This window comes from Ranitomeya imitator, chromosome 9, assembly GCF_032444005.1.
Source record: "Ranitomeya imitator isolate aRanImi1 chromosome 9, aRanImi1.pri, whole genome shotgun sequence".
Taxonomy (NCBI): domain Eukaryota; kingdom Metazoa; phylum Chordata; class Amphibia; order Anura; family Dendrobatidae; genus Ranitomeya; species Ranitomeya imitator.
The window spans coordinates 67,891,589-67,963,677 of record NC_091290.1 but is presented as its reverse complement, the minus strand read 5'-3'; the positions used below and the strand labels follow the sequence as shown (position 1 = coordinate 67,963,677).

The window sequence follows — 72,089 nt, the reverse complement described above, 5'->3', positions numbered from 1 at the left end:
ATGTCTCTGGCCATTCAGATTGACCGGCGCTTACGGGAGCGCAGAACTGTGCGCGCTGTGGCATTGTTCTCAGAGCAGACTCCTGAGCCAATGCAGTGTGATAGGATTCTGTCTAAAACGGAACGACAAGGATTCAGACGTCAGAATAGGTTGTGTTATTATTGTGGCGACGCTTCTCATGTCATTTCAGTCTGCCCTAAGCGGACAAAGAGGATTGCTAGTTCATTTACCATCAGTACTGTACAACCTAAATTTCTGTTATCTGTGTCCTTGATCTGCTCATTGTCATCATTTTCTGTTATGGCGTTTGTGGATTCAGGCGCCGCCTTGAACTTAATGGACTTTGAGTTTGCCAGGCATTGTGGTTTTCCCTTGCAGCCTTTGCAGAACCTTATTCCTTTAAGGGGCATTGATGCTACACCCTTGGCTAAAAATAAGCCCCAGTTTTGGACACAGGTGACTATGCGCATGGCGCCAGCCCATCAGGAAGATTATCGATTTCTGGTGTTGCATAATTTGCATGATGCTATCGTGCTGGGTTTTCCGTGGTTGCAGGTACATAATCCTGTGTTGGATTGGAAGTCCATGTCTGTGACTAGTTGGGGTTGTCAGGGGGTTCATAATGATGTTCCTTTGATGTCAATCTCCTCTTCTTCCTCTTCTGAAATTCCAGAGTTTTTGTCTGATTTTCAGGATGTATTCGATGAGCCCAAGTCCAGCTTCCTTCCACAGCACAGGGACTGTGATTGTGCGATTGACTTGATTCCAGGCTGTAAGTTTCCTAAGGGCCGACTTTTCAACCTGTCTGTGCCTGAACATACCGCCATGCGGAGCTATATTAAGGAGTCTTTGGAGAAAGGGCATATTCGGCCATCTTCTTCACCGTTGGGAGCGGGGTTCTTTTTTGTTGCTAAAAAAGATGGTTCCTTGAGACCCTGTATTGATTATCGCCTCTTGAATAAAATCACGGTCAAGTTGCAATACCCTTTACCTTTGCTTACCGATTTGTTTGCTAGGATTAAGGGAGCTAGTTGGTTTACTAAGATTGATCTTTGGGGGGCATATAATCTTGTTCGTATTAAGCAGGGTGATGAATGGAAAACTGCGTTTAACAAGCCCGAAGGCCATTTTGAATACCTTGTGATGCCATTCGGGCTCACTAATGCTCCATCTGTTTTTCAGTCCTTCATGCATGATATTTTCCGGACTTATATTGATAAGTTCTTGATTGTATATTTGGACGATATTTTTATTTTTTTCGATGATTGGGAGTCTCATGTGGAACAGGTCAGGATGGTATTTCAAATCCTTCGTGACAATGCCCTGTTTGTGAAAGGGTCTAAGTGTCTCTTTGGGGTGCAAAAGGTTTCTTTTTTGGGCTTCATTTTTTCTCCCTCGTCTATAGAGATGGATCCGGTTAAGGTTCAGGCCATTCATGATTGGATTCAGCCCGCATCCGTGAAGAGCCTTCAGAAATTTTTGGGTTTTGCAAATTTTTATCGCCGTTTCATTGCTAATTTTTCCAGCGTGGTTAAACCCTTGACCGATTTGACGAAGAAAGGCGCAGATGTGGCGAATTGGTCCTCTGCGGCTGTCTCTGCCTATCAGGAGCTTAAACGTCAATTTACTTCTGCTCCGGTGTTGCGCCAACCGGATGTTTCTCTTCCTTTTCATGTTTAGGTTGACGCTTCTGAGATTGGGGCAGGGGCTGTTTTGTCTCAGAGGGATCCTGTTGGTTCCTTAATGAAACCGTGTGCCTTCTTTTCACGTAAGTTTTCGCCTGCTGAACGCAATTATGATGTCGGCAATTGGGAGTTGTTGGCTATGAAGTGGGTGTTTGAGGAGTGGCGACATTGGCTTGAGGGAGCTAAGCACCGTATTGTGGTCTTGACAGATCATAAGAATTTGATTTACTTCGAGTCTGCCAAACGGCTGAATCCTAGACAGGCTCGATGGTCCTTGTTTTTTTCCCGTTTTGATTTCGTGGTCTCGTACCTTCCGGGTTCTAAGAACATTAAGGCTGATGCCCTCTCTAGGAGTTTTTCGCCTGATTCTCCTGAGGTCTTGGAACCGGTCGGTATTCTGAAAGAAGGGGTGGTCCTTTCTGCCATTTCCCCTGATTTACGACGGGTTCTTCAGGAATTTCAGGCTGACAAACCTGACCGCTGTCCTGTGGGGAAACTGTTTGTTCCTGACAGATGGACTAGTAGAGTGATTTCTGAGGTTCACTGTTCCGTGTTGGCTGGTCATCCTGGCATTTTTGGTACCAGAGACTTGGTTGGTAGGTCCTTTTGGTGGCCTTCTTTGTCGCGTGATGTGCGTTCTTTTGTGCAGTCCTGTGGGACTTGTGCGCGGGCCAAGCCTTGTTGTTCCCGTGCTAGTAGGTTGCTTTTGCCATTGCCGGTCCCTGAGAGGCCCTGGACGCATATTTCTATGGATTTTATTTCCGATCTTCCGGTTTCCCAGAGGATGTCGGTTATCTGGGTTGTTTGTGACCGGTTCTCTAAGATGGTTCATTTGGTGCCTTTGCCTAAATTGCCTTCCTCTTCGGATTTGGTTCCATTGTTTTTTCAGCATGTGGTCCGTTTGCATGGTATTCCGGAGAATATTGTGTCCGACAGAGGTTCCCAGTTTGTTTCTAGATTTTGGCGGGCCTTTTGTGCTAGGCTGGGCATTGATTTGTCTTTTTCTTCTGCGTTTCATCCTCAGACAAATGGTCAGACCGAGCGAACTAATCAGACTTTGGAGACTTATTTGAGATGCTTTGTGTCTGCTGATCAGGATGATTGGGTGGCTTTCATGCCATTGGCCGAGTTTGCCCTTAATAATCGGGCTAGTTCGGCTACTTTGGTTTCGCCTTTCTTTTGTAATTTTGGTTTTCATCCTCGTTTTTCTTCTGGGCAGTTTGAGCCTTCTGACTGTCCTGGTGTGGATTCTGTGGTTGACAGGTTGCAGCAGATTTGGGCTCATGTGGTGGACAATTTGGTGTTGTCTCAGGAGGAGGCTCAACGTTTTGCTAACCGTCGTCGGTGTGTTGGTTCCCGGCTTCGGGTTGGGGATCTGGTCTGGTTGTCTTCCCGTCATGTTCCTATGAAGGTTTCTTCTCCTAAGTTTAAGCCTCGGTTTATTGGTCCTTATAGGATTTCTGAGATTATTAATCCGGTGTCTTTTCGACTGGCGCTTCCGGCCTCTTTTGCTATCCATAATGTCTTCCATAGATCTTTATTGCGAAAATATGTGGAGCCCGTTGTTCCCTCTGTTGATCCTCCGGCCCCTGTGTTGGTGGATGGGGAGTTGGAATATGTTGTTGAGAAGATTTTGGATTCCCGTTTTTCGAGGCGGAAGCTTCAGTACCTTGTCAAATGGAAGGGTTATGGCCAGGAGGATAATTCTTGGGTTTTTGCCTCTGATGTCCATGCCGCTGATTTGGTTCGTGCCTTTCATCTGGCTCATCCTGATCGGCCTGGGGGCTCTGGTGAGGGTTCGGTGACCCCTCCTCAAGGGGGGGGGGTACTGTTGTGAATTCTGCTTTTGGGCTCCCTCCGGTGGTTGTAGGTGGTAATGCAGTTGTCTCTGGGCTGCAGTCCTGGACAGGTGTATCTGCTGATTGCAGTTCTTACTGGGGTATTTAGGTTTGCAGGACTCATTAGTCCTTGCCAGTTGTCAATGTTTCTTGGGAAGTGTTGGATCACTGTCTGGCTTCTTCTGCTTAGCTGCCAATTCAGCAAAGATAAGTGTCTGCTTCTTTTTCTATGGCACACAAGCTGTGTGCTTGTTTTTTGATTGTATTCCTGCTCTGAGTTTAGTAGTCTCTGGAGTTGCAGATATACGTTCCACGTCTTTAGTTAGATGGAGGAATTTTTGTATAATCTGCTGTGGATATTTTTGGAAGCGTTTTAAAACTGACCGCACAGAACTCTGTCCTATCCTTTCCTATTTTAGCTAGATTGGCCTCTTGTGCTAAATCCTGTTTTCTGACTGTGTGTGTCTTTCCTCTCCTACTCACAGCCAATATTTGTGGGGGGCTGCCTATCCTTTGCGGTTCTGCTCTGAGGCAAGGTAGTATTCCTATTTCCATCTTTAGGGGTATTTAGTCCTCCGGCTGTCACGAGGTGTCTAGGGCTTGTTAGGTACACCCCACGGCTACTTCTAGTTGTGGTGTTAAGATCAGGATTAGCGGTCAGTATAGTTACCACCTACTCCAGTGAAAGTTTTCATGCTGCTCCAAGGTCACCGGATCATAACAGAAATGTGTACTTTGAGGGTACTAGCAGCTAACCCCAGATCTAAGCCCTTTTGTAGGAACTCCAGTATTGCCACTATCGGGACCTCCCCTTCCCGTATTGGCCCCGAGCTGGACAGGAATTTCTTCCATATTCTCCCATAGATCTTGGTTGTTACTGGTTTTCTGCTACTAAGCAAGGTGGATATTAAACCAGCTGGGAACCCTTCTTTCTCTAACAACGATCGTTCAAATGCCAGGCTGTCAAATGTAGCCCGGAATTCTGCGGGTGGTTGAAGGGACCCTGTGTTAGAAGGTCCTGGTCTTCCCGGAGTACCCACGAGTCCATCACTGACATCACTCTCAGCCAGTAAACCCATGGTCTTTTCAGCCAGAAGGGAGCTATTACAATTACCCTAGCCTTGCCCTCCCTGATCTTCTTGAGAACTGCTGGGATTAGACATATCAGTGGGAAGGCATACAAGAGTCCTGACGTCCATTCTATGCTGAAGGCGTCTACTGCCAATGGCCTGTCTGCTGGGTTTAGGGAGCATAACTTCTGAACTCTCTTGTTGGCTTCTGAGGAAAAGAGGTCTACACTGGGTCTTCCCCACATGTGTATTATCCGATGAAAAATGGACTTTTTTAGGGACCACTCCCCTTGTCTTAAGTGGTTCCTGCTTAAAAAGTCTGCCTTTATATTGTCCACACCTCGAATATGCAGGGCCGATGAGAGGAAATGCCTTTCGGCTAAAGTCATGAGTCTTTTGGTTATGTGCATCAATGACCGACAATGGGTGCCCCCCTGGTGGCTTACTTATGCGACCACTGTACTGTTGTCCAATAGGACTCTCACATGATGCCCTGTTAAGTGTGGAAGTACCTTCCTCAGTGCTTTCTCTTTTGCCAGGAGTTCCCACTCGTTTGAGGATAGATTTTTTTCCTCTTGAGCCCAGGGGACTTGGACCCATAGTGTGTCTGAGTGAGCTCCCCACCCCCATGAACTGGCGTCCATTGTGATTACTTTGGAGGCTGTGTATGTCCAGGGAACTCCTCATTTGTTTGATTTTTTTTCCTCTTTTTCCTCTGGGAGGCGACACTCCTGCGCCGAGTCTACCATTATCCCTAGGAAATTCTGGTCCATCGCTGGCTCCAGTTTGGATTTCTTGAGGTTTGGTTGCCATCCTAATGTTTGTAGAGTGTCCATCACTATTCTGACCTGCTCCTGACAGTGAGAAAAGTTTTTCCCCACTATCAGGAAGTCGTCTAAGTAAGGTATTATCAGAGTATCTTTTTCTCTTGAGATGTGCTGTGACCTCTGCAATCAGTTTTGTAAATGCCCGTGGGGCTGTTGCTATCCCAAAGGGCAGAGCCCTGTACTGAAAGTGACGTAGCTGGGACCCCATCTGAACTGCCACTCTGAGGAACTTGTGATCTTGTTGTCTGATTGGGACATGATAATAAGCGTCCTTTAGGTCTAGGACTGACATGTAACACTGAGGATATAGAAGTTTCACCGCTGATTTTATTGTTTCTATTTTGAATGATGGAATTATTAGATATTTGTTGAGGCCTTTTAAATTTATTATTGTCCTCCAAGAATTGTCTGTTTTTTTTATGAGAAAAAGGGGGGAATAAAAACCTTCCATCCTTTCCTCTATCGGAACTTCTTCCAAGACATGTTTGTCTAGGAGTGACCTTACTTCTCCTTCCAGACTGTCTTGTTTCTCTTGGGAGGATTGTACTGGAGTCTGCATGAATCTTCTTGGAGGCCAGGGGTGGAATTTTAATTTTAGGCCCGATCCTATAATTTGTCTGATCCATGCGTGGATGAAATCCTCTCCCAGGCTGGAAGGAAGTGAGAGAGCCTCCCTCCCGCCTGAGAAGGACCGTCACTGGGAGGGTTTCTTGGTGTCCCTGGGGGACTTGCCAAAACAGAAGCCTTTTCCTCCCCTGGATCGCTTGTCAAAGTTGCTCCTGTCTTGGTCTCTATACTGCTGTCTTTGGAATTTTCGGCCTCTCTGAAAGGAGCGCCGAAAGGGCTGAAATGGCTGTTTCGGAAAATTTTTCTTATTGTCACCGGCTTTTTCCAACACCTCATCTAATGCCGGTCCAAACAGGAAGTTCCCTTCACATGGCAAAGAGCAAAGTTTCATCTTTGCTTGTGTATCTCCTGGCCAGCAGTTAAGCCATATCGCATGGCGTTCTGTGTTGGCTAAAGCTGCTGACTTTGCTGCCAGTCTAGCTGAGTCTGCTGATGCTTCAGCTGGAAATACTGCCGGTATTGCCTCTAGGATAGTCTCTCTGGGAACTTTTTGTTCTACCTGATCCTCCAGGTTATCTATCCATATTTTAAGGGATCTGGATACACAAGTGGCGGCAATAGCTGGCCTTAGTGCCCTTGCCGAGACTTCCCATGCTGTTTTTAGGCAACTGTCCGTTTTTCTGTCTAGAGGTTCTTTTAGAAAACCTAAATCCTCGAATGGCAGGGAGGATTTTCTGGCAACTTTTGAAATCGCCACATCAATGTTTGGAGCTCTATCCCAAGATGAGGACGCTTTCTCCTCAAAAGGATATATTCTCTTTAGGGAGTTGATTATCTGGGACTTTTTCTCCGGTTTTTGCCATTCCCTCTTAATCAGTTCTTGTAGCTGTTCATTAATAGGGAATGACCTCCGTTTTTTCTTTTGCAGACCACTGAACATAGGTTCTTGGGCTGTCTTTTTTGCTTTCTTGTCTACCAGCCCCATGGTAGAGCGAATAGCTTTTACAAGCTCATCCGTAGCCTCCGCTGGAAATGTATCATCCTCCTCTGAGTTACTATCTGAGCAATGAGCTGTATTTGAGTCTTCTTCTGACTCCGAAGAATCCCTTTGGGATGCTTCTGAGGCGCTGGATCTGTCCCTAGATCTGGTATCTGTGTCAGCTGTCTGCAACGCTTTCACAGACCTTCAGACCTCTGACTGGATTAGAGATCTTAGGCTCTCCTTAAAGGAGGGTGTTTCCTCTGCCACTGTCTTGTCAATACACTCCTGACAGTTTTTTACTCCAGGATGTTTTTAAAGGCTTTTTACACAAGAGACATTCCTTATTCTTAGCTTTTGCCTAATATTTTTTGGTGACCTCCTATACTCCACCCCCCAATGTATGTAAGAAAAGAGGGGAGAGATGGAGACAAGAGAAGAGAAAAGAACAGACATTAACGTGCTGGACTTTCTCGAAGTTCACTCACCACTCAGACACTTTGAAAGTACGGGTACCGGATCCGGAGGTTGACTGGTTTTCTCCGTGTCTCCCAATGAGATCAGGGAACCCTCCTTGGCATGGTGATCCGCCCGCACGATGTCTCCTGCACCTCATGCTGTGGCATTAAATGTTCTGGAGAAAAACTCTCCATCTTACACACTACCACGCAACAAGAGCAGTCACAATCAACCTGGACTGGTTAGCGACACAGGGCAGCATTTCTGATTTCATTAAATAGCCTCCTTTCCCCCTTTTTTTTTTTTTATTAATAGATCACCTTGTTGATCCTGCCTCTACTGGCCACTTAGTTCTCCGGTACCTGTGTGCTGTAATCAAATGTGAGTGTGCACCCAGTAATTACTTATGGTGTTGCGCTGATGTTAGTGATTGATCACCTGGTTGATCCTGCACCTGCCAGCCGCTTAGCGCCCCAACACGTGCGCATTGTGTGCTGACCTGTGCACGCACCTGGCAACCACTTTTGGGATGCGCACTGATCTCTTGACGCTCCCTCTGGTCCCTGCTTGATGCCCGGGTCCAGAACCGCGTTGCGTGCTTCCTACTTCTGGCCGCGGCTGTGCCCGCCACTCACCGTGAACAGAAGATCCATGGCACGGATAGGTCGTACAACCACTCACCCCTGACATCCCGCCATGCTGCCCCCATACATCTCTCCATCTCCTTTGCAGGTACCATTCGGGGGGGGGGGGATGCTTTGAGCTCAACAGGGAGTATATCCATATCTCCAAGGAGTCCTTAATTGCCCGGGCACCGATGTGCTTCGCAGGCTGCATGGCCACCATAAGTCAACAGAGAGGAGCACCCATTGTGACCTCCGAGGACCAAAGTAGCAGGTGGATTTTTTTTTTTTTGCAGCAACAGGGATGGTCACTAACCGTGGCCTCCGAGGCTCCATCTTCACCCGGGCATTGCCTCACGGGCTGTAGCCATGGTTCGCTCAGGGGGGGCATGGAAATACATGGCCCCCAAGGCGACAACCGGTACCTGGTGATGGAAGCAGCAGACCAGTATCTGCCCAAATCCTTCTGACCCAGGAATCCTCTTCTGTCTTCAGAAGTCTTCCATCTTGAGGGTTCCCCATCAAGGACAGGAAACCAACTGATGTGGAGGAGCCGCCCCTTTTATCTTGAAGGTTTCCTATCCTTGAAGGGCGGATCCCCTCTCTCGTGGTGCCGTCATGTATGATGGAAAAAAGTACTTCTGAGGCGCAGTGTAAAAGCTCAGATGGGAAGGAGCGCCATATTGGAGTTCACTGTTGTGGGAATGATAGTGCTATTTCACATTGTCAGAGCACTTGAGGTGCCAGAACAGCAAAATCCCCCCAAAACTGATCACATTATACAAACTACACACCCCAATGAATTCATCTAGGTGTGCAGTGTGTATGTTGACATCACATGTGCATCACAGAATTTTATACTATTGGGTGGTGAAGAAAGAATAATTACATTTTCACCATTAAAATGTTGTTTTACAGGACAAAATGGACCTCACAGTTTTGCTGCATTGGTTTGGAAGTGCCATTGAGGTGCCAGAAAAGAAGCCCCCTATAAGTGACCACATTTTGCAAACTACACCTTTCATTGAATTTATCTAAGGGTGCAGAGATCATATTGACACCACAGGTGGGTCACACAATTTTATTATATTTTTTACCACAAAAAATAATTTTATCACCAGATTTTACATTTTTACAAGGAAAATTTGTAAAAAAATGCTCAAAATTTGTCCCATGGCGCTGGCACGGACATTAGAAAGGTGAAGTGAGTTCATTGGCTGTGAACTCCCAGGACCTGGCAGAACCACGAGTAAGGGGGAACTTTCTCACACTCGCGGTGCCATCAAACAGGTAATAGGAGTTCACAGGGAGCCACTGTGCACACACTACTCAGAGTCTCTGCTGGATGACAGGATGTATGATCGCATCATGCAACCATGCAGCCTGCCATATAGATGTAGCAGAGCTAAACCCGTCGTTGAACAAATGGATTATCATCTTCTCTGCGGAAAGGTGAGGAATGTGGTTGTTGGTGGAATGGCCGAGGTCGTAAGTATGGTTTAATTAAGATTTATTAAAGGAGGCTGTTTCATTCTTTCAATTAAAATACTTTTTTCCGGGTGTGAGAGCTGATGTTTTTAGCCTGGGGGAGCCAGTATCCATGGCCCTTCCTAGGCTATTAATATCAGCCCGCAGCTGTCTGCACAGACTTTACTGGTTATTAATTATCATGCTGGTTATTAATGGTCATTACGTAATTTTTATTATGGTCCCCCATTATAATAGCCAGTAAAGGCTAAGTATACAGTTGTGAACTGATATGAATAGCCTGGGAAGCTCCATGGGTATTACCCCCTTCCCAGGCAATAAACATCGGCCTCCAGCCATCGGCTTTCCCTCTGCTGGTTAAGAAAATTACACGGGAGCCCACGCCATTTTTTCAGAAAAATTGTCTTTTATTAATTAAGTACATGTACAGACACTAGTTTTTCTTGTTCTCCACACTGCTTTTTTTTCTCTATACTGGTTTTTCTTGCTCTCTTTATTGTGTACAATTATGTTGCCATTCATTTCAACATTCCTAAATAAAGAATTTACAAAAAAATAAATACATGTACAGTAATTTGCACACATACTGTACTAATTGTATTTATCACAGACATCTGTATTTCTACCTATTCTACTTGTATTTACTGTATGTAATCCATCTCTTCTATCCTGTTGGCTCCTGCTGTGATTTTACACTACCCAGATGCTGAATTGCCTGCTTTTCCTTTATCTATCTATGTAATACACATACATATATAAAGTGAAGGACATACCGTAATTATTTGATCCCTTGCTGATTTTGTAAATTTGCCCACTGACAAAGACAGTAGGTTAATTTTAACATTGAGAGATAGAATATCAAAAGTAAAATCCAGAATATCACATTGTATAAATTATATAAATATATTTTCATTTTTCAGTGAGAAATTAGTATTTGATCCCCTACCAACTATTAAGAGTTCTGGCTCCTACAGACCAGTTAGACGCTCCTAATCAACTTGTTACCTGTATTAAAGACAGCTGTCTTACATACTCACCTTTATAAAAGACTCCTTTCCACAGACTCAATTAATCAGTCAGACTCTATCCTCTACAACATGGGCAAGACCAAAGAGCTTTATAAGGATGTCAGGGACAAGATCAGAGACCTGCACAAAGCCGGAATGGGCGACAAAACCATAAGGCTAGGGTCACATTGCGTTAGTGCAATCCATTTAGCGCTAGCGGATTGCGCTAACGCAATGTTTTTTATGGGGCCGCGTTCGGGGTCGCGGTAACGTCCCCGCTCTCGCAGATCCCCGAATCCCAGGAATCTCCGGCGCGTCGCTAGCGCGTGCCGAACATGGCACGCGCTAGTGTAGCGCGTTCCCATTAGCATGAATGGGCGCGTTAACGGCCGCGTTGCACGGCGTTAATTTCGCCGTGCAACGCTGTCCGTTTAACGCGGTCCCATAACGCAATGGGAACCCAGCCTAAGTAAGATGCTGGGTGAGAAGGAGACAACTGTTGGTGAAATAGTAAGAAAATGGATCTGGGGCCCCATGCAAAATCTCACCTCATGGGGTATCCTTGATCATGAGGAAGGTGAGAGATCAGCCTAAAACTACACGGGGGGAACTTGTTAATGATCTCAAGACAGATGGGACCACAGTCACCAAGAAAACCATTGCTAGCACATTACACCGTAGTGCCCGCAAGGTCCCCCTGCTCAAGAAGACACATATGCTGGCCCATCTGAAGTTTACCACTGAACACCTGGATGATTCTGTGAGTGATTGGGAGAAGATGTTGTGGTCAGATGAGACAAAAATTGAGGTCTTTGGCATTAACTCAACTCGCCATGTTTGGAGGAAGAGAAATGCTGCCTATGACCCAAAGAACACCGTCCTCACTGTCAAGCATGGGGGTGGAAACATTATGTTTTGGGGGTGTTTCTCTGCTAAGGGCACAGGACTACTTCACCGCATCAATGGGAGAATGTATGGAACCATGTACCGTAAAATCCTGAGTGACAACCTCCGTCCCTCCGCCAGGACATTAAAAATGGGTCGTGGCTGAGTCTTCCAGCAAGACAATGCTCCAAAACATACAGCCAAGGCAACAAAGGAGTGGCTCAAAAAGAACCACATTAAGGTCATGGAGTGGCCTAGCCAGTCTCCAGACCTTAATCACATAGAAAACTTGGAGAGAGTTGAAGCTCCGAGTTGCCAAGCGACAGCCTCTTAATGAATTAGAGATGATCTGCAAAGAGGAGAGGACCAAAATTCCTCCTGACATGTGCACAAACCTCATCATCAACTACAAAAAAAGTCTGATTGCTGTGCTTGCCAGCAGGGGTTTTGCCACCAAGTATTACCGTATATACTTGCGTATAAGCCGAGTTTTTCAGCACATTTTTTGTGCTGAAACCGCCCCCCTCTGCTTATACAAGGGTCATTGTCCCAGAAGACGGTGAGGGAGGGAGAGCGGCGGAGCAGCGGGTCACAGAGGCAGGAGCCGGCGACTGTAGCTAAAACCTCTGCCCGCTGCTACAGAGAAATTAATTTTGACTGCACTGGCACTGAATATTAATTTCTCTTATAGCGTGCACAGTTTCAGCAGCAGTTAAAGGCTTCCAGCAGTTGCCAGGCTATCATGGGTACCCGCTCATTAAGGTAATGAATATTCACCTCTCTCCACTTCCATAAGCGTGGATTATAATCGGAGCATGCTGCAATTTCACTCGCACGCAGAATACGGCTGAGAAAATAAACGGTGATGTGCACTGCCCCATAGATAACACTGGGCCGAGAGCGAGGTGACGTTTTCTCGCACAGCACTCGCCGTGTTCTGTGGTAGTGTGACTCCGGCCTAAGCATTGAAATCTGATGCGTTACACCAGCTAAGGCTACTTTCACACTGGCGTTTTTTTTAATACGTCGCAATGCGTCGTTTAGGGGAAAAAACGCATCCTGCAAAGTTGTTTGCAGGATGCGTTTTTGCCCCATAGAGTAACATTACCGACGCATTGCGACGTATTGACACACGTCGCAACCGTAGTGCGACGGTTGCGCCGTGTTGTGGCGGACCGCCGGGAGCAAAAAACGTTAAATGTAACGTTTTTTGCTGCCGACAGGCCGCTTTTTCTGACCGCGCATGCGCGGCCGGAACTCCGCCCCCACCTCCCCGCACCTCACAATGGGGCAGCGGATGCGCCGGAGAAATGCATCCGCTGCACCCGTTGTGTGGCGCATCAAACGCTAGCGTCGGTAACCTTGGCCCGATGCAATGCGACGGGCCGAATCCGACGCTAGTGTGAAAGTAGCCTAAAAGGGGTCTACTATGAATACAAACGTGGACCCCAAACGATCAGATGACGCTCCCCCTCCCCACCGCTGCTCCATTCTGTTTTGGCTGTAGTTGTGATGTCATGCTGACAGGACACATCACCGCTGCAGACAATCACTGAGCTCAGTCACTGCTGATATAGACAGCACAAGGTGCAGACCTCAGCGATTGGCTGCAGCGGTGAGGACTGCGGCTCTGGGGGGCTAGCTGACAGTGTACGGCACCATTACAGGAACTGTTCGGGGTCTGCTGCTGTATAAGCAGAACCCCCCTTCCCAGTGCTGGTGCCGCCCCAATGACACGCACGTCTCTGTATCACTGATCCCCCATGTAACGCCTTACACTATATTATAGCCCCCCATATAACGCCGCCATCATTCACCACTGTCTGACCGAGCACCAGCGCTGACACACGGACTACAACACCCAGAACCCCGCGGCCACGTGACTAATCTGATCATTACGTCACTTCCGGCAGTTCAACCAGCTGGAGAGAAGATGGCGGTGTCCGGGGAACCTGTCAGGCTGGAGCGAGGTGAGCGCCATAGTGAGGGGCTGTGGGCTCTGCTGTAATGTGCCGGCTGATCCCCCGATCACTGTGTCTGAGCGCTGATCCTGGATTGGGGGCCGGCAGACTGGAGCAGTAGATCCCAGATAAAGGATCCATTGCCAGGAGAAAACTCTGCAAGAAGGAGCATCTAATGTCATTATGTGATCCGCCTGTCACTGGGGATCCTGCAGCCTCGTCCCCTGTCACCGGGGATCCGTCATCCTGCAGCCTCGTCCCCTGTCACCGGGGGATCCGTCATCCAGCAGCCTCGTCCCCTGTCACCGGGGATCCGTCATCCTGCAGCCTCGTCCCCTGTCACCGGGGATCCGTCATCCTGCAGCCTCGTCCCCTGTCACCGGGGATCCGTCATCCAGCAGCCTCGTCCCCTGTCACCGGGGATCCGTCATCCTGCAGCCTCGTCCCCTGTCACCGGGGATCCGTCATCCTGCAGCCTCGTCCCCTGTCACCGGGGATCCGTCATCCTGCAGCCTCGTCCCCTGTCACCGGGGATCCGTCATCCGACAGCCTCGTCCCCTGTCACCGGGGATCCGTCATCCTGCAGCCTCGTCCCCTGTCACCGGGGATCCGTCATCCAGCAGCCTCGTCCCCTGTCACCGGGGATCCGTCATCCTGCAGCCTCGTCCCCTGTCACCGGGGATCCGTCATCCTGCAGCCTCGTCCCCTGTCACCGGGGATCCGTCATCCTGCAGCCTCGTCCCCTGTCACCGGGGATCCGTCATCCGACAGCCTCGTCCCCTGTCACCGGGGATCCGTCATCCTGCAGCCTCGTCCCCTGTCACCGGGGATCCGTCATCCTGCAGCCTCGTCCCCTGTCACCGGGGATCCGTCATCCTGCAGCCTCGTCCCCTGTCACCGGGGATCCGTCATCCGACAGCCTCGTCCCCTGTCACCGGGGATCCGTCATCCTGCAGCCTCGTCCCCTGTCACCGGGGATCCGTCATCCTGCAGCCTCGTCCCCTGTCACCGGGGGATCCGTCATCCGACAGCCTCGTCCCCTGTCACCGGGGGGTCCGTCATCCTGCAGCCTCGTCCCCTGTCACCGGGGATCCGTCATCCTGCAGCCTCGTCCCCTGTCACCGGGGATCCGTCATCCTGCAGCCTCGTCCCCTGTCACCGGGGATCCGTCATCCTGCAGCCTCGTCCCCTGTCACCGGGGATCCGTCATCCAGCAGCCTCGTCCCCTGTCACCGGGGATCCGTCATCCTGCAGCCTCGTCCCCTGTCACCGGGGATCCGTCATCCTGCAGCCTCGTCCCCTGTCACCGGGGATCCGTCATCCTGCAGCCTCGTCCCCTGTCACCGGGGATCCGTCATCCTGCAGCCTCGTCCCCTGTCACCGGGGATCCGTCATCCTGCAGCCTCGTCCCCTGTCACCGGGGATCCGTCATCCAGCAGCCTCGTCCCCTGTCACCGGGGATCCGTCATCCTGCAGCCTCGTCCCCTGTCACCGGGGATCCGTCATCCTGCAGCCTCGTCCCCTGTCACCGGGGATCCGTCATCCTGCAGCCTCGTCCCCTGTCACCGGGGATCCGTCATCCTGCAGCCTCGTCCCCTGTCACCGGGGATCCGTCATCCTGCAGCCTCGTCCCCTGTCACCGGGGATCCGTCATCCGACAGCCTCGTCCCCTGTCACCGGGGATCCGTCATCCTGCAGCCTCGTCCCCTGTCACCAGGGGATCCGTCATCCGACAGCCTCGTCCCCTGTCACCGGGGGGTCCGTCATCCTGCAGCCTCGTCCCCTGTCACCGGGGATCCGTCATCCTGCAGCCTCGTCCCCTGTCACCGGGGATCCGTCATCCTGCAGCCTCGTCCCCTGTCACCGGGGATCCGTCATCCTGCAGCCTCGTCCCCTGTCACCGGGGATCCGTCATCCAGCAGCCTCGTCCCCTGTCACCGGGGATCCGTCATCCTGCAGCCTCGTCCCCTGTCACCGGGGATCCGTCATCCAGCAGCCTCGTCCCCTGTCACCGGGGATCCTGCAGCCTCGTCCCCTGTCACCGGGGATCCGTCATCCTGCAGCCTCGTCCCCTGTCACCGGGGATCCGTCATCCAGCAGCCTCGTCCCCTGTCACCGGGGATCCGTCATCCAGCAGCCTCGTCCCCTGTCACCGGGGATCCGTCATCCAGCAGCCTCGTCCCCTGTCACCGGGGGATCTGTCATCCAGCAGCCTCGTCCCCTGTCACAGGGGGGAACCATCATCCGGCAGCCTCGTCCCCTGTCACTGGGGAGCAGTCATCCGACAGCCTCGTCCCCTGTCACCGGGGGGGATCCGTCATCCTCATCCTCTGTCACAGAGGGGGGGGGGATACGTCGTACGGCATCCTCATCCTCTGTCACAGGGGGGGGGATACGTTGTACAGCATCCTCATCCTCTGTCACGGGGGGGAAATACGTTGTACGGCATCCTCATCCTCTGTCACGGGGGGGGGGGGGATACGTTGTACGGCATCCTCATCCTCTGTCACGGGGGGGGGGATATGTTGTACGACATCCTCATCCTCTGTCACGGGGGGGGATATGTTGTACGACATCCTCATTCTCTGTCACGGGGGGGGGGGGAATACGTTGTATGGCATCCTCATCCTCTGTCACAGTGGGGGGGGATACGTCGTACGGCATCCTCATCCTCTGTCACGGGGGGGGGGGGGGATATGTTGTACGGCATCCTCATCCTCTGTCACGGGGGGGGATATGTTGTACGGCATCCTCATCCTCTGTCACGGGGGGGATATGTTGTACGGCATCCTCATCCTCTGTCACGGGGGGGGGGGATATGTTGTACGGCATCCTCATCCTCTGTCACGGGGGGGGGGGATATGTTGTACGGCATCCTCATCCTCTGTCACGGGGGGGGGGGGGTATGTTGTACGGCATCCTCATCCTCTGTCACGGGGGGGGGGATATGTTGTACGGCATCCTCATCCTCTGTCACGGGGGGGGGGGGATATGTTGTACGGCATCCTCATCCTCTGTCACGGGGGGGGGGGGGGGAATACATTGTTCGGCGCCCTCATCCTCTGTCACGGGGGGATATGACAACCTCTTCCCTTTTCACAGTGGGGTGGGGGGGTGGTTGGACGACTGGGGGCTTCCTGCCCTGTCGGTGCCCGGGAGCGTTTTCGTTATTTCTTGGACATGTGGTTTAAAGTGCTACAAAGAAAATACTTCCCGTTTAGTAATTAACATAATGTCTGCCTCTTCCTTTCTTGATACCTGGGGCACAATTGTTCTGTTCTGTTCATTATTCTTTTCCTTGATATTGGTAAAAAAAAAAAAATAGAGAAAGGAAAAATCCTTTCTGGCTGAATTAGTGTCTTGAGAGAGGCCCATCATGGCCTGAACGTTGCCTCATCGTAGTACTTCTGCCATGTTTTTAATAATGGAATTAAAGCTCTATGTTATCCCTGCGAGGATCTCTGCTGCCTTTGGATCTTTCTGAAACCTAATGTTTATGTTCTGTTTGTACTTTTCTTTTCCTTGATATTGGGAAGACAAAATCCTTTATAGCTGCAGAGGATCAGTGAAATACATTTTAAAATGTTCACCTTTCCGTAACAATTATTTATCATTATCAGACACATGGGTGTTGTGTGTGTTTTTTTTTTTTTGTTTGTTTTTTTTTAAATTTTATTATGGTCCTTGTCCTAGTAACCTCATTTTAGATTGGCAATAGCTTCTTCTTTTTTTTTCATTCTTATCATTTATTTATTATACATACTATTTCCTTCCCATAATGTTATAAAAGATGTTTCGGGGCATTTCAACATCTGTACTTTTCCCCTGTAACTGGGGCTGCTATATTCGCCCCAGTTACCAGGTGACTTTAGCAGAGCTGACTGGTTTCCTGGGGCCCAGCATCTGCTGCTCCCTCGCTATACCACTGATCACATGATCACTAGGTCCTGAGGAAGGAGCGCTGTAGCCACAAAGCTTCGAGGAGGCAGAGACGGTAATGAACCCTCTCTGCCATCTCTATGGGGAGCTGGGCTGTGTCTGACATCTGGCTCCTCACTACAGCAGCTGCGCTATGCCGTCACGTTGTAGAACATCCTATAGCCCCAATATACAGGTGTCTTGCGCTGTGACCTGTGGGGAACGCCCGGCCCGCGGTGCTGATGTAGCACTATACAGCTGTCCAAGACCTCTCTGCGTGGCCCAGTCACGTGAATGGGGCTTTCTGCGTAATGCTGGACTTCGAAGCTTGGGCACAACAGTGACGCACTGTAAGGCTATGTTCACACGTTGCGTTTTTGCAGCTTTTTTTTTTTTGCTGCTTTTTTTAATGCAATTTTTTTAGCTGCGTTTTACAATACCAGCCAAGTCTGAGCTTTCAGAAACCTCCCGCACACACATTGGCTTTATTTTCCTGACTGATTTGGAAACTGCAGCGTGTCACTTCTTTCAGCGTTTTTTCTGCATATTTGTAGCATTTTTTTCACCCATAGGAAACAATGAGTAAGTGCAAAAACCCAGCAAAAAACACAGGTATCAGTTTTTGCTGCGTTTTTGGTGCAAAAATCTAGGGAAGTTAAATCAGTTTTTTTGGGGGGGGTACTAAACTTTATCAACATTCGCAAGAGACAAAAAAAACACAGCAAAAAACATAGAAAAACCTGGCTTTTTGTAAGCAGCTTCTAAACTGCAAAGAGAGCAGGTTTTACCTGCAGGAAAAAAAGCTGCAAAAACGCAATGTGTGAACATAACTTAATGCTGTGGCCCATAAGGCTATCCTCTGTAGCCCCTTCAGTCTCCGGATTGGTCTGGTTCCAGAGGTCGGACTCCACTGATGGCGTAGTCTGGCGATTATTGAGCGCCTTCGAGGCCCATGGTCAGGTATGTAGTCGGTGTCCTGTCTTACGTCCCTCAAGGCTAATTAGAAACATTTTTTCTTCCACAGATATCTCAAGGGCCATTGAGCTGCTGGAGAAGCTGCAGAGAAGCGGAGAAGTTCCCCCGCACAAGCTGCACGCGCTGCAGAGAGTGCTGCAGAGCGATTTCTGCACCGCAGTGAGAGAGGTGAGCCGCAGGAAGTCTCCAAGGGCACACGAGGCTCTGCCCCTCTGCTTTTTTGCCACTTTTGATTTTGGGTTGTGTTTGACGATGCAGCTGACAACCATTGGTCTGAACTGCAATACAAACTATGGACAGATGTGGCGCTGTTCATGAGATAAAAACAGCCATTATTTTCCTAATCCTGAACAGCTCCTTTAAAGGTGACTCTGGGTAGGAGTTGAATAATTGAGTCCATGCGACTCGTCAGTACTCATAGCTGTATATAGGGGGTTGAAAATGAAAAAATCCCATGCAGATTTTAGGGCACAATTTTGCAATAAATGAGCATCCTGCCTTATCTGATCCAGATTTGACCCCCTGCATTGTGACCTCTGCAGTGACCCCTCCACATGATGCTGTGTGTGAATGCAGGCTGCTGTGCCTGCAGGGGTTCAGGGCTCTATAAGGGGGCTTTCACTTTGCATTTTGTTACACATTCCTTGGTCCCGTCAGGGCTTACGTCCGAAGCCCCCACAAAACTGGATTCAGGTGTATGAGCCATAGACTATAATGGTGCCAACAGAGTGAATGTGCGCTCTGTCGTGGAGGTGGACACCCTTAAATTGTAGTTTTATATCTGCTGTGGCTACATGAGGATGTTCGGCAATTGCTTGTGTAACCCGTCCTACAAGCAGCCGTCTGGTGCGTAATGCCATCATTCTTCTCATTGGGGGACACAGAACCATGAGAGAGTCTGCTGCCACCTGGAGGCCGACACCATTAATACATCTAATTGAAGATTGGCTCCTCCCCTGTAGACTGTACCTCGCCTGCCAGCCTGAGGCTCCTCTGTTTATTGTGGTGTCAGTCGGAGGCGAGGTCTGTCAGACCTGTCTTAGGTTAGACATTAGCCATTTTTCTTTTTTGTGTTTCAGATGGATGTCCTAGGGTAACAGGGTGTAACTGTGCTCTGATTCACCCATATAGGCTGTAATTGCTCAGTCGTGTCCTCTCACGTCCGTGTACAGTTAGTAGTCAGGTACTTGGGTGGAGGTCTGCAAGGCAAACTATCTCTTGCCTGCCATCGCACATAGTGCGTGGAGAGGAAGATAAAGGGGTCTGGATGTTCAGGACAGGCAAGTATAACCCTGTCATGACCCTTTTCCTCCCTCTATTCCTTCTCGGGGTGGTAGCTTCTAGAGTGGGCACCGCTCCAGAGAAAGAGTGCAGCTTTTTGGGAGAAGTCCTGTATGGTGTTGGTCTGTGTCACGTTAGGTGTTTAATCTTGTAGCCTGCAAACTAGGTGCAGTATGCACTGTACACCCTGTATACCAAACCTGGGTGTAAGCTTGCACTATTCACACACTAGATCACTTTTTATGATGAGCTCGTTTGCTGCTCTCATACCCCAAGCCAATCAAGGTCACCTGATGGTCAATTTGCGAGTCCGGTGGTGGTCTCTCTGACAGCCAATCAGCAAGTTCGCTGTGCACACACCCCCAGCCAGTTAGTGTGGCTTGTGAACCCCGCTCACTGGCCAATCAGTGGGCCAGCATATGGCCACTCTCTGACCAATTAGAGGAGCCCACACCACCTTTCTGCCACAGGTGCCCGCTCCTCCTTCCAGCCCTCAGTCATAATCCTGTTAGTCATCACTGCGATCTCGGACCGGGTAGGCTCAGTATCCCAGTGGCTCCCCTTCTTTTTTTATAACTGTCCAGTTGCCTAGCATGCTTGCTTGTGTTGCAACTTGCAAGGTCAGGTATCCTGTAGCTACCTGAGGGATACCTGACCAGGGGATCCACGTGACCTTGGTATGAGGATATGCCTCTTCCCTTGCATTGGTCCTCAGCTCCTCTGTACCTGTACCCTAGACCTTAGATGCGGTACTAGAACTATCAGCCAGGACCTTTACCACCTTTAGTACAATGGCCACTACTTCACCTCATAGCGCTGCCTGCAGTTATGTGAAATCATTCTTCGGGACCAAGCAAGTGGTTGGTCAGTCAGGCGACCAACAGTAGTGGTGTTCTGGAAGTTCAGTCGCGCCCATCACGGCCTTACCTGGGACAGATTGTGTTTGCCAGACAGCCGTGGTTACACCAAGATAGGCCCAGGTTCTCAGTCGTTCAGTCTGTGGCGATTTAGGCCACGCGCAGACGCTCAGTATTTGGTGATTTTTTTTTTTTTCCTAAGTATTTGTAAGCCAAAACCAGGAGTGGGTGATAAATCCAGAGATTGTGAGGTATTTCTATTATACTTCCCCCTGACTGTCCCACTCCTGGTTTTGGCTTCCAGATACTGCCTGCACCTTTTGTTGTCACTCGCACACTCCACTCCTAGATGAGCTGTAGCTTTGTCACAGCGGAGGCAGAGATTGCCAGACTCATCCGGCGGAGGCAGAGATTGCCAGACTCATCCGTTGGAGGTAGCATGTAATCAGTCCTTAGGAGGACCCTGACCACTTCCCAGGACAGATGCTTCTTCAGACAGGAGTCAGGCTGAGACTGTCAGTTTTGCAGATTGCAAAGACTTTATTCAGACCATTTATTATTTCTAAGCAGGCCAGCACCACAAGCAGGGTCTTTTTGTACAGGTCATTACAAAGGTAATCCAGTAGGCACCAGGACTACTATCCAGGGCGAGTCACTGTCTAGCGAATACTGTTTGGTAGGTCAGCTTGCACACACCTACCAGAGGATATCTTGAGCCCTCACCCTAGGGGAGTCAGTCTATCTAATTCAGACCCTTTTTGTAATTCAGGTGAACAATAGTTCTCTGATCTTGTTCTAGGTGGGTCAGACCTATCGACGAGCAGTCAAAGACCTTTTGGTTTGGCGAAGTTGCAGGACTTCAACTTCCAACCAGTGTTTTTGTCTCTGGAAGAGACCTCTCAACTTAGTGCATGCCTTAAGCATTCCAGGTAGCCCTGCTCAGGCTATTCTGCTGAAGAACGAGGGCTCCCTCTTGATTCCAGCCTTTAGTAGGAACATTTCCTCTAATTTTAGAGACAGGGGTTACTGACTTACCCAGGAGATCTCTTATGCTTGGCAATATGGGATGCAGGTGGCTTACACTCATTTAGGCATTTTCATCCGATAGGAGACCGTTGATCAGATAGATGCACCAGGATCGATGCTTCCTGAGTAGGGCAGTACTTTTTTAGTTGCATTCGGTGACTATTGAGGCCTTCCTTTTGAGGTGGCTTGTTCAGTACTTGATTTTATCCTTTATGCTTTCTCTGCCTTCACCTGATCCTAATCCTGTTCACCTACAGTCCTTGATGCCTGGGTTGGAGAGTACTGGCATTGTTCCATCCTCTTACCTCCTATAGGAACACTGGCTAAATTCATTTCATTTTGGTGTTTATGCAGATTGTTCAGACTATCGACTTTTGATGGATCGTGTGGAGATGTTACGCTTCTGAGGGTCTCCCAAGTTGCCTACCTCTTACACTAGAGCTTCCCCCGACAGGTGATGGATCAGGGCAGATGTGTGGATTCTTCCACATTTCAGGTGAATCTTTGCCTTTCCTTAGTAGAGCAGAATTTTCTTTTCCCAGCTTGGTTTGATTATTGTGAAGACTGGTTCTGCTTAGGATTCTAGGGTTTGAGCCCAGAACCCCTGTTCAACGTGGCAGATGCCCCATGCACCAGCTGTTCTTGGTTATTTAATTTACCGGCAGTATTGTCGGGACCGCAGTTGGGAAGGCTGTGGGCCTTTTCGAGTTTAGGTTTTCTGCCTACGGTTAGCAAACAAAGGCCTTTAAGGGTCACTTTTCTGCTATTTAATTTAGCATCTGTTTCATAGGTGAAAACCTATAAGTTGCATTCAAATGGCAATATCCTCCTATTTATATTTTTGCATGCCTATATAGAGCACGGATAGACTCCCAAAACCTACAGATGCTTCTCACAAAATTAGAATATCATCAAAAAGCTAATTTATTTCAGTTCTTCAATACAAAAAGTGAAACTCATATATTGTATAAAGTCATTACAAACAGAGTGATCTATTTCAAGTGTTTATTTCTGTTGATGATTATGGCTTACAGCCAATCAAAACCCAAAAGTCATTATCTATGTAAATTAGAATAATTAACAAAAAAACACCTGCAAAGGCTCTCTAAGCGCTTAAAAGGTCCCTTATTCTGTTTCAGTAGGCTCTACAGTCATGGGGAAGACTGCTGACTTGACAGATGTCCAGAAGGCAGTCATTGACACACTCCACAAGGAGGGTAAGCCACAAAAGGTCATTGCTAAAGAAGCTGGCTGTTCCCAGAGTGCTGTATCCAAGCATATTAATGGAGTTGAGTGGAAGGAAAACGTGTGGTAGAAAAAGGTGCACAGGCAACCGGGATAACCACAGAGGACATTCAAAAATTTGAAGGAGATTCACAAGGAGTGGACTGCTGCTGGAGTCATTGCTTCAAGAGCCACCACACACAGACGTATCCAGGACATGGGCTAAACTGTCGCATTCCTTATATCAGGCCACTCATGACCAATAGACAACACCAGAAGCGTCTTACCTGGGGCCAAGGAGAAAAAGAACTGGACTGTTGTCAGTGGTCCAAGGTGTTGATTTCAGAAGAAAGTAAAATTAGCATTTCATCTGAAATCAAGGTCCCGGAGTCTGGAGGAAGAGTGGAGAGGCCACAATCCAAGCTGCTGGAGGTCTAGTGTGAAGTTTCCGCAATCAGTGATGTTTGGGGAGCCATGTCATCTGCTGGTGTAGGTCCACTGTGTTTTATCAAGACCAACGTTAGCGCAGCCATCTACTGGGAAATTTTAGAGCACTTCATGCTTCCCTCTGCCGACAAGCTTTTTGGAGATGGAAATTTCATTCTCCAGCAGGACTTGGGACCTGTCCACGCTGCCAAAAGCACCAATACCTGGTTTACAAACAATAACAGTGTCGCTGTGCTTCATTTGCCAGCAAACTCGCCTGACCTTAACCCCCATAGAGTCATAGATTCTCTATATAATGAGTTTCACTTTTTGTATTGAAGAACTGAAATAAATGAACCTTTTGGTGATACTGTAATTTTTTAAGACACTCCTGTAGGTTCCTACCTTAGCTTTCTGATCCAACAGAATTTAGTTTGTAGGCCATGGGTCAGGACGGAGTGTACAGGCTGGATGAACTCGTGGCCATAGTTATTCCCCAGAATCCAGGAGATCTCTAGTAGGGCCTGTCGCCTTTTGGTCTCCCTCCCCCACCTGCCACACCCTATTCACCAATCAGTGAGAATCTTCTATTTCAGCTTTCTAGTGATTTTTCTCCTTTCTAGTGATCTCTTTCCATGGGATAGTAGTCTGGCATTCGGCACCTTCCTTTCTTGTTAGCAGGATTCTCTGCCTTTTCAATGTATTGCTCTCCTTCCTTTAGGTTCTTCACTGGTCATCTTCTTGAGAGGCTCTCGCGTAATCTGACGTAGTCAGAGCTGTGCTTCCCTATCTGTCTCCCAGCGCTCTGTTCGGGGGTCTTGTGGTCATCCCAGTATGCTGTGGCAGAGGTCTGACTGCCGCTGAATCAGATAAGCCATTAGCGAGTCTTGTAGGGCGGGTGCCAGTTCTCCCCCATTCAGGGTTAGGGAGCAGTCTGCGTGGACTGTGAGTTTCCTGGGCTGTTCTTCTCCAGGCATCAGTTCCTCAATTATGTAAGACAGCGTATCGGTGTGGTCCTTTACCACTTCTGTGGTTTTTCATTCCAACCAAAGGGTCAGCTTTGGGAGGTCCCATGGTTGTGACCCCAATGAGACAAATGCGAAAAGTAGATTTTTGGTACTCACTATAAAATGTGTTTCTGGTAGTCTTCATTGGAGGACACAGCACCCATTCTTGGCTGCCTGGTCGGGCGTGCATTTACTTTTGTTTTTCTTTCAAGATGTAATTGGATTATGTTAAAAGTGATGAGTGAATGTGATCAGATAACGTCTTATTGGAGCAAGCTCAGGTGTTATCCGAGCATCCGGGTGCGCTTGTATATTATGCATGATTTGCGGCTGTTAGACAGCCTGAACACATGGAGGATTGCCTGTTTGTGGCTATCTAACAGGGGGTTGTCTTACCACTAAAGGGGTTCTTCACCTTCTTGCTTGCTCATGGAGGATGACGTTGCCTTAGCTGATTTTTACCAGGTCATATGCACAGCTTAGCAGATATTATGTACGTGTCCCATTAGAATAGGACGCGTGCCGGATACCGACTGGCCGTGTATGCTGGTGGGCACATATGTGCAGTCATTCTCCTACAGCCACTTCCAGGCACACTGATCATTGCACAGCAGCCAATAAATATGGCCTCCTGCTTGTCAGGGAAGTAGCAGAGATGCTACGTTACAATTACAAAGAATCCTAGAGAGGCAGTAGGAAGGACTGTAGTGTCAGCTGCCAGAGGGGGGAGAAGACTGATTCTGTATAGTGTCTGTTCCCCCAGCATCAAGGAGAACATCTGAAAAAAAGATTTAAAGGTGGTAATTTATTATTGTACAACTGCTGTGCAGAACTTGGTGTACAAATGATTTATAGGAGACCACTTGCCCTTCCAGCTGGGCATTTGTCCTCACTACTGTTTTGACTTTCTTCCAGGTCTATGAACATGTGTACGAGACAGTGGACATCAATAGCAGCCCAGAAGTGAGAGCCAATGCCACCGCAAAGGTAAAATGGCCAGAATGACATATATTCCCAGCATTCCTTTCCACTAGGATGTCTTTCTGCATCCTACAACCCACTAAACCCATTCCTCCAATAATCTGTTTCTGCCTCCCGAGGGTCCCAGATTCAGAGATTGTACCTACAGGCACCTGGTGTGGTCCTCAGCCATTGTTGTGTTCAGGCCTCTCATGAACTCCTTGTTAGAAAGTTCTTGGACAGCTGCTCAGAGTTTAATGCACACCAAGAGGCACCAGATTTTTTTCCTCATGTCCACAAAGAGTGATACTTAATAGATCGGGTGAAATAATGCCACTCCAGCCGCTGAGAGCTGAACACGTGCTGCCCAGACTGCCTCCAGAATCAGCCATGTTCTCTTGCTCTGCCATCAGACTGTCTTTCTTTGCACATGGCCATCAGTGCTTCCCGGGTGATGTATTGAACATGTCAACAATTTTCTGAGAAAATCTATTTCTTTAGGTGCTATTGACATGAAATTCTCACCAGATGTCTGTAACAATCCTATTCAATACTCTTCACCGTGACATTCTCATTATTACACGTAATGTATGGACATCTATGGTGATTAACTTCCTGTGTGGATTGAATGGGTTGTTGCCGACATCTGGTGAGAATGTCATGTCAATAGCGCCTTTAGAAATCTATATACATAGAAAATTGGTGACGTGTTCAATACTTATTTTGTCCACTGTTTTCACTCAGTGTGGTGCACTATCTGGGCGAGAGGGAATGAATAACACTGCCAAGGCCTATCTTGTGCCTACTGGTGCGACTCCTGCAAGTGACTGTATGGTATGGGTATTTTAAGGAGCTGGGTGGTCCACTCCACGGGAACAAGCACCCGTTCATGTCTTACCATCAAGTGAGGATAGTGCAGCCCACACGTTCATTGAAACGTTTAATGTCTTAGATTATTTCCCGACAAGGTGATACTAAGGGAGGTGGGGGGCTCCGTCAGATCCAGTGTTTGCATCCCCTGAGAGCACTGATCCCCCATGAGGACTAGGTCAGGTGCTAGTTCTGCATGGGGTATGTCCATACGGATGAGTGTTTCCTTCCAGGACGGACATTAAGGCGAGGCTTAGAGGCCTCCTCTTTATACCCATGCGCGAGATTGGCATTATACTGTACATTATATTGTTGCCAGGGAAATTGTATTTTCAGCTTATAACCTGCACCTTTACACACCCACAGAATAATTGAGTTGGATACTTAAAGGGGTGTTCCCATATCCAAGATTCTATCCCAATATGTAGTAGTTGTAATACTAATATTAGCAGATACCTCCAGTGAGAAATGTAGTATAGTTTTTCTGATTTGCCATGTCTCTTTCCTCATGTGCAGGCGTTGCAGGACCTTAGATATCCATGGTTACGACCACTAGCAGCTAGATGTCACTGTATCAGTGGTCGTAACCATGGATACCTAAGGTTCTGCAAGGCCTGCACATGAAGAAAGAGACATGGCAAATCAGAAAAACTAAGCTACGTTTCTAATCAGAGGTATTTACGAATATTATTATTATTATTAAATACATCTACTACATATTGGAATAGGATTTTGAAGACGGTAATATAAAGTATCACTGCCCAACTGCAGTCTCCGGCAGGACAGGCACTCCTCAACACCACTTCCTATTAAGGCTCTGTTATACCATTATTTTTCCACTGGGTGGCAGTATGGTAGACATCTTCTTCATGATTCTATTATTAAGGTTTTCTCAACATTTGCAGTATATATGTGTTATGGTCGGGAAGGAGTTCCTGACCAATGCAGTATATATACGTCATGTCATTCATGCGATCACTGTGACTAAGCGCCTGCTGTTTCTGTTTGCATATGGAGTCATCTTCCTGGGGAGTGGAGACGCCCCCTCGCAACTATGATTGCTGTGATTGGCTGTTCAATTCACAGCATTATTAGTGTTTCAGGCAATGAAATTGATTGAAACATTGATGTCCAGCCTATGATTGGAGCTGTAAGAGCACCGATCATAAGCTGGAGCCTAGCAACCACGGCATCACCAGGGCCAACTCATCGATTGCACCAATCAGTGTACAGACACCATTGTCTCCCCCAGTGACTGCCCTGTACTTCCTCATGCTGCCTGCAGACTTACTGGGCAGTCACTGTCCTTCTGTGCGCTGTGCTGGGCCTTGTGGTGACACACACTTTCAAGCCTATGCTATCACTGCTGGTGTTCCTGCTGCTGCTAAAGAAGACATTCCTGATCCTGACATTTCCTAATCCACGCCAATCCCCCTTTATCCACTTTTCCCCCTTTTTTTCCCCCTCTCCCACCCCTCCCTTCAAGCTGCTTTGTCCTCCTGTATCTATTACTATATATCACGCTGCTTTGTCCTCCTGTATCTATTACTATATCCCACGCTGCTTTGTCCTCCTGTATCTATTACTATATCCCACGCTGCTTTGTCCTCCTGTATCTATTACTATATCCCACGCTGCTGTGTCCTCCTGTATCTATTACTATATCCCACGCTGCTTTGTCCTCCTGTATCTATTACTATATCCCACGCTGCTTTGTCCTCCTGTATCTATTACTATATCCCAGGCTGCTTTGTCCTCCTGTATCTATTACTATATCCCACGCTGCTGTGTCCTCCTGTATCTATTACTATATCCCACGCTGCTTTGTCCTCCTGTATCTATTACTATATCCCACGCTGCTTTGTCCTCCTGTATCTATTACTATATCCCAGGCTGCTGTGTCCTCCTGTATCTATTACTATATCCCAGGCTGCTGTGTCCTCCTGTATCTATTACTATATCCCAGGCTGCTGTGTCCTCCTGTATCTATTACTATATCCCAGGCTGCTGTGTCCTCCTGTATCTATTACTATATCCCAGGCTGCTGTGTCCTCCTGTATCTATTACTATATCCCAGGCTGCTGTGTCCTCCTGTATCTATTACTATATCCCAGGCTGCTGTGTCCTCCTGTATCTATTACTATATCCCAGGCTGCTGTGTCCTCCTGTATCTATTACTATATCCCAGGCTGCTGTGTCCTCCTGTATCTATTACTATATCCCAGGCTGCTGTGTCCTCCTGTATCTATTACTATATCCCAGGCTGATGTGTCCTCCTGTATCTATTACTATATCCCAGGCTGCTGTGTCCTCCTGTATCTATTACTATATCCCAGGCTGCTGTGTCCTCCTGTATCTATTACTATATCCCAGGCTGCTGTGTCCTCCTGTATCTATTACTATATCCCAGGCTGCTGTGTCCTCCTGTATCTATTACTATATCCCAGGCTGCTGTGTCCTCCTGTATCTATTACTATATCCCACATTGCTGTGTCCTCCTGTATCTATTACTATATCCCAGGCTGCTGTGTCCTCCTGTATCTATTACTATATCCCAGGCTACTGTGTCCTCCTGTATCTATTACTATATCCCAGGCTGCTGTGTCCTCCTGTATCTATTACTATGTCCCAGGCTGCTGTGTCCTCCTGTATCTATTACTATGTCCCACGCTGCTGTGTCCTCCTGTATCTATTACTATATCCCACGCTGCTGTGTCCTCCTGTATCTATTACTATATCCCACGCTGCTGTGTCCTCCTGTATCTATTACTATGTCCCACGCTGCTGTGTCCTCCTGTATCTATTACTATGTCCCACGCTGCTGTGTCCTCCTGTATCTATTACTATATCCCAAGCTGCTGTGTCCTCCTGTATCTATTACTATATCCCAAGCTGCTGTGTCCTCCTGTATCTATTACTATATCCCACGCTGCTGTGTCCTCCTGTATCTATTACTATATCCCAAGCTGCTCTGTCCTCCTGTATCTATTACTATATCCCACGCTGCTGTGTCCTCCTGTATCGCTACATCCCATGCCGCTATGCCCTACGCTTTTTGCCCTTTTTTCCTCATGTGCAGTGATTTATGTAAGGTTTACTCTTTCCTCCAGGCTACAGTGGCGGCTTTTGCTGCCAGTGAAGGACATTCTCACCCTCGGGTTGTTGAACTCCCTAAAACAGAAGAAGGTCTGGGATTCAACATAATGGGAGGAAAAGAGCAAAACTCTCCCATTTATATTTCTCGTATTATCCCCGGTGGCATAGCAGATAGACACGGAGGCCTGAAGCGTGGAGACCAGCTGCTCTCCGTTAATGGAGTGGTAAGGAATCTTTGCTCACTGTATTGTACATAAATAAAGTTCAGTAAAAAAAAAACAACTGTAGATTAGATCAGCGCAAAAGAAGATTTCAGAAAATCAATATGGCCCCTAACTTACTAAAACCTCTGCTGGGAAAAAAAACATAGCATAGTAATGATAAAATGATAACCCTGATGAGTGTTAAGATAAACAGTGGACTGCCTTCACCTGTGCCTGAGTGCCCCCCATGATGTAACTGCTGGGTGGTGCCTAACCAAGCCCCATATGATCCCCACCTATCAGGTATGTGGGTGTATCCTGTTGATATGCGACAAATGCTTTAAATGAGAATACAGTTTTAATGGGGCTCATCCACCTTTTGAAATGTTTTTAAAAATGCAGCAGGTGCTAAAATGACAAAATAAATTACCGTATAAGTCGACCCGAGTATAAGCAGAGGCACCTAATTTTGCTACGAATAACTGGGAAAACTTATTAACTCGAGTATAAGCCGGGTATGCATTGTCCCCTCATCTCTATCCTTGTATGCATGACTCCTCATCCCTGTTCTTGTGTGCAAGGCTCCCTATCCCCGTCCTTGTATGCATGGCTCCTTGTCCCTGTCTTTGTATGCATTGCTCCCTGTCCTTGTATGCATGGCTCCCCATCCCCGTCCTTGTATGCATGGCTCCCCATCCCCGTCCTTGTATGCATGGTTCCCCGTCCCTGTCCCTGTATGCATGGCTCCTCATCCCTGTTCTTGTGTGCAAGGCTCCCTATCCCCGTCCTTGTATGCATGGCTCCTTGTCCCTGTCTTTGTATGCATTGCTCCCTGTCCTTGTATGCATGGCTCCCCATCCCCGTCCTTGTATGCATGGCTCCCCATCCCCGTCCTTGTATGTGTGACGCCCGAGAGACCGGGGTACCCAGCACCGGACCAATGGGGTCTGTCTCTTGAGGGGGATGTCACGGGTGGCTTGACCCGGTGCTGTGGCCTCAGGCAATGCACAATGTAAAGGGTATCGTGAGGGAACAGGCACTTACTTGATCAGCAGCAGGTTCTCCCAGCGGTGATGATCCCAATCCTGGATAGATGGCTATTGTCCAAATGAAAGACTGAGGCACTGAAACGTTTAACCAGTTTACTTTAACAAAAAAGGATTTACAACCAGTCCTGTCACCGGAGTCTGTATGGGAACTCTGAGTTACTTTGACCCTGCCGGGGTCTTCGCCTCTTATTGTACGCAATATCTGTGTGGCCCTGCTGCTGTATGTGAACTGGCTGCCGGCCCAATCTGTCCCCTCCGGGCCCCGGTTCGACGGGCAACCCGAGTCCTTTTATCGGCTTACCCCCTTCGGGAGTACCGCTGAACTCTGTGTCTGTTGCTGCGTCCGGCCCTAGTGAAGCTGATATCACCTCACGTTTTTCCGGTTGCTGTATTATATATAATGAATACAGCCGCGGATCCGGTATCCGTCTTTGCGCCTGTTCTGGGTAGTGATTAATGCTACCCGGTTCTCACAATGTCCTTTTTCTCTGTCCCTCTTCTCCTCAGGCCGGTGATTTGGGCCTGGAAACCGTCATAGGGCTGTTAAAAATTCAGCTGTATGACCTCTCACTTTCAGCTCCTTAGCCCAACTGCCATTTCTTCTCTCAGACCAGAATGGATCAAGGGGAGTCTCTGGAGCTCCCCCTTCTGGCCGGAGGTGGTAGTGCAGTTTTGCTATCTTAATATTTGTATTTAGTGTCAGTAACTATTTTTGTGGCAAATACCCCTAGGGGTGCCACATTCCCCCTTAGTTAAGAACAGTACTCCGGGACTGTGGGACGATAACATTTTGAAATAACAATTAATATGTACAGAGTCTTAAAAATGAAAAGTTACAAAAACCACTCAAGGAAACAAAAATAGAGTTCTGTAAAAAGTCACTTCAAATAGCGTCCATTAATACAGTCCTATCCTTGAAGGTACTAGGAAAGGCACTGCACTTTGTGTCCAGGAATTTAGTTTCATTTTTCCAACGAAGTTGTCAATATAAAGTCTAAAGAAAGTTCAAAAAGAGCAAAAAGCAAAGTTCAAAAAGCAGTCTTTCCGGAGCTTTGATTTAGTGCCTCCGGGCTGATAACAAGTTCAAGAATATGCAAGAAGTTCATACAGACAAGTCTCTGTAGGTACTGGGCTTAAACGTTGCAGAATGATAACAATGACTATAGTTTTATAATTGGTAATCTGCATACCTGGCCGGTAATTGACCCTGGGTACTACGCTGTGATCTACGTAATAGCGGTGTCTCTTCATGTGGTGTACTACTGTCTACTGCGGATGTAGTATCTGCCCGCTCTGCTAAAGATAATTCCATGACTATGGAGTTGGCAAGTCCACCGTGAATGGGATTACTCTGATCAGGAATCTGTTCTTCCTGGCCTGGAACCTCCTGTAGTACGGGGTCAGCCTCTTCCTGTCTTGGGACTTCTGGTATTGGGTTCGGTGTTGGGTAAAAGGCCACCATGGGAACCACTACTGCACCATGGTATGTTAGTAGGGTTTTGGGAAAGTCTCCTATACAGGTGTGATACATTTCCTCTTCTTTTTCCTTTACTGGTTGGACCTGCATGGGTTGAATAACTTCTGGTTCTGGCTGGACAACTTCTGTCTCTTTCAATGCTTCCGGACATAATTTAGGATTGTCTCTTGACACTAGTACAGATGATAAGCCCCCGTTTTTGCTAATGAGACACATTTTAGGATTATCCATTCTTGTTGGTAAAACTGTGTAGGGTACGGCTTCCCACTGATTGTCTAGTTTATTGGTTCGACGATTTCTCTTGAGCACTTGGTCACCCGGTCTTAATGGGGTCGCTAGAGCATTCTGGTTGAAAGTTCGCTCTTGTCTTTCTCTAGTTTGCTGAAGGCTTCTTTCAACACTCTCTTGCACTTGGCGATACTGCTTTTGCCGTATGATATCCCAATTGGAGTCTTGGACTTCTGCGTCTGGTTTCAGAATTCCCATTTCTAGATCGATTGGTAATTGGCCGGGTCTTGCACGCATAAGGTAAGCTGGGGTGCAGTTGGTGGAGCTCACCGGGACATGATTATACAGATCCACCAAGTCAGGCAATTTCTCTGGCCATTGATTCCTTTCTGTCTCAGGTAAAGTCTTTAGTAGTTCTATTACAATATGGTTCATCTTCTCGCATAAGCCGTTTGTTTGTGGATGATAGGCCGTCGTCCGGATCTTTTTGCAACCATACATATTACAGAATTCTCTGAAGATCTCTGATTCAAAGGCTGTACCTTGGTCGGTGAGAACCTGTTCCGGATATCCATGGGGTCTACAAAAGTACGTTTGGAACGCTTTGGCTGCTGTTTTTGCTGTCAGATCTTTTACGGGTACTACTACCAAGAAGCGTGAATAATGGTCCACGATGGTCAAGGCATAGACATAGCCGGACCGGCTTGGTATTAACTTCACGTGGTCTATGGCTACAAGTTCACGTGGTTGTTTGGTGATTATGGGCTGCAGTGGTGCTCTTTGGTTCTTTTGATCGTTTCTTCTGAGGTTGCACGGGCCACAATTTCTGCACCACTGTTCGATTGATTTTCTCATCCCGACCCAATAAAATCTTTCTCTTAGAAGTACTTCTAACTTTTTCCAACCGAAGTGACCAGCACCATTATGGTAAGCTTCGAGGACCATCTTCACATCTTGTTTAGGCACGATTAATCTGCCAAACCAATTCATGTGTTTTCGGATTGGTGTACCTTCTACAGAGCTTCCCTTGATACAGGAACATTTTGCCTCTCTCTTTCCAGAGTTGATGCGTCTCTTCTGGGGCATCCTCATCGGGATATGCACTTTGCTCAGTTAACAGTTCCTTCACCAACTTCACAGCCGGATTGCTGTCTTGGGTGTCAGCCCATCTATGGTGTGCTAACGGATTAAAATTCACCTCTTGTTGTTTCTGATAGGTACTTGACTGATGATGTTTCGCCTTGGGATGATGGAAGGCTGGTAGTTCAATTTCTTCAAGCTCCCCCGTTTCTTCTTCTACATCTCTCAAGTGTGGCATCCGGGATAGGGCATCGGCATTTCCATTCTTGCGACCTGCTCGATACTTGATATTGAAGTTGTAATTAGATAACCGGGCTATCCATCGCTGTTCTAACGCACCTAATTTGGCTGTGTCCAGGTGGGTCAACGGATTGTTGTCAGTATAGACAATAAATTCTGCAGCGGCCAGATAGTGTTTGAAACGTTCAGTCACAGCCCAAACTACTGCCAGTAGTTCCAATTTGAAGGAGCTATAATTTTCTGGATTTCTTTCAGTAGGCCGGAGCTTTCTACTTGCAAAGGCGATGACTTTCTCCCGACCTTCTTGCTTTTGTGACAGCACCGCTCCTAGTCCCACATTACTGGCATCGGTGTAGAGGATGAAAGGTTGATGGTAATCTGGGTATGCCAGAACCTCTTCTCCGGTTAGTGCCTTCTTTAGTTGTTCAAATGAGTCTTCCCTTTCATCGTTCCACTGAAAAGGAGGGTTTCGGTTTGAAGGTTTCTTCGTCTGCCCTACCAAGGCGTCTTGCAAGGGTGCTGGCAATTTGGTAAATCCTTTTATAAATCTGCGATAGTAACCCACCAATCCCAGGAATTGCCTCACTACTTTTGCGTTGGTAGGTCTTGGCCAATCCCTTATGGCGCTTATTTTCTCGGGATCCGGTGCTACTCCCTCCGAACTCACGATGTGTCCCAGGTACTGTACCTTTGGCTTGAGAAGGTGACATTTGGATAGCTTGATTTTCATGCCATACCTGGATAAGGCTTCGAACACTTCTGCCAGGTCTATTAAGTGTTGTTCGTAAGTCTTTGAGTAGACGATCACATCATCTAGGTACAGGAGGACAGTCTCGAAGTTCTTGTGTACGAGGCAGCATTCCATCAGCCGCTGGAAGGTACCGGATGTGTTGCAGAGTCCGAATGGCATGCGATTAAATTCACATAGACCCATTGGTGTGGTGAATGCCGTCTTTTCCTTATCTCTCTCAGCCACAGGGACTTGCCAATACCCGCTTGTTAAGTCTAAGGTGGAAAAATAATTAGCAGATTTCAAAGCAGTCAAGGACTCTTCTATCCTAGGCAAGGGGTAGGCGTCTTTATGGGTGATGTTATTAATCCGCCGGTAGTCTACGCACATTCTCATGGTTCCGTCCTTTTTTTTTTGACAAGCACTAGAGGGGCCGCCCAGGGGCTACAGCTGTCTCTTATTACCCCGGCCTGTTTCATCTCCCTCAGCATATCTTTTGCACATTGATAGTGAGCGGGCGGTATGGGTCTATATCTTTCTTTTATTGGGGAATGGTCACTGGTGGGGATTGTGTGTTCTACCCCTTCTATCCGTCCGAAGTCCAATGGGTGTTTACTGAAGACTTGTTCATATTCCGTCACTAGCCTATACACCCCTTGTTTTTGATGGGTAGGTGTTGAATTTATGCCCACGTGTAGCTGTTGACACCAATCCTCCAATTCTCCGTCTGAGCCGTTGCCTTCCACCTGACAGGTTGGTTCTAAGGGCTCAATGGTTGTGATGGCATTGTTGTCAACAGTATATAGCTTTGCCACTGTAGCATACCTTGGCAAAGTGACCTCTTCCTCTCCACAGTTCAAAAGTCGTACCGGCACTCGTCCCCGGTGTACCTCGACTACCCCTCGTGCTGTGAGTATAGTGGGCCTGCTGTCGGTGTACACTGGTTCTATTAAGGCTTGATAATCTCGTCCCTTAGTACCAATGGCTGCTCTACACCATACCAGCATTTCTGTTTTTGGTGGGATTACAATAGATGTTGGATCACTTACCCTCACACTGCCGATTTCTCCACCTGCAACTTCTACCTGTTGCCTTAACATCAATACTTTTATTTCCCTTTGGAGAACTCTCTGCTGGCAGGATTGGGCAGTTTCAGCAATTTGCTGTAAGACAGAAATAACTTCGGAAAAGCAGTTCTCTAACACATTCATTCCTATCAATACAGTTGGTTCACAGTTCCGCCGGTCAACATCAACAACAATTATACCCTGTTTCTTCAATTCTACTTTACCAATCTTTATGGTCATCTCCCTGAATCCTAGTTTCGGTACCAACTTACCATTACTGGCCCATATATCTAGTTCAACATCAGAGGGCCCTTTATCAATATCTGCATCAGCCCAGTACCTCTTATAAAGGATATACGGTATAGATGAAATCTGGGAACCTGTGTCCAGCAAAGCGTTGAGGGGAATTCCGTCCAGCACGATAGGGATAATGGGTCGTCCTCCGATGTACCTGTCGTGCCAGGGTGTTTGGCCTTGAAAGTTCATTCCTGCGTAGCGGCCCGCATTCACAGGGGATTCCCGTTTAAATCACAATCTCGTGCAAAGTGGCCTGGCTGCTGGCAACGGCGGCAAATGGGCTGTCCATCCGGTTGGTAGCGGTCGCGGGGTCGTCCTCTCCATGTCGGGTATCTCCGGGGTCTCATCCATGGAACATCCTCTCTACGGTTTGCGAACTCTATCTTGGGTCCTCTCATCTCCTGCATGGTTTTAGCCATTGAAGCAAAAACATCAGTTAAAGAGTCAAGCTTTTGTTGAAGAGCCTCATTAGTACTGGGCCTCAGGGGCTTAGCAATGGCCCCGGACATAGCTGATGTCACTGGCACTCCCTGTTGTTGAGGTGCCTCTGCCATAGGTTGCGCAGGATCCTGATCCCGAGGTGCCTCTGCCAGCTGGAGACGTAATTGAGCAAATGTCAATTCAGGGTTCTTAAAAACAAGCATGCTCACATGCCCCCGGTGAGAAGGGGTGTAGAGTCCCTCCATAAATTGATCTCTTAGCAGTTTATCCGCTCCGGTGTTAAAAATGGGTTCAGCCAGTGTAAGTGATTTAAGGGCTTCCTGCAGGTTTAAGGCCAAGTCTCTCACGCCCTCATTAACTTTTTGTTTGCAATTAAAGAATCGTATTTTAGCTTTGCTGCTGGCAGTGGTTTCAAATGTAGCTTTTAATCCAGCAAATATGCGTTCAACAGTGCCTTTTAGATCAGCTGCCCATGCTGTGACTTCTCGCTTAGCATGGCCACTTAACTGCATCATCAGGAGACTAACACGCTGAACTTCACCCACGGGGAACATGTTAAAATGGGCCAGCATCTTTTCTCTGAAATCGTCAAGGGTATTAGGCTCACCTTCATACATTGGAAGCCACGGGCCACCTGGGGTATATGGCATCAGCACCGGCATGATGGGCGCCACTCCTTGCACCGCTGCGCTACCAGACGCTCTATCGACACTCTGTCTTTCAGCTGCATTAGCGCCGCCGGGTGCTGCGGCGTCTCCGTGCTGCGACATACTGTGCCCCCTTAGTTAATCCGGACCCTTCCGGTCCTCCTCTTCCGTCGGGATAGTGTAGATTCGATCTGCTGTGCAGCAGGATTGGTTTTCGCCTTGCTCTGACGTCAGAGCGCTCAGCTTGGTGCCGCCCACAATGACACGCCCCCTGCTGCTCCCGCCCGCCGCGCGCTCTGTAATGGCGGATTCTGAAGTTTTTCAGTTAGACTGGGGCTCAGGTAATGGCGTAGCTCAATTAACAGTCTCGCGCCTAACGGTTATAAGGTGATTACCTCAGGGGATGGCGGCCATCTTTACTCCATTATAACCAATGGGGAAAAGTCACTTTCAATAGTTTTTAATGGGAAATGGAATTTTCTTTAATAAAGTCAATTTTCACGATTTTTCATCCAAGTTTTCAAAGTTTTGGGCTCCAATCACGGCACACAATACCCGGTATACGGGCTGGCTCGATCCTGTTCGTGACGCCAATTGTGACGCCCAGGAGACCGGGATACCCAGCACCGGACCAATGGGGTCTGTCTCTTGAGGGGAATGTCACGGGTGGCTTGACCCGGTGCTGTGGCCTCAGGCAATGCACAGTGTAAAGGGTATCGTGAGGGAACAGGCACTTACTTGATCAGCAGCAGGTTCTCCCAGCAGTGATGATCCCAATCCTGGATAGATGGCTATTGTCCAAATGAAAGACTGAGGCACTGAAACGTTTAACCAGTTTACTTTAACAAAAAAGGATTTACAACCAGTCCTGTCACCGGAGTCTGTATGGGAACTCTGAGTTACTTTGACCCTGCCGGGGTCTTCGCCTCTTATTGTACGCAATATCTGTGTGGCCCTGCTGCTGTATGTGAACTGGCTGCCGGCCCAATCTGTCCCCTCCGGGCCCCGGTTCGACGGGCAACCCAAGTCCTTTTATCGGCTTACCCCCTCCGGGAGTACCGCTGAACTCTGTGTCTGTTGCTGCGTCCGGCCCTAGTGAAGCTGATATCACCTCACTTTTTTCCGGTTGCTGTATTATATATAATGAATACAGCCGCGGATCCGGTATCCGTCTTTGCGCCTGTTCTGGGTAGTGATTAATGCTACCCGGTTCTCACAATGTCCTTTTTCTCTGTCCCTCTTCTCCTCAGGCCGGTGATTTGGGCCTGGAAACCGTCATAGGGCTGTTAAAAATTCAGCTGTATGACCTCTCACTTTCAGCTCCTTAGCCCAACTGCCATTTCTTCTCTCAGACCAGAATGGATCAAGGGGAGTCTCTGGAGCTCCCCCTTCTGGCCGGAGGTGGTAGTGCAGTTTTGCTATCTTAATATTTGTATTTAGTGTCAGTAACTATTTTTGTGGCAAATACCCCTAGGGGTGCCACATATGCATGGCTCCCCATCCCCGTCCTTGTATGCATGGCTCCCCGTCCCTGTCCCTGTATGCATGACTCCTCATCCCTGTTCTTGTGTGCAAGGCTCCCTATCCCCGTCCTTGTATGCATGGTTCCCCATCCATGTCCCTGTATGCATGGCTCCTCATCCCTGTTCTTGTGTGCAAGGCTCCCTATCCCCGTCCTTGTATGCATGGTTCCCCGTCCCTGTCCTTGTATGCATGGCTCCTTGTCCCTGTCCTTGTATGCATGACTCCCCATCCCCGTCCTTGTATGCATGGCTCCCCGTCCTTCTATGCATGGCTCCCCGTCCCTGGCCTTGTATGCATGGCTCCCCGTCCCTGGCCTTGTATGCATGGCTCCCCGTCCCTGGCCTTGTATGCATGGCTCCCCGTCCCTGGCCTTGTATGCATGGCTCCCTGTCCCTGGCCTTGTATGCATGGCTCCCCGTCCCTGGCCTTGTATGCATGGCTCCCCGTCCCTGGCCTTGTCTGCATGGCTCCCTGTCCCGTCCTTGTATGCATGGCTCCTTATCCCCGTCCTTGTATACATAGCTCCCTTTCCCGTCCTTGTATGCATGGCACCTTATCCCCGTCCTTCAATGCATGGCTTCCCCTCCCTGTCCTTGTATGCATGGCTCCCCGTCCTTGTATGCATGGCTCCCCGTCCCTGTCCTTGTATGCATGACTCCTTATCCCCGTCCTGTATGCATGGTTCCTATAAAAAAAAAAAAACATCCTACTTACCTTCTCTGCGCTCCCTCGCTGCATCTCCTTCCGGCGCCAGCATCTCTTCCGGCTGAGTGATCATGTGTCCCCACTTATTAAGGTAATGAATATTCAATCCACGCCTACGCAAAGTGAATATTCATTTCTCTTTAGAAGTGGGCACACCGGCTCCTGCATCTGTGACCAGTTGCTCCGACGCTCCCCCTTCCCCACCGTCTTTCTGGAATAATAACTCTCATGTATAAGCCGGGGGGGCATTTTCAGCTCAAAAAAATGTGCTGAAAAACTCGGCTTATACATGAGAATATATGGTACTAGATGGCAGCCCGATTCTGAAGAATCGGGAGTCTAGAATCCATATATACTTTATTTATTCAAATGTAAGAATAATACAATTAATAAATAATAGTAAGAAAGAACAAAAATAATAGGCAGTATATGGAGAAAACACCAAACAAAAGTTCAAAATTGGTGTGAAAATGTCACTGAACCACTTCACAACTAAATATATATAGTTTTGGTAAATGGTATTATCATTTTTTTGACGAAATTCGGCAGGAGCTTGAAGAGCAACGTCACTGGGCCCGCCTCCACGCAGTAGAAACTTGCTGTGAGGTAAAAATTCAAAAATCACACCAAAATGGCGGGCGGAGTGTGTCACAGTACGGCACGTTTCTGATTGGTCGCTCGCAGCAGGCGGCAACCAATCAGACACTGGACACTGTTGACGTCACTTATCTCCGGACATTAGCTCCGGACATTAGCTCCGGACAAAGCCACGGAAGTTGGCACAAATTGCAGGAAGTAGTATTCTAGGCAATTATATATTAGATATTCACTCTTCTCTTCCCTTGAGATCCAGCACAGGAGCTGACAGTCTGTTTACAGACCCACAGAACGTAACTGCTGTAACCATTTATTGGTCGCCGCACTCCCTGTCGAGCATATTGCTTGCGGTGCTCCCTGTCGAGCACATTGCTTGCCGGGCTCCCTGTCGAGCACATTGCTTGCGGCGCTCCCTGTCGAGCACATTGCTTGCGGCGCTCCCTGTCGAGCACATTGCTTGCGGCGCTCCCTGTCGAGCACATTGCTTGCGGTGCTCCCTGTCGAGCATATTGCTTGCGGCGCTCCCTGTCGAGCATATTGCTTGCGGCGCTCCCTGTCGAGCACATTGCTTGCGGTGCTCCCTGTCGAGCACATTGCTTGCGGTGCTCCCTGTCGAGCACATTGCTTGCGGCGCTCCCTGTCGAGCACATTGCTTGCGGCGCTCCCTGTCGAGGTCATTGCTTGCGGCGCTCCCTGTCGAGCACATCGCTTGCGGCGCTCCCTGTCGAGGCCATCGCTTGCGGCGCTCCCTGTCGAGCACATCGCTTGCGGCGCTCCTTGTCGAGCCCATCGCTTGCGGCGCTCCCTGTCAAGCTCATCGCTTGCAGCACCTCTGTGTCCAGCGTGAGAAATTTCTGTGCTCCCTGATGGGAGCCATGATGTTGGTAACGTTGCCACTAATTGGTTGCAGTAGTTATGTGCAGGAAGCTTGCAAACAAAGAGCATGAACGCCCCTCTGTGGATGGATGAGGGAGATGGGAGGCGTTTGTGGTTTTTGTCTTTTTATCACATCTGCTGCACTTTCCCGGATGACCCTTGTAAGGCTCTGACCACTAGATGGAGTCGGTGAGTGCCAGCATAGCTCGCCAGTGGCCGTATTACACAGCGGATATGCTGTACACAGCAGCAGGGTCTCGTGCTTTCAGATCTGTGCATTTGGGAGGCTGTTCCTGATTTCCGGGCTGTGTGCATATATTGGGAAATCGGAGACAATGGAGGCTAGGATTCTCTTCTAGTGGCCTTTACCTGACTAAATGGATGGGAATGTGACGGTCCCCTGAGCGCTCTGCTGGCGCTCCGCAGCCTCACACGTATGGGGGAATAGCGGAATTCTTCTGTGGTGGTAGTTTATGGGCAGCGAGCGAGTGATGGCAGTGGTGTATGCTCCAGGCAGGAGCAGGGTCTATCGCTGACATACTGCGGCCCTGCCGCGAGCCTCGAGCCATGGAGGACAATGTCTCCTTAGATGAACTGCCCCCCTGGCCTGAGCTGTGGGGCTTCAGCACAGAGTATTTCGGGGCAGACTTTTTTTTTGAAGTTTTGATCTGTGAGGGTCCGTGTGTGGAGACCTCCACTAAACTGCCAGAAGCGCGGGGCTAGCACTGGGTGACAGAGGTGAGGGAACGCTTTATCAGAAAGGGTTTTTTTTAATGCACTTAGTTAAAAAAAATTGTAGAACGCCCCATAAAAGCAGAGCTAGAAAGTTTATAGACTAAACCTTAAAGTGGTTGTCTAGGATTAGGCAAAAAAAAAAAACATGGCTGCTTTAAAAAAAAACAAATCTATATACACTGCCACACTTGTTTTCAGGTTATGTGTGGTACTGCAGCTCCCCTCTATTTACTTCTCATCATAGGAGGGCAATACCAGACATAAGCTGTAGGTGTGGGGCTGTTTGTGTAAAAATAATCCATGTTTTATTTAATTCTGGACAACTTTTTTGTCTATCATAATTTAGGCAACTGAAGGATTTCATACATGGGGGCGAGCGGGACAGTGGATTTCACCATGGGGGGAGCGGGACAGTGGATTTCACCATGGGGGGAGCGGGACAGTGGATTTCACCATGGGGGGAGCGGGACAGTGGATTTCACCATGGGGGGAGCGGGACAGTGGATTTCACCATGGGGGGAGCGGGACAGTGGATCTCACCATGGGGGCGAGCGGGACAGTGGATGTCACCACTGAGGGGGGCAGTTGTCAGATCAGCCCCAGCCCTACATTCCTGGTGTTGTAGCGGCATGGTGCCATCCCCAGCTGGACGTGTGCCTATTGCACCCTTCATGCACCGTGAGGCGCCATCACTCCGGCTCCTATCTCTTGTGTATAACCATAGGTGACATAGTAACACGAGCACATGATGGCGGCACAATACTGATACTTGTCTCCTGTACAGAGCGTGGAGGGCGAGCATCACGAGAAAGCTGTCGAGCTCCTGAAAGCTGCCCAAGGGAAGGTAAAGCTGGTGGTCCGGTACACCCCTCGAGTGCTGGAAGAAATGGAATCCCGCTTTGAAAAGATGAGATCAGCAAAACGCAGGCAGCAGAACTAGGAGGGAGTGCGATGTGCAGACAAGACCCAGACTGTTCTGCAGCACTGAAGAATCGCTGACGATCCCTGTGGACCACCACTACCGCGCACGGTGCAGAGCCGGGACCCTACAGATCCAGGAATGTTCACACGTTTACAGGGAGATTTTTGATGACCCTCATTTTTTAAGTCAAACAACCTAAAAAAACGGCATTTTTAATATGGTGATGTAATTCTACACTTGTAGACTTTGTGGTTTTCCTAAATGTTTTCTGCAACCAACCCCCTCTGTGTTATTGGGCAGGCACCATGGGGGATGTGGGGGCACATAGGTGCCGCAGACGGGGTCCTGTATATTGGTGGCAGCCCCGGCAGTGTCCGCCCCACATCACTGCTATCTGCTGCCTCCTGAAGCCCCTCTGTCATGGGGGTCCGGACACGCGCTCACCATTACTGCAGAGGACGTGTTCTCCTGCTAATATCGTGCAATGGGGTAGTGACAAAATATTTTAGGAATCAATGTAGAGCAGAACGGAGTCTCGGAGCTCACACTGGGGTATAACCGGCCGAGTGCGGTGTAGTGTTATCAGCTCGGCTCAGTGCTTTCTATGGGGCAGTGCAGTACTGACTCCACAAATCGCAGCACATGCACCCATTGAAGTCGATGGGGGCCATGGAAAACAGACTGCACTCGGATTTCCGTGGAGAAATCTGGCTCCCATTCTCTCATCCAAGAGCATAGGATCACACTCAGATCGCAGTATCATTACCATAGTGGATCCCAGTATCATTACCATAGTGGATCACATTCTCTCATCCAAGAGCATAGGATCACACTCAGATCGCAGTGTCATTACCATAGTGGATCCCATTCTCTCATTCAAGAGCATAGGATCACACACAGATCGCAGTGTCATTACCATAGTGGATCCCATTCTCTCCCATCCAAGAGCATAGGATCACACTCAGATCGCAGTGTCATTACCATAGTGGATCCCAGTATCAATACCATAGTGGATCCCATTCTCTCCCATCCAAAAGCATAGGATCACACTCAGATCACAGTGTCATTACCATAGTGGATCCCATTCTCATTCAAGAGCATAGATCACACTCAGATCGCAGTGTCATTACCATAGTGGATCCCAGTATCATTACCATAGTGGATCCCATTCTCTCCCATCCAAGAGCATAGGATCACACTCAGATCAGTGTCATTACCATAGTGGATCCCATTTTCTCATCCAAGAGCATAGGATCACACACAGATCGCAGTGTCATTACCATAGTGGATCCCATTCTCTCCCATCCAAGAGCATAGGATCACACTCAGATCGCAGTGTCATTACCGTAGTGGATCCCATTCTGTCATCCAAGAGCATAGGATCACACTCAGATCGCAGGGTCATTACCATAGTGGATCCCATTCTCTTCCAAGAGCATAGGATCACACAGACTGCAGTGTCATTACCATAGTGGATCCCATTCTCTCTTCCAAGAGCACAGGATCACACTCATCTCAGGGTCATTACCATAGTGGATCCCATTATCTCATCCAAGAGCATAGGATCACACTCAGATCGTAGTGTCATTGCCATAGTGGATCGCATTCTCTCATCCAAGAGCATAGGATCACACTCAGATTGCAGTGTCATTACCATAGTGGATCCCATTCTCATCCAAGAGCATAGGATCACACTCAGATCGCAGTGTCATTACCATAGTGGATCCCATTCTCTCATCCAAGAACATAGGATCACACTCAGAATGGGGTCCACTATGGTAATGACACTGCGATCTCTTATCTAAGAACATAGGATCACACTCAGATCAGTGTCATTACCATAGTGGATCACATTCTCTGATCCAAGAACATAGGATTGCAGGGTCATTAGCATAGTGGATCGGGTTCTCTTATCCCAGAACATAGGATCACACTCAGATCGCAGTATCATTACCATAGTGGATCCCATTCTCTTCCAAGAGCATAGGATCACACACAGACTGCAGTGTCATTACCATAGTGGATCCCATTCTCTCATCCAAGAGCATAGGATCACACTCATCGCATGGTCATTACCATAGTGGATCCCATTCTCTCATCCAAGAGCATAGGATCACACTCAGATCGCAGTGTCATTACCATAGTGGATCCCAATCTCTCATCCAAGAACATAGGATCACACTCTGCTCTCACTCAGATCACAGGATCATTACCATAGAGGATCCCGTTCTCTTATCCCAGAACATAGGATCACACTCTGCTCGCACACAGATCGCAGTGTCATTACTATAGTGGATCCCGTTTTCTTATCCCAGAACATAGGATCACTCTGCTCGCACTCAGATCGCAGGGTCATTACGATAGTGGATCCCGTTGTCTTATCCCAGAACATAGGATCACACTCGGATCGTAGTGTGATTACCATAGTGGATCCCATTGTCTTGGAGAGAATCTACGCCTGTGTGACCCGGACCTTAGTCTTACAATTTCTTTTTTCCTTTTCCCAGATAAGGGTTGTTCCTGTGGACTCTCAGCAGTGATATGGAGTCTTAAAGGCAATGTACCTTGTGAGGAAAGTCGTTCTCCTCCAGAAGGGAGAAGGCTGCCTCCTACTGGCATTTCTAGGTATTGCCTGTAAGGCCGGGCCGCCCCTGCAGACGGCCCCATTCCCGAGTGTCTGCTCTGCCCCAGCACACAGTGGGGCTCTGGTTGGCTGGATGAGGGGTCTTTTCAGGGTGGGTGGTCAGGCCTTTCATTGACAGGTGCTATGAATCCTTTTTTCCCATGGAGCGTAGTGTATCGGACATCATACCACAGCTGTATTTCTGCTCGGAGAACCAGAGCTTTCCAGGAGCCTTGTCCGAACCATCTCACCCAGCCCACCATTGTTATTCCTTAAAGCATGATAACCTATCAGCAGCATGTTATAGAGCCGTGGGAAAAGCTTCAGTATAACTTCTATTTACTTAGAAATCTCTGCTTAGGAGTCCAGTGGGCGGTCCTAATCATGAATGACAGCTGTTTGTGTAAACACTAGTGTGAGGAGGCGGTCTCTCACTGATTAGGCCCGCCCCCTGGACTCTTAAGCCCAGAGTGAGCATGGATTTCTGTTAATAGAGCCGATTATACTGGATCTTTTCCCACACAAGGCATACATCACTCCGCTCAGCCGCTCCTGCATCATAGCATGATGACAGGTTCTTTTTAAAGGGATCGGTTTCCTGAGGCAGGGTTCTCCGACATGTTTCCTATCAGTGTATCTGGTTATACCTACTAATCGTGGGATATTAAAGAAACTATAAAAGCACATTACAGTTCATCCTGATATTAAAGTGCCAGGAATTGTCAGCAGCTTAGCCAGTCTGATGAGACTGCCTGCACTACGATTTCAGCTCTTCAGAAAGAACTTTCCGCTGGTTTAGAATACAAGGAGAACCAACCGGGGCAGGAACGAGGCACCGTACAGAATATAGTCCCTGATGGGAGCAGATTGAGTAAAATATGTTGCATTGGACTCCATAATATCAATTCTAAAGGAATAATTCCGTAAACAGCAGTTCACCATTATGGCCACTGGGTGGCAGGCTTGTGCTGCAGATGTCTGGCTACACGGAGCACTGACACTGGTGGTGCGGAGAGCAGTGGTGCTTCTGTCTCCTGCCAGGGTCAATGCTTGGTACAGCATTTTACCATTTATTATATGAGTAATGTATACAAAATGTTTACCTGCTTCTAGGTCAATATTTGTTTTATGCATCCAAAGCTCATCGCAGTGTCCTAATGGTGTGATGCAGGTGGCGCTTGGTCATTGTAAATTGGACAAAAAATAGCTCGTAAAATGTTTTTCTTTCCTGTACATGTAAGATGGAGTTCCCCATTTTGCATGTCCTTCTGATTATTAGCCAAAATGGGGATCCACCAACTGTGAGCAAATCCTGCCCAGACCGATCCAGCATGGCCATTTATAATATGGTACGTTTTACTGCCAGGGGGGTTGAAAGGGCTTTAATACATGATCAGACATTCATTTATCTTATTGTTTAGTAGGTGTAAAAGTTACTTTATCAGAAATGTCAGGGCAGAGAACAACCTGTAGGTGTAATACACTCTCCTCACCAGAAGGTGGTGCTGTGTGCTCACATTGCAGATTAGTGGTCTCCTTCCTGAGCAGACCTACAACTGCTGACATGCTGGGAGTTGTAGTCTTGTAGACATTACCATGAATTGTAATATTTTGCCTTTCTTATATGTATTAATAACCTGAATATATTATTTTGGAATGTACTCCTTTTGCCAGAGATGGATACCAGTCAACACTATCGTCTTAAAAGCCGGTATTTCTTGCAGGAGCCGGGTAGTCAGACTTCTGACATTTTCTATCTTTTATAGAAGTCTTAACCTTCCAAACGGCTCCTTCGATTTATGTGCATTTCTATGAATGGGAGGTTGTCATGGTTCCACCTTAAACATGCGACCGTTCTGTAACGGGACAGAGGGAGAACTCTCCCTCTGTCCCGTTACAGAGGGAGAGTTCTCCCTCTGTCCCGTTACAGAGGGACAGAGGGAGAACTCCCAATTTTAGCCCTACTGGTCTACAAGTCCCTTGTTCGCCTCGTTCTCGGCATCAGTCTTGGTGAATCTCCATCTTTGGGTCCGGGTCCAGCAGCGTGTGCGGATTAATTTCATCATCTCCGCTCTTAGGTTCTGTGCACACACAGTCTTTGTGGTGTTTTCGGAGCAGAAACTGTGGGAAACTCTGTATTTAAGGAGTTTTGAGATTTGGAGAGTTTCTGCCAAAAAACAAACCTCAAAAAACTGTGCGCTTAGCTGTAGGCCCCATTTCATGACGGTGTTTTTGCCGGTTTTCTGGCATGAAACAACTTTTAAACATTTTTGTACAACTATGAATTGTGCAAAAGTTGTGACTTTTGTTGATTTTCCGCTCGTCTGTCAGCTCTGCTGCCATAATGGATTATTACACATTTAGAGGTCGCAGGCAGGGGAAATGTTATCATGGTAAGATGGCTTCCCACCTAGGATTTGGATATGGCTTTACCTTGTGATCCCACCCTTCATTAGGAGATTATTATGCACTGATTTTTTGACCTATTAAAAAAAAAAATAACATGGTGGAGATTCACTTTAAGGTAGCGACACGATTAATCTGAGATTCGCTTTAGTACGTCCACAACTGACTGATGCCCTATAGCAAGCTGTTTATAGCCTGAGCATCGGATCAGCATCAGATAGAAGGGAGGAATCGGCAGGTCATTGTCGGGCTGCTCTCCCCCTGCGATGCCAGGCATGCTACAGGACTACACTGCTGATCTGTGCTCTATGTGGTGCCACTGAATCAGTTGTGTGTCTGTGCTCAGAAAACATCAAATTCCAATGTCCTGTAGTAGACCAGGTCTCAGGAACATGACCACACAGTACTTCCCCTGAGGGCCCGCGTCTGTACAGGAAACACAACCCCACAGTCCTTCCCCTGAGGAACCCCCCTCTGTACAGGAAACACGACCACACAGTACTTCCCCCTGAGGAACCCCCCTCTGTACAGGAAACACGACCACACAGTACTTCCCCCTGAGGTACCCCCCTCTGTACAGGAAACACGACCACACAGTACTTCCCCTGAGGGCCCGCGTCTGTACAGGAAACACAAACCCACAGTCCTTCCCCTGAGGAACCCCCCTCTGTACAGGAAACACGACCACACAGTACTTCCCCCTGAGGAACCCCCCTCTGTACAGGAAACGCGACCACACAGTACTTCCCCCTGAGGGACCGCGTCTGTACAGGAAACATGACCACACAGTACTTCCCCTGAGGAACCCCCCTCTGTACAGGAAACACGACCCCACAGTACCTCCCCTGAGGGCCCGTGTCTGTACAGGAAACACAACCCCACAGCACTTCCCCTGAGGGCCCGCGTCTGTACAGGAAACATGACCACACAGTACTGCCCCTGAGGAACCCCCCTCTGTACAGGATACATGACCACACAGTACTTCCCCTGAGGGCCCGTGTCTGTACAGGAAACATGACCCCACAGTACTGCCCCTGAGGAACCCCCCTCTGTACAGGATACATGACCCCACAGTACTTCCCCTGAGGGCCCGTGTCTGTACAGGAAACATGACCCCACAGTACCTCCCCTGAGGAACCCCCCTCTGCAGGAAACATGACCCCACAGTACTTCTCCTGAGGGCCCGTGTCTGTACAGGAAACATGACCCCACAGTACCTCCCCTGAGGAACCCCCCTCTGCACAGGAAACATGACCCCACAGTACTTCCCCTGCGGGCCCGTGTCTGTACAGGAAACATGACCACACAGTACTGCCCCTGAGGAACCCCCCCTCTGTACAGGATACATGACCCCACAGTACACAGGAAATATGACCCCACAGTACTTCCCCTGAGGGCCCGTGTCTGTACAGGAAACATGACCCCACAGTACCTCCCCTGAGGAACTCCCCTCTGTACAGGAAACATGACCCCACAGTACTTCCCCTGAGGGCTCGTGTCTGTACAGGAAACATGACCACACAGTACTTCCCCTGAGGGCTCGTGTCTGTACAGGAAACATGACCCCACAGTACTTCCCCTGAGGGCTCGTGTAGGTACAGGAAACATGACCCCACAGTACCTCCCCTGAGGGCTCGTGTCTGTACAGGAAACATGACCCCACAGTACTTCCCCTGAGGGCTCGTGTCTGTACAGGAAACATGACCACACTGTACTTCCCCTGAGTGCCCGTGTTTGTACAGGAAACATGACCACACAGTACTTCCCCTGAGGGCTCGTGTCTGTACAGGAAACATGACCCCACAGTACTTCCCCTGAGGGCTCGTGTCTGTACAGGAAACATGACCCCACAGTACTACCCCTGAGGGCTCGTGTCTGTACAGGAAACATGACCACACTGTACTTCCCCTGAGGGCTCGTGTCTACAGGAAACACGACCACACAGTACTTCCCCTGAGGAACCCCCTCTCTGTACAGGAAACACGACCACACAATAATTCCCCTGAGGGCCGGTCTCTGTAAAAGAAACATGACCCCACATTACTGCCCCCGAGGGACCCGCCTCCATACAGGAAACAACCACAGTACTGCCCCTGAGGGACCAGCCTCTGTACAGGAAACATGATCACACAGTTCTCAGGAACCTGCCTCTTTACAGGAAACACAACCACACAGTACTGCCCCTGAGGAACCCGCCTGTGTACAGGAAACATGACCACACAGTACTGCCCCTGAGGAACCCGCCTCTGTACAGGATACATGACCCTACAGTACACAGGAAACATGACCCCACAGTACTTCCCCTGAGGGCCCGTGTCTGTACAGGAAACCTGACCCCACAGTACCTCCCCTGAGGAACCCCCCTCTGTACAGGAAACATGACCCCACAGTACTTCCCCTGAGGGCTCGTGTCTGTACAGGAAACATGACCCCACAGTACCTCCCCTGAGGAACCCCCCTCTGTACAGGAAACATGACCCCACAGTACTTCCCCTGAGGGCTCGTGTCTGTACAGGAAACATGACCACACAGTACTTCCCCTGAGGGCTCTTGTCTGTACAGGAAACATGACCACACTGTACTTCCCCTGAGTGCCCGTGTCTGTACAGGAAACATGACCACACTGTACTTCCCCTGAGGGCCCGTGTCTGTACAGGAAACATGACCACACAATAATTCCCCTGAGGGCCGGTCTCTGTAAAGGAAACATGACCCCACATTACTGCCCCCGAGGGACCCGCCTCCATACAGGAAACAACCACAGTACTGCCCCTGAGAGACCAGCCTCTGTACAGGAAACATGATCACACAGTTCTCAGGAACCTGCCTCATTACAGGAAACACAACCATACAGTACTGCCCCTGAGGAACCCGCCTGTGTACAGGAAACATGACCACACAGTACTGCTCCTGAGGAACCCGCCTCTGTACAGGAAACATGACCCCACAGTACTGCCCCTGAGGAACCTGTCTGTGTACAGGAAACATGACCACACGGTACTGCCCCTGAGGAACCCGCCTCTGTACAGGAAACATGACCACACGGTACTGCCCCTGAGGAACCCGCCTCTGTACAGGAAACATGACCACACGGTACTGCCCCTGAGGAACCCGCCTCTGTACAGGAAACATGACCACACAGTACTGCCCCTGAGGAACCCGCCTCTGTACAGGAAACAACCACACAATACTGCCCCTAAGGAACCTGCCTGTGTACAGGAAACATGACCACACAGTACTGCCCCTGAGGAACCCGCCTGTGTACAGTAAACATGACCACACAGTACTGCCCCTGAGGAACCCGCCTGTGTACAGGAAACGACCACACAGTACTGCCCCTGAGGGCCCGTGTCTGTACAGGAAACATGACCCCACAGTACTGCCCCTGAGGAACCCCCCTCTACAGGAAACATGACCACACAGTACTGCCCCTGAGGGGCCGTGTCTGTACAGGAAACATGACCCCACAGTACTGCCCCTGAGGAACCCGCCTCTGTACAGGAAACAATCATTTGTAACTACAGTTCTTTTTTAATGGTAACTTTCTAGATTTTGAAATATTTATGAAGGGGGTTTTCTTATCTCTAACCTTCTGTGCACAGAGTGCGTGTAGTTACTGCGTAGTCGTATATGATCTGTCTAGTGTCTGTATATCTCCTGTGGTGTATAGGTGTGTAGTGCTGGTACCTTGGTGCTTCATATGTAATGTGGTACTTGGGATGATGACCTGAAGCCGTTCCGTTTCTACAGCTGAGGATTTATAAATATATTGCATTTTTTTGTTACACATACACCATTGTAATGTATTTCAGCATTTATATGTGGCAAACCTTAGAATAAATGTAACTATTGATGGTGATGGCTTCCATGTTTGCTTTTCCACTGGTGGTAATAAAGGAACATTGTGTATTTGTGGTCTATTCTTCTGCACATAATGATAGAAAGTAACACAACCTGAAAATGTCTGCCCATGGAGGTGTAAGGAGACAAGTAAAGCAAATCGTCACATTCCAGCATCATCTTACAGTCAAGATGCAGCAAAATAGGGTATGTGTTTTTGGTTCTATAATTGTTCTCTTGTTTCTACAAGACTGGGGAGTCTACCACTCCTCTGTGGGTCATTTGCACTAAAGCTGTTCCACCTTGGATGTCCACATGGATATTTTCTCTCTGAACCCTGCTTATACAGGTACTATACAGATGATCAGGTTTTTAATACATCAGATAGGGATTATATACATTAGATAGGACTGCTCTATATGGGTATACCTTGGCGATTGGTGGAGCAGCTTAGTATACATTTTTTTGCAAAAAAACGTATTAACTAAATACCCTGGGGTTTTTTTCATCTTTTGACTAGTACTTTCTCATTTACTGTGACTTCTTTACAACAGAGTATTTTTGACCTCGCTGTGCTCTTTTTGTGTCTTCATGTATAACATATACTGTATATGTGTGTGTGTGTGTATATATATATATATATATATACAGTGGGGGGAATAAATATCCCTTGCTGATTTTGTAAGTTTACCCGCTGATAAAGACATGAACAGTCTATAATTTTAAGGGTAGGTTAATTTTAACATTGAGAGAGAGAATATCAAAAAGTAAAATCCAGAAAATCACATTGTATAAATTATATACATGTATTTGCATTTTGCAGTGAGAAATAAGTATTTGATCCCCTACCAACCATTGAGGGTATGTGCACATGTATAGAGCTCCTCTGCGGATTTTTCCGCAGCGGATTTGATAAATCCGCAGTGCAAAACCGCTGCGGTTTTTCCTACGGATTTATCGCGTTTTCTATTGCGGATTCTGCTGCGGACTTACATCTGCAGTTTTCTATTGGAGCAGATGTAAAAACGCTGCGGATTCCGCACAAAGAATTGACATGCTGCGGAAAATAAAACGCTGCGTTTCCGCACTTTTTTTCCGCAGCATGGGCACAGCGTTTTTTGTTTTCGATAGGTTTACATTGTACTGTAAACTCATGGGAAACTGTTGCGGATCCGCAGCAAAATCCGCAACGTGTGCACATAGCCTAAGAGTTCTGGCTCCTACAAACCAGTTAGATGCTCCTAATCAACTTGTTACCTGCAGTAAAGACAGCTGTCTTACATAGTCACCTTTTTAAAAGACTCCTGTCTACAACTCAATCAGTCAGACCCTAACCTCTACACATGGGCAAGATCAAAGATCATAGACCTGCACAAAGCTGGAATGGGCTACAAAACCTTAAGTAAGATGCTGGATGAGGAGACAATTGTTGGCACAATAGTAATAAAATGGAAGAAAGACAAAATGACTGTCGGTCAACATCGATCTGGGGCACCATGCAAAATCTCCCCTCGTGGGGTAACCTTGATTATAAGGAATGCGAGAGATCAGCCTAAAACTACACAGGGGGAACTTGTTAATGATCTCAAGGCAGCTGGGACCACAGTCACCAAGAAAACCATTGCTAACACATAACACCCTAGTTCCTGCCAGGTTCCCCTGCTCAAGAAGGCACATGTGCAGGCCCATCTGAAGCTTACCAATGAACACCTGGATGATTCTGTGAGTGATTGGGAGAAGGTGCTGGGGTCAAATGAGACAAAACTTGAGGTCTTTGGCATTAACTCAACTTGCCGTGTTTGGAGGAAGAGAAATGCTGCCCATGGCCCAAAGAACACCGTCCCCACCCTCAAGCATGGAGGTGGAAACATTATGTTTTGGGGATGTTTCTCTGCTAAGGGCACAGGATTACTTCACTGCATCAATGGGAGAATGGATGGAGCCATGTACCGTAAAAACCCAAGTGGCAACCTCTTTCCCTTCTTTAACCCCTTTACCCCCAAGGGTGGTTTGCACGTCAATGACCAGGCCAATTTTTACAATTCTGACCACTGTCCCTTTATGAGGTTATAACTCCGAAACGCTTCAACGGATCCTGGTGATTCTGACATTGTTTTCTCGTGACATATTGTACTTCATGATAGTGGTAAAATTTCTTTGATAGTACCTGCGTTTATTTGTGAAAAAAACGGAAATTTGGCGAAAATTTTGAAAATTTCGCAATTTTCAAACTTTGAATTTTTATGCAATTAAATCACAGAGATATGTCACACAAAATACTTAATAAGTAACATTTCCCACATGTCTCCTTTACATCAGCACAATTTTGGAACCAATTTTTTTTTTTGTTAGGGAGTTATAAGGGTTAAAAGTTGACCAGCAATTTCTCATTTTTACAACACCATTTTTTTTTAGGGACCACGTCTCATTTGAAGTCATTTTGAGGGGTCTATATGATAGAAAATGCCCAAGTGTGACACCATTCTAAAAACTGCACCCCTCAAGGTGCTCAAAACCACATTCAAGAAGTTTATTAACCCTTCAGGTGTTTAATAGGAATTTTTGGAATGTTTAAATAAAAATGAACATTTAACTTTTTTACACAAAAAATTTACTTCAGCTCCAATTTGTTTTATTTTACCAAGGGTAACAGGAGAAATTGGACCCAAAAAGTTGTTGTCCAATTTGTCCTGAGTACGCTGATACCCGATATGTGGCAGTAAACCACTGTTTGGGCGCATGGGAGAGCTCGGAAGGGAAGGAGCGCTATTTGACTTTTCAATGCAAAATTGACAGGAATTGAGATGGGACGCCATGTTGCGTTTGGAGAGCCACTGATGTGCCTAAACATTGAAACCCCCCACAAGTGACACCATTTTGGAAAGTAGACCCCCTAAGGAACTTATCTGGATGTGTGGTGAGCACTTTGACCCACCAAGTGCTTCACAGAAGTTTATAATGCAGAACCGTAAAAATAAAAAATCATATTTTTTCACAAAAATTATATTTTTGCCCAAAATTTTTTATTTTTCCAAGGGTAAGAGAAGAAATTGGACCTCAAAAGTTGTTGTCCAATTTGTCCTGAAGTACGCTGATACCCCATATGTGGCAGTAAACCACTGTTTGGGCGCATGGGAGAGCTCGGAAGGGAAGGAGCGCCGTTTGACTTTTCAATGCAAAATTGACAGGAATTGAGATGGGACGCCATGTTGCGTTTGGAGAGCCACTGATGTGCCTAAACATTGAAACCCCCCACAAGTGACACCATTTTGGAAAGTAGACCCCCTAAGGAACTTATCTGGATGTGTGGTGAGCACTTTGACCCACCAAGGGCTTCACAGAAGTTTATAATGCAGAGCCATAAAAATAAAACAAAATTTTTTTCCCACAAAAATTATATTTTAGCCCCCAGTTTTGTATTTTCCCTAATGTAACAGGAGAAATTGGACCCCAAAAGTTGTTGTCCAATTTGTCCTGAGTACGCTGATACCCCATATGTGGGGGGGAACCACCGTTTGGGCGCATGGGAGGGCTCGGAAGGGAAGGAGCGCCATTTGGAATGCAGACTTAGATGGAATGGTCTGCAGGCGTCACATTGCGTTTGCAGAGCCCCTAATGTACCTAAACAGTAGAAACCCCCCACAAGTGACACCATTTTGGAAAGTAGACCCCCTAAGGAACTCATCTTGATGTGTTGTGAGAGCTTTGAACCCCCAAGTATTTCACTACAGTTTATAACGCAGAGCCATGCAAATAAAATTTATTTTTTTTTCCACAAAAATTATATTTTAGCCCCCAGTTTTGTATTTTTCCAAGGTTAGCAGGAGAAATTGGACCCTAAATGTTGTTGTCCAATTTGTCCTGAGTACGCTGATACCCGATATGTGGGGGGGAACCACCGTTTGGGCGCATGGGAGGGCTCGGAAGGGAAGGAGCATCATTTGGAATGCAGACTTAGATGGATTGGTCTGCAGGCGTCACATTGCGTTTGCAGAGCCCCTAATGTACCTAAACAGTAGAAACCCCCCACAAGTGACCCCATATTGGAAACTAGACCCCTCAATGAACTTATCTAGATGTGTTGTGAGAACTTTGAACCCCCAAGTGTTTCACTACAGTTTATAACGCAGAGCCGTGAAAATAAAAAATCTTTTTGTTTTCCCACAAAAATTATTTTTTAGCCCCCAGTTTTGTATTTTCCCAAGGGTAACAGGAGAAATTGGTCCACAAAAGTTGTTGTCCAATTTGTCCTGAGTACGCTGATACCCCATATGTTGGGGTAAACCCCTGTTTGGGCACACAGGAGAGCTCGGAAGGGAAGGAGCACTGTTTTACTTTTTCAACGCAGAATTGGCTGGAATTGAGATCGGACGCCATGTCGTGTTTGGAGAGCCCCTGATGTGCCGAAACAGTGGAAACCCCCCAATTATAACTGAAACCCTAATCTAAACACACCCCTAACCCTAATTCCAACGGTAACCCTAACCACACCTCTAACCCTGACACACCCCTAACCCTAATCCCAACCCTATTCCCAACTGTAAATGTAATCTAAACCCTAACCCTAACTTTAGCCCCAACCCTAACTGTAGCCCCAACCCTAACCCTAACCCTAGCCCTAACCCTAGCCCTAACCCTAACCCTAGCCCTAACCTAGCCCTAACCCTAGCCCTAACCCTAGCCCTAACCCTAACCCTAACCCTAGCCCTAACCCTAGCCCTAGCCCTAACCCTAGCCCTAACCCTAGCCCTAACCCTAGCCCTAACCCTAGCCCTAACCCTAGCCCTAGCCCTAAACCTAGCCCTAACCCTAGCCCTAACCCTAGCCCTAATGGGAAAATGGAAATAAATACATTTTTTTTTATTTTTCCCTAACTAAAGGGGTGATGAAGGGGGGTTTGATTTACTTTTATAGCGAGTTTTTTAGCGGATTTTTATGATTGGCAGCCGTCACACACTGAAAGACCCTTTTTATTGCAAAAAATATTTTTTGCAATACCACATTTTGAGAGCTATAATTTTTCCATATTTTGGTCCACAGAGTCATGTGAGGTCTTGTTTTTTGCGGGACGAGTTGACGTTTTTATTGAAAACATTTTTGGGCACGTGACATTTTTTGATCGCTTTTTATTCCGATTTTTGTGAGGAAGAATGACCAAAAGCCAGCTATTCATGAATTTCTATTGGGGGAGGCGTTTATACCGTTCCGCGTTTGGTAAAATTGATAAATCAGTTTTATTCTTCGGGTCAGTACGATTACAGCGATACCTCATTTATATCATTTTTTTATGGTTTGGCGCTTTTATACGATAAAAACTATTTTACAGAAAAAATAATTATTTTTGCATCGCTTTATTCTCAGGACTATAACTTTTTTATTTTTTTGCTGATGATGCTGTATGGTGGCTCTTTTTTTGCGGGACAATATGACGCTTTCAGCGGTACCATGGTTATTTATATCTGTCCTTTTGATCGCGTGTTATTCCACTTTTTGTTCGGCGGTATGATAATAAAGCGTTGTTTTTTGCCTCGTTTTTTTTTTTTTTTCTTACGGTGTTTAGTGAAGGGGTTAACTAGTGGGACAGTTTTATAGGTCGGGTCGTTACGGACGCGGCGATATTAAATATGTGTACTTTTATTGGTTTTTTTTTTTTATTTAGATGAAGAAATGTATTTATGGGAATAATATTTTTTTTTTTTTTTCATTATTTTGGAATATTTTTTTTTATTTTTTTTACACATTTTGAAAATTTTTTTTTTACTTTTTTACTTTGTCCCAGGGGGGGACATCACAGATCAGTGATCTGACAGTTTGCACAGCACTCTGTCAGATCACTGATATGACATGCAGCGCTGCAGCCTTCACAGTGCGTGCTCTGAGCAGGCTCTGTGAAGCCACCTCCCTCCCTGCAGGACCCGGATCCGCGGCCATCTTGGATCCGGGGCTGGAGGGAGCAGGGAGGGAGGTGAGACCCTCGCAGCAACGCGATCACATCGCGTTGCTGCGGGGGGCTCAGGGAAGCCCGCAGGGAGCCCCCTCCCTGCGCGGTGCTTCCCTGCACCGCCGGCACATCGCGATCATCTTTGATCGCGGTGTGCCAGGGGTTAATGTGCCGGGGGCGGTCCGTGACCGCTCCTGGCACATAGTGCCGGATGTCAGCTGCGATAAGCAGCTGACACCCGGCCGCGATCGGCTGCGCTCCCCCCGTGAGCGCGGCCGATCGGCTATGACGTACTATCCCGTCCAGGGTCAGATAAGCCCAGGGCACCTCGATGGGATAGTACGTCTAAGGTCACAGAGGGGTTAAAAATGGGCCATGGCTGGGTCTGCCACCTAGACAATGACCCAAAACATACACCAAGGCAACAAAGGAGTGGCTCAAAATGAAGCACATTAAGGTCATGAAGTGGTCTAGCCAGTCTCCAGACCTTAATCCCATAGAAAACTTATGGAGGGAGTTGAAGCTCCGAGTTGCCAAGCGACAGCCTCTTAATGATTTAGAGATGATCTACAAAGAGGAGTGGACCAAAATTCCTCCTGACGTGTGTGCAAACCTCATCATCAACTACAAAAAACGTCTGACTGCTGTGCTTGCCAACAAGGGTTTTGCTACCAAGTATTAAGTCTTGTTTGCCAGAGGGATCAAATACTTATTTCTCACTGCAAAATGCAAATGCATTTATATAATTTATACAATGTGATTTTCTGGATTTTATTTTTGATATTCTATCAATGTTAAAATTAACCTATCCTTAAGGTTATAGACTGCTCATGTCTTTGTCATTGGGCAAACATACACTGTATATATATATATACTGTATATATATATTATACAACTCTGTGTGATAGAATGGCATTCGATGCTGAGCCTCCTTGTGACCACCAATATGTTTTATTCATCAGTTGTTACAGGGAACCTGTCGGCAGGATTGTGCATAATAACAGACAGTGTCAGGTCGATGCCGTTATACTGAATGTAATGATACCTGGGTTGATGAAATCTGTCTTGTTCTTTCTTAATCTTTATTTTCAGTTTTATGTTAATGAGATTCTTGTGCCCTAAGGCGAGGCTGGGGTTTGTGGGGCTCTGATTAGATATTCATAATGCAGACTGCTGACTGGTCACTGATCTCTCACTGACCCGCCCCCTAGTTTGCAAAATGAATACCATCACATGCTGAATAAAAAAAAATATATATGCCTCTCCAGGCAGGTGCTAGCCATGGCCCCTGCGCTGCAGCATAATCACATGGTTACTGTGCACTTAATAATCCATTTTTGCCAATTTACTTGAGTGAGGAAAAAAAATAATTTTGAAAATGGCACCCAGAGCGCCTGCGCAGTAGCAGCTATCTGTATAGAGATCCGATATCTGCTGTTGCACAGGCGTCAGCTGCACCATCTTGCTGGAGAATTAAAAAAAAATGTCCTCGTCCAAGATGGCGCTGCCCATACCTGCGCAGTAGCAGCTCTCTGAGATTGCCAACAGCTGCTATTGTGCACCACAGGTGGCGCCATCTTGGTGGAGGACATTTTTTTTTAAAATATGTATACAGTGGGGTAAATAAGTATTTGATCCCTTGCTGATTTTGTAAGTTTTCCCACTGACAAAGACATGAACAGTCTATAATTTTAAGGGTAGGTTAATTTTAACATTGAGAGATGGAATATCAAAAATAAAATCCAGAAAATCGCATTGTATAATTTATATACATTTATTTGCATTTTTCAGTGAGAAATAAGTATTTGATCCCTCTGGCAAACAAGACTTAAAACTTGGTGGCAAAACCCTTGTTGGCAGCACAGCAGTCAGACAATTTTCTGTAGTTGATGATGAGGTTTGCGCACATGTCAGGAGGAATTTTGGTCCACTCCTCTTTGTAGATCATCTCCAAATCATTAAGAGGCTGTCACTTGGCAACTCGGAGCTTCAACTCCCTCCATAAGTTTCCTATGGGATTAAGGTGTGTAGACTGGTCTTACCTAGTCTCCAGAGGAAGCCCACGCAAAACGTGCGTTGGGGCTAATAGTCCTGGACCCTAAGTGAAGACTATGGGTAAGACCTTTGTTACATAGCACTTTTCTTGCTGATTTATACTCTCTTAAAGTGATATACACCCTCTATACTTATGCTATCTATATATACCTCTCTACTGCTGATTCTTCACTTATGTGCATTGAGTGGCTATAACACCATGAAGACATATATTGGTTTAATCATTAACCATATGAGCACTGACACTTTGTATAAATCACTGCTACTTTATTGGTCTTCCCATCCACTTAAATACTGTGAGTCATATTGCCTTACACCAGACCTGGGCAAGGCGCGGCCCGTGGGCCACATCCGCCCCTCTGGCTGTCTCAGTCTGGCCCGCGGACTGAGACATCTGTGGGGCTGAAAACCTGAGGTCTGTGGGCTTCACCGTGCCCGCCCGCTCGCTGTCTCCCGCAGTCAGCATTGGTGAAGGAGGGGCCTCCAGATATACAGCATGAGCCTCACACAGCCTCCCCATGTACAGCATGAGCCTCACACAGCCTCCCCAAGTACAGCATGAGCCCCACACAGCCTCCCCATGTACAGCATGAGCCTCACACAGCCTCCCCAAGTACAGCATGAGCCCCACACAGCCTCCCCATGTACAGCATGAGCCCCACACAGCCTCCCCATGTACAGCATGAGCCCCACGCAGCCTCCCCATGTACAGCATGAGCCCCACACAGCCTCCCTATATACAGCATGAGCCCCACACAGCCTCCCCATGTACAGCATGAGCCCCACACAGCCTCCCCATGTACAGCATGAGCCTCACACAGCCTCCCCAAGTACAGCATGAGCCCCACACAGCCTCCCCATGTACAGCATGAGCCCCACGCAGCCTCCCCATGTACAGCATGAGCCCCACGCAGCCTCCCCATGTACAGCATGAGCCCCACACAGCCTCCCTATATACAGCATGAGCCCCACACAGCCTCCCCATGTACAGCATGAGCCCCACACAGCCTCCCCATGTACAGCATGAACCCCACACAGCCTCCCCATGTACAGCATGAGCCCCACACAGCCTCCCCATGTACAGCATGAGCCCCACACAGCCTCCCCATGTACAGCATGAGCCTCACACAGCCTCCCCATGTACAGCATGAGCCCCACACAGCCTCCCCATGTACAGCATGAGCCTCACACAGCCTCCCCATGTACAGCATGAGCCCCACACAGCCTCCCCATGTACAGCATGAGCCCCACACAGCCTCCCCATGTACAGCATGAGCCCCACACAGCCTCCCCATGTACTGCATGAGCCCCACACAGCCTCCCCATGTACAGCATGAGCCTCACACAGCCTCCCCATGTACAGCATGAGCCTCGTACAGCATGAGCCCCACACAGCCTCCCCATGTACAGCATGAGCCCCACACAGCCTCCCCATGTACAGCTTGAGCCTCACACAGCCTCCCCATGTACAGCATGAGCCCCACACAGCCTCCCCATGTACAGCATGAGCCCCACACAGCCTCCCCATGTACAGCATGAGCCCCACACAGCCTCCCCATGTACAGCATGAGCCCCACACAGCCTCCCCATGTACAGCATGAGCCTCACACAGCCTCCCCATGTACAGCATGAGCCTCGTACAGCATGAGCCCCACACAGCCTCCCCATGTACAGCATGAGCCCCACACAGCCTCCCCATGTACAGCATGAGCCTCACACAGCCTCCCCATGTACAGCATGAGCCTCGTACAGCATGAGCCCCACACAGCCTCCCCATGTACAGCATGAGCCCCACACAGCCTCCCCATGTACAGCTTGAGCCTCACACAGCCTCCCCATGTACAGCATGAGCCCCACACAGCCTCCCCATGTACAGCATGAGCCCCACACAGCCTACCCATGTACAGCAGGAGCCCCACACAGCCTCCCCATGTACAGCATGAGCCCCACACAGCCTCCCCATGTACAGCATGAGCCCCACACAGCCTCCCCATGTACAGCATGAGCCTCACACAGCCTCCCCATGTACAGCATGAGCCCCACACAGCCTCCCCATGTACAGCATGAGCTCCACACAGCCTCCCCATGTACAGCTTGAGCCTCACACAGCCTCCCCATGTACAGCATGAGCCCCACACAGCCTCCCCATGTACAGCATGAGCCCCACACAGCCTCCCCATGTACAGCATGAGCCCCACACAGCCTCCCCATGTACAGCATGAGCCCCACACAGCCTCCCCATGTACAGCATGAGCCCCACACAGCCTCCCCATGTACAGCATGAGCCTCACACAGCCTCCCCATGTACAGCATGCTGTATATCAGGGGCTGTGGGGGGTTCAGAGATATATATGGGGGTGTCATCATACTTACTTATACTCAATATTAAGTGATACAATTACCGTAATATTAATAAATTAATAGTGAGTAGAATTAATTTCAATCAATTAGTATGGCTCTCCACAACAGTCATGGTCTCTCATGTGGCCCCTAGAGAAAATTAATTGCCCACCCCTGCTTTACACCTATGTTCCAAAATGGTCTACTTGGTCATTGTGTTATTCTGTTCTTAGTTTTCAGTGTAGAAATACTTTTTTATAATAAAATTTGTTACTTTTTATCTTTATTTTTATGTTTGTTTATTTTTTTCATAAAATCCGCAGCATTTCTGAGTTAAACATACCGGGTGAGATCCTGGTGAGAGCCAGCGTCTGATACGTGTCTGTACAGCCGGCATCTGATACATGTCTGTACAGCCGGCGTCTGATATGTGTCTGTACAGCCGGCGTCTGATACTTGTCTGTACAGCCAGTGTGTAACACATGTCCGTGGAATCGGCAGCATGTATCCTGTCAGGTTCACTTTAAAAAGTATGTTACCCTAGGACACCCTTTTCTGTGCACCCTGTTAGGCCACATGGAGAAAGTGTCCACAGGGAGACTGATGAGATCACAGCGGAGGGGCCACCTACGATCACTGAACAAAATAGTTCTTATAAAAGGGTTATTGCCTCATAGGAACTCCTAACACTTTCCCATGTACCTGTGATGAGCCAGACAGTAACCTGGTCTGGCTGCGCAGGATTAGAAGGCAGCTACTCCTGTATTAGGGGTTTGTCTAAGGTGGGCCGACCCGCTACCAGAGATCCATCTGCTCTAATAACACACATGGACAGGGCTCGCCCTGATGAGACATCCATTTTGCTTCTAGTGATGAGCGAATAGCACTGTTGCTCGGGTGTCCCCACGCTCAGGTGATCTCCGAGTATTTTGTAGTGCTCAGACATCTAGTTTTCGTCTCCTCAGCTGCATTATTTACAGCTGCTGGACAGCCTGAACACGTGGGAATTTCCTAACAAACAGGCATTCCTCACATGTACTCAGGCTGTCTAGCAGCTGTAAATCATGCAGCTGAGGCCGATGAAAACTAAATGTCCCAGCACTAACAAATACTCGGAGACCACCCGAGCGTGGGGAGACCCGAGCAACAATGCTATTCGCTCATCACTACTAGCTTCCCAAAATACTGCACTTTATATTAGTGTAATTTCACTATATTTTAGCTACTTTTTGTGTCTTCTCTTGAGTTTCATCGCTTTAGCGTCATCATGCACTTTACAACAGGTTCAGTTCTATATCTCGGGGAAACTTCTTGGAGTTTAGTAAAGCAATTCAGATGCAAGTTCCCTATTCTTGTTAGTGAAAAGCACAGATACTTTTTGGGGACAATGTTGTGCTTAGGTCACAGTGCCCAGTGAAGAAACCATGAAAAGAAACATTCCCTTTGATGTGAATGGTGCTTGATTGACAATTGCCGAGAGGCTAGAACAGTTCCATCAGTGCTTCTGGCTGGGAAATGTAAAGTATTATGTACCACTTTAAAACTTGTCATGAAGCAATGATCTGACCATGAAATCCCAGCAAGGACAAGCCACAGATAAGAAAATGGGAAGAAAAAAATCCCTTCCCTAGTTTAAAATGCCACAACCCAGCTAATGTGCTCTCGGCATTAAACTTTTATGAATCAAAGCATTGTGGAATTAGCTTGTATTATGATTAACAGCTGATTTAGAGGGAGATGTACACTTAAGACTACGGGCACCCACCATCTGTAACTGAAGGTGGCCATACAGGTTGGTCAGATGAACGATGGTTTGGCCTGTTTCACTTGAGTCTCCCATACACAGGAGCGCTCGCTCCGCCAAGTGCTCCTATCTTCTCTATGAAACAGCCTCTGCCAGACGCTAGCGGTGGTCTGTCACAAGAAAAAAAAAAGGATTGGCAGTCGAGAATCAGACATGCCAGATCTTTAACTCCCCCAGCAATTATCTTTTGGGTTCCCCCATACACACCAGACTATTGCCGAATCCATTAATATCGGCCAACATAGACTTATCTGTATGTGGTCCTTATTCCTCAACCCCCCATACATATGCATGCTCAACTTATTCGAGTGTGCCTGTGCTCACACTATCGAGGAGGGAATAAACCACTACGACCCATCTCGCTCAGCCCAATACACTATAAACTTAAAGGGAACCTGTCACCTGAATTTGGCGGGACTGGTTTTGGGTCATATGGGCGGAGTTTTCGGGTGTTTGATTCACTCTTTCCTTACCCGCTGGCTGTATGCTGGCTGCAATATTGGATTGAAGTTCATTCTCTGTCCTCCGTAGTACATGCCTGCACAAGGCAAGATTGCTTTGCACAGGCATGTACTATGGAGGACAGAGAATGAACTTCAATCCAATATTGCAGCCAGCATGCAGCCAGCGGGTAAGGAAAGGGTGAATCAAACACCCGAAAACTCCGCCCATATGACCCAAAACCAGTCCCGCCAAATTCAGGTGACAGAGTCCCTTTAAAGGATCAGATATGTTCAATCCAACTTTTGTCACTGAAGCATAGTCAGGACACCCCCTTACATAATAGATGATTCTTCAGCCCCGTTGAAGTTGCTGGGCTCAGCATTCATTGAATGCATATGGGCACCTTTAACGCAATACTACAGAGGTTTTTATTTTTCAGCTCTGAAGTGGTCTATTAGGCCGGGATCACACATGCAAGAAACACGTCCATGTCTCGCATGTGAAATCCAAGTTCTGGTGCCGGCACTTGGGAGCGGAGCGTGCGGCTCCATGTGTTGCTATGCGGCCGCACGCTCCGCTCTGGAGTGCCGGCACCAGAGCTTGGATTTCACATGCGAGACTCGGACGTGTTTTTCGCACGTGTGATCCCGGCCTTAGAGTTAGGTCCATGCACCCAATGTTCTACTCACCAATCTCTAGCTCTTCCCAGCACACCTCTGGTTCTGCGTCACCATCTTGTGATTGAAACTTCTGACTGACCAGACGTCAGTGGTAACGGTCACAAGCTCTCAATACAAGTCTATGACAGCCAGAACAAGGCTCTCATAGACTTGTATTGAAAAGTGACCTCCAGCCAACTCTGGAGCGGTTTGGCAGGTCATGTACTGCTGGAGACCAACTGCAGTGGTACGGATACAAAGCCTTCACAGCGAAAGGTAAGAATGAGAGCAGCGACAGGGAACTTACATTAGTAGCACCGGTGCTGAAATTAAAAAAAACACTGGAGTGGCGCTTAAAGCATCAGCAAACATTATTGTCCATGGGGCAGCTTGACTGTTCCGCCAACATCTACCATCAGGGAAATCCATGATCTGGCAAAACTTACTTATTCCAATAGTAGAATCATATGCAGCATTGACCAATTGAGCTCAACTCGGCAGGGCCTCCCACCAGGCCTAAAAGCAATATAGAAGTTCAGGAAAGCTGAGGCTCTATGAAATTATTTCCCCGCCAAATGAGCCGTCTTCCCGCTCAGACAGCTATTTATGTCGGACCCGCCCCCATCAGTCAGGTGTCCTGAACTGCTCCGGTCCGAAAACTCTTCCCCCTGAAACACTGGTGACAGTCCCGACAGTTCCGGCCCAGACACGCAAGAGAGACCTCAAGTTTGACTCCCCTCCCTACAGACACATGCATGATCAGCCAAGCTAAGCGTGCATGTGTAGGAATCGGCTGCGAGGTAAAGTTGTCAGCCAAATCCTATCTAGAGTGTATTGCTGCCTTAAAGGGATATTTTGATCCTGAAGAGTTATTAACAATTTCACTTATCTAATGGCTAGGCAATTACTAGTAGATTATCCCTTATGTGACAGAATAGTCCAGTGCGCTCTCTGCCATGCCATCTACATATAATACCTATGAGATTGATGCCGTACTCAGATCTTTTTGCCAGTCCCATAGACAGTCAGTGTGGCAATAATCAGTCACTGCTCCATTGATAGAGGAGATTCAGGACCACCTGTTCTGCTGATCAGTGGGGGTCCCAGCAGTCTGACCAGTGTTTTTTTTTATATTTATTAATTTGTTACAATCTGAATGCCCCTGTGAGTAGTGACCGTAGGAGCTGGTAGTTTTCTGGACCTTGTGTCAGGAATCCCATTGAGGGTATGTGAACACATCAGGATTTCTTGCAGAAATTTTCGTGACAAAAACCGGACATTTCGGCCAGAAATCCGCATGCGTTTTTTTTGCGCGTTTTTGATGCGTTTTTCCCAAATGCATAGAATTGCGGGAAAAACGCAGAAAATCCGCAAAAATAATGAACATGCTCATTTTTTTACCGCATCCATGTGCACAAAACAGGCAGAATGCATTCTAAATGATAGAATGCATAATGTATGCGTTTTTAATGAGTTTTTATGGCGTTTTTACCGCGAAAAAAAACCTGAACGTGTGCACATAGCCTTAGGAACACTACAATTGACATCTGAGATAACAGAACATTGCAGACATCAAATACATGGTGACATTAGATTCCGTGTCCCTATAACCCTGTGGAGCTATTGTAATTTGTGTGTTTTCCTCCTGGCAGGTGTGGTCATGTACGGTGCCACCTTTCTTCTGTTTTTGGATTCCCCCCAATGCTAATTGCAGATAATTGGCTGCTGTTTGCGTACAGGGCTCGCAGCGAGCAGAATAGCAGGCGGCTCAGCCACTTCATACGGCACGGAATACCCAGAGTCATCCGAAATCTGACGTCATTGGAAACCTCATAATTATCGTATTAGAGCTCAATTACAGTAACATTTGTCTTGGGGGAGGAAGCATAAGTGATTACTTCCAACTGCAAGGTCAATTTCTGGTGGAATATCACTGTGTCCTTCCCAAACTCTTCACTGCTGGATGGGAAGAGGCAGAACAGGAGATAAATGCTCCATCTACTAACATCTAGGGACCGGGCCAAGCAGCTGACACATGACATCTGCACTAATATTCCTTGAGGCATTTCAGCATTTGACCTTATAAGAGTTGCAGTAAAATGCCAAACATCTCCCTTCATTTTAACTCTTTAAATACCCTTTTTTTGAGTCTGTCTACAAGACAAATGAATATTAAAGACTATTGCCATTTTTTGCAACCATTCAAGGTGCCACATTGCATCTAAAATGAAAACTGATGTCATTTTGCAAACAGTCCATAAAAGTCTCCTGACATCTTGACGCTACAGTTCCCATGAAGATCTGTTTCCATGGTAAAAGACTACAATAAAACTGTGTCGTCTGACCCACCTTGCAACGGAACTCCCATCTTTCCTCTATGTCTTACGTTTCATCATTTCTTCAGATTTAGGCAAGATAACTGCAGATTACACAGGGTGTAGCAGAGAATGAAGAGACACATTAACAGCTGGGAACACACTGGGGCAGAGAAAAACTTGGGTAACATTGCAGGACCTGGGCTGGCCTTATGGAGTCTGGTATGGGATAGAACAGGGGTTTTAAAAAGTAACCTGTAAAGAACTATTTACCTGCAGATATAGGGTTAATCTGCAGGTTAACAGTTAGAAAAGTTCCTGGCCACTGTACTGAAAGTGCAGTTCCCAGGAGAAAAAACGATTTTATTCTTCCCAGGAGCTGCCGGCTTTCAGTCATGCAGGCGTGCTGGCACAACATTGTGTGCGGGGACTGTAAGCACACTCCGGCACTAGCAGCCAGCTCTGCACTTATGTACTACACAGCCGTCTTGTCAACGTTCCATTGCTCAAGTGAGCAGTGACTGTAGCTGTGACGGCATGCCTGTATGACTGAAAGCCAGCGGCACCAGGGCATCACTCTTTCAGTACTGCAGCCGGTCACCTTTCTAATGCCATTACCCTGCACATTAACCATATATCTTCAGGTAAATATCTGACGTGACAGGTTACCTTTAGCTCATAAAGAATACCGTAAAATCATGACATGAATAATTATTTAAAATTTTTATTTTGTCACTGTGCTTTTTGTCTTTTGTCCCCTCTCTACCTCCTTCCTTTATATTTCATTACCCACTAGCAGGGGCATAACGATTGCGGTCGCAGAGATCGTAACAGTGACTGGTCCGTGCAGGTGGAGGGCCTGACAGCGCCAGGGTGAACTTCATCTGGATGTGCATCCTCGGACGCAGCTGATGTGTATTGCAGTACAAAGACCAGACGGTCCATGCGCCGCAATGTATGTTGTCGGACAATAAGTGGCCAGCAGCTGAAGCTGGCATGCATGCGACTGGTGGCACATGGCAGTGACATCATGCTCTCCCATCACTTGAAGTCAGCTGCCGGCTTCAGAAGAAAACGCCGCACAGCGTGAGAGCAAAGAGATAATAAGTTTAATCATTTATTTTATTTCATGTTTTAAAGAATAGGGAACATATACCAAGATGTGGCCCAGGATAAGGGACATATATATACCAGGATGAGGGCTATATATACCAGGATGTGGCCCAGGATAAGGGACATATATACCAGGATGAGGGCTATATATACCAGGATGGGGCCCAGGATAAGGGACATATATACCAGGATGAGGGCTATATATACCAGGATGGGGCCCAGGATAAGGGACATATATACCAGGATGAGGGCTATATATACCAGGATGGGGCCCAGGATAAGGGACATATATACCAGGATGAGGGCTATATATACCAGGATGGGGCCCAGGATAAACAATATATACCAGGATGCATCCAGAACAGGGAACATATACTGTGTATACCAGGATGTGCACCACCACATTATGGGTGTCAGGTCCGAGCATTCCCACATGAACAGTTTAATGGAAAATGGATTTGTCGTCGTGGGCCAGTTGAATGGCCACCAAGGTCTCCCGATCTGATCCCCTTAGACTTTTATCTTTGGGGTCATCTGAAGGCAATTGTCTATGCTGTGAAGATACAAGATGTGTAGCATCTGAAACAACGGATTCTGGAAGTCTGGCATTTCTTCTGCAGTGTTGCTATCAGGGAGTTGGATCCAAAATGGCTGACTTCAAAATGGCCACCATGGTCACCACCCATCCTGAAAACTTTTCCCCCTCCCATATACTAATGTGTCACAAACAGGAAGTTGATATCACCAACCATTCACATTTTATTTAGGTGTATCCATATAAATGGCCCACCATATATATGTGAGGCAGTGACTCATGTCACAGGTAGGGGTTGCTGTGTCTTCTCTCCAGGATGTGCATGCAGATGGATGAAGTCCATAGGTGTGCATGGGAGTCACAGATTTCCAGTCCAGGTTTTCCATGTGGCTGAAGGCAATAGATTTGTGTGTGTGTTAAAAGCTCTGCAGTAAAAGGTATGGGTGTGTCAGGTGCACATCAGTGTCAGTCTGGTGTGTGCTAGTGTGCAGAGCTGAGGCCTGCAGAGTGCTGGCTGAGTGCATGGAGGCACAGGCCAGCGGAGCCAGCACCCAGAGCAGCTGAATAGCCTGGCACCCTCAGCGTACACAGCGATGCAAGTTGTCCATGGTGCTAGACTCGGATGTGAACAGTCCTGTGCCCGGAGGTGGATGTCCTGTGCCTGAAGGAGTCAGATGTGGACATTCCTGTGCCTGGAGGTGGATGTTCTGTGCCCGAAAGAAGACTAGCATGTGTAACGATTGCAAACAGGTGGATATGGTGCCCGGCTGCTATGATGATACCCTGGGCTGTGTACGGCTGTGTGAGTAAAGAGACCGTGATACAGCGATGCGGGACACCCATGGGAACTAGTCGGAGATGACTGGCGTGTGTAGCGTCAGCAACATATGAGGCTGTGTATATGGAGACTGTAATATGGCGCGCGGTCGCCCAGGGAAACTGGACAAGGGACGTCTGGCCTGTTTAGCGACTGCAAATTTAAAGCCATATGATATGTATTGCTATGAACTGGTGTGAACTGAACACTGATAATACACTGAAGTTATATGCATTTGTGTGAATTGGACTTTAATGCTGTGAGGAAACACATTAAAGAGACTTTCGTGTTGGAACTTTGCGGGTCACTGACTCTTCACTACGTACGATGCTGCCACTATATATACCAGGATAAGGGACATATATACCAGGATACGGAACATACAGTATATCACAAAAGTGAGTACACCCCTTACATTTTCATAAATATTTTATTATATTTTTTCATGGGACAACACTGAAGATCTGACACTTGTAGTATGCAGCTTGTGTAACAATGTAAATTTGGTGTGCTCTCTAAGTATCTCGACATACCCGGCCCTGTTGAGGGCAGAGCAAAGTACTGCAGTGCTCAGGCGCCGGGAAAGGTCAGAGAGGTCCAGCACCTGCGCACAGCAGTACTTTATGCTGCCCTCAATAGGCAAATCAGTACGCCTGCGCCGGAGCCGCGACAGGAAGCAAAGAAGAGGACGTCATCGTATGAAGATGGGAGACCCCGGACTGCGACGCCCATCGGACCGCACCGGGACCGCCCCTGGGTGAGTATAATCTAACTTGTTTTTCTTATCTTCCAGGTTACATCAGGGGCTTATCTACAGCATTACAGAATGCTGTAGATAAGCCCCTGATGGCGGTTGCCTTAGCTTATAGGCTCTTGGTCCGACTGCACCCTGCAAGATAAAGTGCAAAATAACCCACATATCAATGTATGTAAGGTATTTGTTTATATTGGCGTAAGGACCCTTGACGTGGGTTGCCAGCTTATGTATTGAGGCCCCAATATAAACTAATACCTTACATACATTGATATGTGTTTTTTTTTGCACTTTATCTTGCAGGGTGCGGTTGGACCAAGATGGCTCTGTAAACTGTTGGCCCCTGTTCGCACAGCATGCATTTTGTAGCACTGGGCGGCCTGCATATATGTGCGTTAGTAATAGGCAGTAAACCAGATGCTCTGCATTGCCTGTGTGAACAACGCCACATACAGAATATTATCTTTTATCTTTTTGTGCACTCATACCAAACAGCCAACACTGGATTGAAAGTGGTTGTTTCATCTGTATTTTTTGCACCTGTGTGTTTGCCATCATTAATTGGGTCCGCTGCACCCTGTAGTGCATTTGGTTGGAGGCTTCAGCAGGTAAACATCTCTGCTTTTTTCTCTGTGACTTTTTTCCTTAGCTTATAGGCCTAAAATGGGGTGACAGATTCCCTTCAATGTCTAAGCAGGCAACAAAACTAAGTACACCACTCAGTGAAAGTGGCCAAATTGTGGCCAAAGTGTCAATATTTGTGTGGCAACCATTATTTCAGCGCTTCCTTAACGCTCTTAGCCATGGGGTTCACTGGTTGCCAATGGAATCCTCTTCCACTCCTCCATGATGACATCATGGACCTGTTGGATATTAGAGACCTTGCACTCCTCCACCTTCCATTTGAGGATGCCACACAGAGGCTCAATAGGTTTTAGGTCTGGAGACGTGTGACCGACCAGTCAAGCACATTTACCCTCAGTTTCTTTAGCAAGGCTGTGGTCATCTTGGAGGTATTTGGGATCATTGTATCATGTTGCAATACTGTCCTGTGGCTGAGTTTCCGAAGGAAAGGGATCATGCTCTGCTTCAGTATGCCACAGTACACGTCAGCATTCATGGTTCCCTCAGTAACTCCCCACAACCCTCAAACCATGACACTCCTGGATCGCCCCCAGACACAGGGCCACGCGTTTCGGTACCGGGCCTCTCTCTGGTTCGGTTCTGAGGCTGTCATGGTGGCTAGACCCGGTCCGCGACCCTGCTAAGGGATGTCCAATGAAAGTAGTATTGCAGTCTGTCAGGGGTTCGTGACGCCACCTGTGGTGTTCGGTCAGGGTGACCGACGCTGCTATGGGGTCCACTGGGGTGATGGAATGGCAGCTGGATGGTATACCTTCCCACAGGTGAAGTATGTCCCCAGGGCTTCCCAGTAGGGTGGATGGTGATGGTGTGAGGTACAGTCAATAATGAGGACACAAGGTTGCAGTCTCTTTACCTCTTTACTGAAGGCTTCAGGATCCTCTATTCAGAGTACGTTTAACAGGGCTATCAGAGACCGGCTGGTCCGATGGGCACATCCAGAGTTTCCTTCACAGATGGAAATCGTTGCCTACCACTAGCGCCTGTGTGTTGTAGTCCTATCCTGCTGAGCATTCGGAATAGTCCTCACAACTGCTGTTCTCGTTCGTTCGTTCTCTACAGCTCTCTCTCTCGTTCTTTGGTTCCAGATGTTACTAGTTTCTAACGTCCCCCAGGTATGTTATGGCTAGGACGTCACCCATATGACGGGAAGGCTTGGAGGTCTTCCGGGACCCTAAAGACGCCCGTCTCCCAATGTTGCCCCCTATCTCTTCGTAGGTGTAGAAGGTAGACAGCCAACCTATGACTGACTGTCCAGCGGAGTTTGAAGTAAGGCCTGAAGTCAGTTACTCCTACGGTGTTCCGGCCACCGACTACGCGTCTCAGTAAGATGTTGCCTTTCTCTCTCTCGGCACGACTCTTACTGGCTCTCCTTTGTGCTTGATCTCGTTTACACGGTTCCACAATATCCTTCCCTTCGTGTCTCTTTCTTAGGATACCGCCGCAGGGTGTGCAGGCACGGTTCCGTCACGTTCTGTTCTGTTCGCTAGGCACCTGCCAGGTTCCCACGCCTGACAGGGACCCCCCCTGTGCCTTCTCCCTGCAACACCCCCTGCCACAGGATATTGCCTGGTTCCAACCCAGTCAGCTTCTGACTAACTTCCTCCCCAGCCCCTAGTTTTACCAGTGTGAGGAGTGGCCCAATAAATAAAGCCTTTTTCTCCCCCTAGTGGCCGGAGTGTGAAGTGTAATGTGTTCTGGTGATACCTGGTCAGGAGAACTCCTTAGTGCCATCAGACGTACCGCTGCTCCCCTTAGCGGCAGAGCGCCATACTGAAACGACCAGGTCTCTGGGGCGCTGCACTCCCCCCCGGTTAAATCCAGTACTCCTGGACTGGGAAGAAGAACAACAATATAATACAGCAAAAGACATACAAATTTTTGGAATGCTTAGAACAAGTAAATAGAAAAGGTGCTTCCCTTTATGGGAGGTAAGGACACTTGAACGTTACAA

General features: G+C 47.8%; 1 protein-coding gene across 1 annotated transcript; it reads left to right on the top strand.

Moving 5' to 3' along the window:
- The first annotated feature begins 13,304 nt into the window (after positions 1 to 13,304).
- Positions 13,305 to 42,125, top strand: LIN7C (lin-7 homolog C, crumbs cell polarity complex component). The gene is made up of 5 exons (XM_069738884.1): positions 13,305 to 13,398; positions 18,332 to 18,450; positions 25,019 to 25,090; positions 29,044 to 29,253; positions 41,710 to 42,125. The coding sequence occupies exons 1-5, from the start codon at positions 13,362 to 13,364 to the stop codon at positions 41,863 to 41,865; spliced, it is 594 nt and encodes a 197-aa protein (XP_069594985.1). The 5' UTR covers positions 13,305 to 13,361; the 3' UTR covers positions 41,866 to 42,125.
- The last annotated feature ends 29,964 nt before the right edge of the window (positions 42,126 to 72,089 follow it).

Bases quoted from the DNA above. Each gene is read 5' to 3' on its own strand.
- LIN7C (XM_069738884.1), top strand. From the start codon at position 13,362: ATGGCGGTGTCCGGGGAACCTGTCAGGCTGGAGCGAG. The intron at 13,399-18,331 runs GTGAGCGCCATA...TTTCTTCCACAG, and splicing joins ACCTGTCAGGCTGGAGCGAG to ATATCTCAAGGGCCATTGAG. The intron at 18,451-25,018 runs GTGAGCCGCAGG...ACTTTCTTCCAG, and splicing joins TCTGCACCGCAGTGAGAGAG to GTCTATGAACATGTGTACGA.